Here is a 72,089-nt window from a genome sequence, read left to right on the forward strand (position 1 = left end):
TCGGCTCTGGCTTCTGCCTCTGCAGGGATCTCCTTAGAATGGGGGAGGTGCCAAAGCTCAGAGGTCCTTTCCTTCGCTGGGGAGGGATCCACTTTTGAGGGTATAGAGACAGCCATGTCTGCATCAGTCAGTTCCCTCCCTGTTGGAACAGCCAACTCTCTCACATTTTTGTTCAGAACCTCAACCTTTGCCTACACTGGGACAGCGATTACCAATGCCTCAGGTTTCCCAACTAGGTGCCCATCTTCTGACAGCTCCCCAGAGCACCCCACTGAGCAGGACCACAGAAGAAGTGCAAGAGGAAGCACCTTGATTCTCAGGATGAATATCCCAGAAGACACATTTTGTTGAGGGCAAAGGATCCCCACAGTCACCTCCTTTGTCTCATTTGGAGACATCCAAGAAATCCTTATGCACAGAGGTGACTGGAAGTCCACCAATCCCTCATTTGAGGGATCAGTGTATCTGCAGCAGGCCTTTGGTGCCCACCCTTCTACTTCCAGGGTAACTCCACCTGTCGATGAGCTTATCGAGTCGATCTCTTGGCAGGCATGGAAGACTCCAGATTCCACTGAGCTGATCCCCCACAGACTGGACAAAATTATCACTGCCCCTGAGGATAAACCATTCTGGACAATAGGTTTGCCTGTGGATGCCATGGTCATGACAGCAGCCACAAAAAAGGAACTAGCAGAGGAAAGTTCCTCTATCCATCCTTCCAACAAGGAATCTCAGATGATGGACAGATATGGGAAGCGAGTTTATGCATCAACAACATTTACCTTATGATCCCTTAACTACCTGGCACACTTCACCAGACTACACAGGGGAATGATTACAGAACATTCAGACAGCATCTCGGGAATTATTTCTGAAGTTTCAGGAATCTGTTAACTTTCAGCTGGCCACCCTAAATTCAATTTCGAATTCTTCCATGAGGTTCATTTCACATGTAGTCAAAGGCACAACCACAGCAGAGAGTTCAGGCATTGCCATAAGGAGATACAATTGGATGTACTTGTGTGATCTTGTGCAACCCTTTAAGTCTTCATTAATTCTTCTATTGACAGCACATCATTTGGCCCTAAAGCTAACAAGACATTGACCTGGGGTGAGAAAACTGGAAAAACCCTTCCTGCTGTGGGCGTATGTTTTAACATTCTGCAAAGATCCGTCTCAAAGAATCAAGGCAGCGGTGGAAAAATGTGGTTCAGGAAATCCCAAGTGGTGGTGGTTCCCCCAGGTGCAGAGGGTGGAATTCTAATGGGAGATGCCACCCTCGTGGCAGATGGGGCCACAGAACCAAGGGTACAGAGATTCTTTCTTTGGTAAACCTTTTCAGTGCTCTGGAAAGGAGGCCCAATTGTCCTCCTTTGAAGACAGTCAGGGGATGATGGTGCTTGCATCAGAGAGCCTGGCTACAGATAAAGTACGATTGTGTACACTTACCATAACTGTAGATGTTGGAGTGTATTCACTGTTGCAGTCATTACAATTGGAGTATCCTGCTGGCAGGCTACCCTCAGTCGGCCTGAATTCCAAAGTCTAGGTCCGGCGTCGGTTGCTGTCACCTCTTCCCTGACGTCAGTGCGCCAGGGGTATAAAAGATGCAGCCAACACCATTTTCTTCAGTTTTTCTTGCCCCAGATGTCAGGTGCCCCCAAAAGGGTAGGCTAAAAATATGTCAATAAAACATGCATGCACCAAAGTATATATTTTGCCTTCATCTACAAGCAAATACACCACATATCTTGTACAGAATAGAGAAGTACAGATAAGTTCACAGGTTCACAGATTAGTACTAAGCTAACTGCCCTTACGAGCCATTTTAAGCTTAGCCAATTATCCCTTGTGAGACTCAAACCCCGCACCTTGTGTTTGTAAGGTGAACACCTTAACTGTTAGGCCACCCTCCCAACCTTCCAGCAAAGAAATGGGGGATGGTGGGTGGGTAACCTGGACTGCAACAGTGAATACACTCGAACATCTACATTTATGGTATGTGTACACAAATGTACTATGTTCTTCGTGTTTCACTGTTGCAGTCATTACAATTGGGTTGAATCCCAAAGCTAAGGTTGGGAGGCTGGAGCTAAATAGCATTGGGAATGGCTATTAGGCCCTGCAGAACTGCAGTGGCAAAGCCTGCCCTGGATTTAGAGTAGAGTGGTAAGTGATAGTGCTTTGTGAAGGTGTGCACTGAACTCCAAGCAGCAGCCTCTAAAATGTCTTTGGTTGGTACTCCCCTGAGGAAGGCTGCTGAAGTGGCAGCTGCTCTGGTTGCATGTGGCCTAATGCCCTTAGGTACTGGCTTGCCATATTGTGAATAGCAGAAAGGAATGCAATGGCCTATCCACTTTGAAATAGTCTGCTTTGAGATAGCCTTTCCTTGTGATCCTGCAGCGTATGCCACCAGTAATTGCTCTGTCTTTCTGAAAGCTTTGGTTCTGTTCAAATAGAAGCGTAGCTGTCTGTGTATGACCAAAGAATGCAGAATTCTCTCCCCCTTATTCTGTGGGTTTGGATAAAAGGTAGGCAGATGAATAGCTTGGTTAAGGGCCACACTGGACACTACCTTAAACATGAATGTCGAGTTTGTCCTCAGAGAAACCCTGTCTGGATAAAAAATGACAAAAGGTTCCACAGCCATGAGTGCCTGTAGCTCTGAAACTCGTCTTGCAGAAGTTATTGCTAGGAGCAGAGCTGTTTTCCAAGATAAAAACTTTATATCAGCTGTAGCGGCTGGCTGAAAAGGAGACAGGGTGAGTTTTTCCAAGACATAATTGAGGTCCCATGCAGGTAATGGTGATCTCCGTGGAAAACTTAAATTTTTGGCCCCTCTGAGGTACTGCCTTAATGAAGGATGAGAAAAGATTGGTGGCTCTGTATTGTAATGAACCAAAATGGCAGAGGCATGAATTTTTATAGATGAAAAGGATAGGCCTTTGTCCAGCATCTCAGTCAAGTATTGCAAAATCTGAGGAATGTTTGCTACATCTGTGTCAATTCCTTGTGCCTGGTTCCAAGCACAGAATCTCTTCCATTTTCCAGCATAGGATTTTCTAGTACTAGGCCTCCAAAATGACATCCATCACCGCTTTAGTGAAAGGTGTGCTTTGTATGACTACATTATCCTCCATGCTGCCAGATTTAAGGTCTTGAGTTGGCTGTGCAGGATCCGATTGTTCTGCTGGGACAGTAGATGAGGCACTTGAGGTAAGTTCCAGGCTGGGCATTGAGACAAGTTCCTTAGGATTGGATACCAGTACTGGTGTGGCCAGTCTGGGGCAATCAGTATCATTTTTGGCTTCTCCTGTCTGACCTTTAGGAGTACCTTGGGGAGGAGAGGCAGAGGAGGAAAGGCATATACTGTTAAGGTTTTCCAGCTGAAAGATAGGGCATCCACTTTCCATGCTTGTCTGTGATAAATCCTTGTGCAGAATCTCTTCAGTTGGCAGTTGTGAGTCGAGGCAAACAGATCTATGTCCGGGCATCCCCATTTCCTTGTTACCATGCTGAAGACTTGTGGATCCAATTTCCACTTGTGGGGATCCATGAGGTTTCTGTTTAGCTCATCTGCCAGAGTATTTACCTTTCCTGGCAGGAATTGTGCCTGCAGATGTACTTGGTAAGTCAATGCTGTGTCCCACAAAGTCATGGCTAGTCTGCAAAGGGGGTAAGAATGAGTGCCTCCCGGCTTGTTTATATACCACATGACCGTGGTATTGTCCGTCATTATCAGTAGTTGTCCCGGATGAAGTAGGTCCTTGAAGGCTGTCAGAGCATTTTGAACAGCTAGCATCTCTTTTTGATTGATATGTAGATGCATTTGGTTTTTGGACCATGTGCCTTGAATACATCTTCCGGTTATATGGGCTTCCCAGGCATAATCCGATGCATCCGTTGTTAAAGTCTGTGTGACAGGGGGTAGAGTCAATGGCTGTCCCTTGTTCTGGTGACAGGCCTTCGCCCACCATTGAAACTCCTGTTGCAGGCAGGGAATGAAAGTAAAGTACAGTTTTGTACCTACCATAAATGTAGATGTCCGATAGGTATGCATCTGCAGTCATCACATATGGGTTGTCCTGCCTCAGGCAGCCCTTCGGTCGGCCGGATTCCAAAGTCTGGGTCCGGCGTCGGCTGATGTCGCCCTTTCCCCGACGTCACAGCACCTGGGGTATAAAAGCGTCAGCCGACGCCATCTTCCTCAGTTTTTCTTGCCCCAGATGCCAGGTGCCCTCGAGGAAGGCTAAATTTGGAAAAATGCAATAAAAAATCCAAACATTTGCAAATATATATATATATATATATACATACATATATATATATATATATATATATATATATATATATATATATACACACACATGTAATAAAACAAATACACCATAATAGATCCCCCCAGCTAGCTAATAGAGAGGTAAGCACCCTAGGAATACCACAGAGGGGAAGGAGGGAGGGTAAACGTGACTGCAGATGCATACCTATCGGACATCTACATTTATGGTAGGTACAAAACTGTACTATGTCCTTCAAGGATGCATCTGCAGTCATCACATATGGGTAGAATACCATAGCCAATCTGGGGGTGGAGGTACTAGGAAAAGGATGGTGTAGCTAAGAGACCCTGCAGGACAGCCGTAGCAAAGCCTGCTCTGGATCTGGAATATAAAGGTAAATTGTAATGCTTGGCAAATGTATGCACAGAGCTCCATGTGGCAGCTTCTAAAATGTCTTTTGTAGCCACCCTCTTAAGAAGGCTGTGGAGGTGGCTGTGGCTCTCGTAGAATGAGGTCTAATGTTAGCTGGTACAGTCTTTCCATGAAATGAGTAACAAAAGCGGATGCAATTTCCTATCCATTTTGAAATTGTCTGTTTGGAAATTACTTTTCCTTGGGTACCAGCAGCATATGCTACTAGCAGCTGGTCAGTTTTCCTGAAACCTTTAGTTCTGTCCAAGTAGTAGCGCAACTGTCTGTGAATGTCCAGGGTGTGCAGTAGTTTCTCCCCTTTGTTTTGTGGATTTGGGAAGAAGGTAGGTAAGTGAATGGCTTGATTCAATGAAACCCTGGATACCACCTTTGGCATAAAAGTAGGATTAGTTCTTAATGAAACTGTCCTTGTGAAAAATAATGAATGGCTGAATTGCCATCAGGGCCTGCAATTCCGAGACCCTTCTTGCTGAGGTTATTGCCAGAAGGAAAGCAGTCTTCCATTAAAGGTACTGTAGATCTGCAGATGCTGCTGGTTCAAATGGAGGCAGTGTTAGTTTTTCCAAACACGTAGTTGAGATCCCATGCAGGTAGAGGTGGTTTCCTAGGAGGTTTGATGTTTTTAATTCCTCTTAGAAACCGTCTTAGGAGAGGATGAGAAAAAACAGGTGGATCAGTATTGTACTCTGCTGAAATTGCTGAAGCATGAATCTTAATGGAAGAGTAAGACAGCCCATTGTGGAACATTTCTGCCAAATATTCCAGGATATGTGCCATGTTCATCATTGTCACATCTAGGCCCTTTGTGGTGTTCCAGATGAGAAATCTTTTCCATTTTGCTGAATATGTCTTCCTTGTGGAAGGGCGGCGAGCTTCCATAATAACATTCTTCACTCTCTTGGATTGCTTATCCTGAGGAGTCAAGGTATTCTCCAAGCTGTTAGTTGCAATGTTTTCAGGTTGGCATGTAGAGTTTTGTATCTGTGCTGTGTCAGTAGAAGTGGCCATAGAGGTAGGGGCCATGGTTTTGTACGTGACATGCGCCTTAGCAGTGGGTACCAGTGCTGTCTTGGCCAGTCCGGAGCTATCAGAATCACTTTTGGCTGCTCTGCCCTGATCTTCAGTAACACCTTGGTCATTAATGGAATAGGAGGAAATGCATACACTCTCAGTTTTCTCCAGCTGAAAGAGAGGGCGTCCACTTTCCATGCTTGTGGGTGGTATGTCCTTGAGCAGAATTTCTTCAGTTGATGATTGTGGGGGGATGCAAATAGATCTATGTCCGGGCTCCCCCAAGATTGTGTTATCAGTTGAAAAATGTCTGGGTGCAACATCCATTCATGTGCATCCATGATATTTCTGCTTAGGCTGTCCGCCAGTGTATTGTCCTTTCCTGGCACAAACTGAGCTTGTAGCTGTATATTGAGTTTCAAGGAAAGATCCCATAGATTCATTGCCAGTCTGCAAAGAGGGTAAGAATGGGTAACTCCTTGTTTGTTTATGTACCACATAACTGTGGTGTTGTCTGTCCTCATTAGTAGATGGCCATGATGCAGAAATAGTTTGAAGGCCTCGATTGCATGCATCACTGCTAGCATTTCTTTTTGATTTATGTGCATGCGTAGCTCCTTTCGTGACCACTGTCCTTGGATACCTCTGCCCTCCATGTGTGCTCCCCAACCTAGGTCTGAAGCGTCTGTTGTGATAGTTTGGGAGGTTTTTGGCTTTGTGAAGGGCAACCCTCTGTTGGACTGGCTGGCCTGAGCCCACCACAGAAATTCCTTGTGAAGGCATGGAATGAGTGGGATTAAAGTTTCCAAACTGTGACTGTGCTGAGTCCATAAACTCCTTAGGTACCACTGTAGCTTTCTCATATGTAGCCTTGCTTGTGGAATCAAAAGAATACAGGATGCCATGTAACCCAGGGCCTGCAGGATTTTCCTTGCAGTCAGTTGGGTTTGTCTTGTCAGATTCTTGAAGTAATCCGGTAGTTGACTTTGTTTTTCTTCTGTGAGATAAGCCATTTGGGTGGTTGTATCTAGATCTGCACCCAGAAAGGTTATTCTTTGGGATGGAACAAGTCTTGATTTGTGCATGTTGACTGTATATCCCAAGGCCTGCAGAAGATTGATGGCATAATTTAAGTCCTTTATCAAAGTTTGCTGGTTGTCCGCTTGTACAAGGCAGGCGTCCAGATATAGGTAGATTTGAATCCCCTGGAGTCTGCAGTGTGCTATTACTGATGCCAGGCATTTCGTGAATACTCTGGGCGCAGTGGATAAGCCAAAGGGCAATGCTGAGAATTGATAATGCTCTGACCCTGCAAGAAATCTGAGGTATCTTCTGCAACTTTGTCTGATAGGGACATGCATGTATGCCTCCTTGAGGTCTAGAGTAACCAGCCAAGACCCCTTGCCCAGCATGGGAAGGAGTTGCTGTAGAGTCAGCATTTTGAATTTTGGCACAATGAGATAAGTATTCAGTACGGACAAGTCGAGAATTGGTCTCCATTGATGCTCTTTTCTTGGAACAAGGAATAGCCTAGAGTAAAATCCTTGGCCTTGTTCTGAAATAGGAACTTTTTCTATGGCTTTCATTTCTAGTAAATTTGAGATTTGTTTCAAAGCCTCTGCCCTTTGATTTGGTGGCAGACCTGGCATGCCTTTTCTTTTTGGCAATGTGTGGAAATGGAACCTGTATACGTTGTCTATTATTTGGAGTGTCCATTTGTTTCTTGTAATGTTGTGCCAATTTCTTGAGAATAAAGAAAGCTTTCCGCCCAAAGGTGCTTCTAATTGAGCCCTGGTTGGCAGAGTTCAAGCAAAGTCATTGAGTTTGTCCTTGTGCAGCAGTTGCAGGTCCTGAACTGCCTGTCTGGATTGGAGGTTGCCATTGACGGCCTCTGTAGGAGCCCCTAGCTTGCCCTCTACCTCTGGCACACCTGTTCCTGCCCCTTTGAAATAATAATCCTTATAATAAATCCTTGTGTTCAAGACATGATCTATTATCATCTACACATCTATATCTGCACTATTTTTGAAGTTTAATTACTACTTCTTTTAAAATATATTAATTATGATTCCCATGTCTAAATATATATTTTTTAACATATTTAACACATTTTCTATTAAGAACATATATTTTATAAATTCATCTATATATATTATAATTAATATTATCTACATCGAAATAAATATATTTTTGTATGCTTTATTTAGACTCATTATTTATTCATATGTTTATTCTAATATTGATTATTCAGACCTTTTAGATTTTAGTCATACATAAATATTATAAACATTATAATATATATACATGCTTCTACAAATAATATATCTCCTTTATACATTATACAGATACATTTTTTAGAGTTTTTATGTTATTTATATTCCATATTCTTAGGATTTTAACTTTTAAATAAAATAAATATTTATATTTTAGCCTCCTGTTAGTTAAATATGCACAATTCCATCTTATTAATCTATTAATCTGTTAAAATAGATAGAAGTGCTAAGCCAACCCTGACAGTTTCATTTGTTTTATTCAGATAGAGAGCTACATTTTGGCTGCTATAACATAGGGCCAGATTCAGGAAGCCTCCGTGTAACAGTTATAACTCTTACACGGAGGCTGCAGTTAAACTGTGTGATGTCAGCATGTCATGCATATGCATGAGGTGCATGAGGCATGCTGAATCACACCAGTAACTCTTACACGGTCCGTGTAAGAGAGTAGGGGGCGTGTCTGTAGGCTAAGCTCTGCAAGTGGACACGCCCCCGGAAAACTAGAATGGCTGAAAGTAAACAGCCACGAGAAAGGCCATGAAAATGTGAATAAACACACTATACAACACATGCCCCGACTGGCCATCAGTGTATAAAGTGAAGAGATGTCATAAAAGTAAATGAAAACCTTTTTTTTTTTGTTAAACCCCGTAAATGTTTGCTACTGTGTGCGCGGGTGTGCTACTAGCGCAATCACATTTAGCAGTCAGGGGAAAAGGATATAAGAACTAAATATGCAAAGTAAGCCAAGAAATAATAGCTTAGTGGTAGAGTACCCGCCCTATGAGTAGGCAGGCAGGGTTCGAGCCCCTACAACAACCTTTTAGTTATTTTTGTAAATAAGCACTAAAAAGCCCCCAGACAGTATTGTACAAATGTAAATGTATTCCCTTTTGTAAAATGGAATGAAACAGAGCATATATTTTGAAGTAACATAAGAATAAAAATAGTCAAAAATGTACTGATAGCTAAGCTGCCGTGAGACAGAGTGCCCGTAGCCGAGTAGTGTTTAAAAAGCTGCAAACTGCGTGCCCGTTGCCAAGCAGCGGATAAACAGGCTGAAACTGTGTGCAATTAGCTGAACATGTGTGTCACTAGCCAATTAAGATTTATCCCAGCGCACACCGTTTGCGCGCCGCTCCCACAAGCTAACTGCCAGTGCTGTGTATTCCCGCCAGTGCGCATGCGTTACCTCCGCGCAAACGAGCGCAGACCAGGTTTAAAGTGCTTAAAAGTGCTTTTGGCATGTTTGATTGACAGGTCTTCAACTCATTTCTGTCAGGAAAAGCAAAAAGCAGTTGCCAGATTCGAACACAGGATACCATGCACTAGAGTCAAGGAACTAAACCACCAAGCCATGACAGCAATACCTAGAAAAGCAGAAATAGCATATATATGGGATAAAACCCAGAATGGAGCATGAGAAAGCATTTTCAGTGAAGTAGATACAATTCCAAAACGGCCAATCAGAGAAATGTGCGGAAAAGCGGCATATATAAGCCCCATAGGGGGAATACACAGCATAACTGATTGTAGAACAGACTTGCAGTCAGCATGAGTGGAGTAGGTGAGGGACGTTGCTTTCGAGCACAGCGTTGGGGCGTTGAGGAGTCCAGATACATGGTCTGGCTCCTTGTCCATAATCACGAGGCCCAACTCATGCAGGGCCAGGTCTCATGGGGAGTATATAGGGCTGAGGCGTGGGACCAGTTGGCTCGTGAGCTGACCAGTGCTACTGGCATTCCACGCACTGGTGAGCAGGTCCGTCACCACCATGCGGACCTGAAGAGACGCAAGCAGGACCAATTGAACCGTTGGATCCAGGAGGCCCGGCAAATGCCCAACGCCCCACTACTGAGTAAGTCACATTTTACACATGTATGTAAGGATTTCAACCAGCTGATACCATGGAGATGTGTAGTCCAATATTATTCCCTTTGTATTACAGCTGCAGGTGTCCGCTCTGCGAATGTCGAGATGCACGCCAGAAGGCTGGTGCGCTGCGCCACCATGCAGGTTAGTAACCCCACCCAGTACTTGTAAATAAATATTATTATGTACCATGTATCAGAACAGTGCAGTGTATTGATTAAAAGTAATATAATGTGCAATCAGGAATTGAACGTCTGCAGGTATGGCTGCAACAAGTTCATCAGTATGCAAGTGTAACTGGAAATATAATTGATAGGATTAAACAGTGCTGTAATACAGATGTCCCATCATTAATTAAATATACTGTAACCTGCAGTATAGTCTCAAGAGTACAGCTTCAGAATCTGAGGTAGTCACATGTCAGATATATCCCCTGTTGAAATGCTGAATCATGACAGAAGTGAGGCTGTTGGAAAGTGTTTGAATCACCAAAGGTCTAATATGTGAACAAAGCCTAGAAGTACCAACCTGAACTGTGAAGTTGCAGAATGTGTGAGAGTGACAGAAAGGCTCATGTATGAATAAAGAAAGTAGTAATAACCCCTGAATATATAAGCCTCAGTGTGTTTTTACAGAACTAAATGCATGTGGGAAGTACAAATTAACATCCCAAACTGATTTCAGTGTGTCTGAATCTGAATGTCTAGCTCAAAATCTGTATATGGTGATAACAGTAAACAATTTGCAGATAGAATGAATGATTATCTGACAGACTAAACAGCCATAGTTGTCCCCTGTCCTGTCATCAAAGTGTAGCAGGATGATGTATCTGATCAAATTCAAAATAAGTAGGATAGTGATGTATGTGTAACAGGTGTAGCATGACAGTCAAATAAAGATTATTTTGAAACATCAGCCTCAACTTAATTGTGTATCTATGATAAATGTGAATTAATGTTTAACATATGAATGTGTCATCACTTTCTATCCCCACCCAACCCTGTAATTCCATATAACAACATCCACTAAATAATGGTATGTGAACATTTCATTAATCATGGACATTTGTCCGTTCCAAACATATATGCATGTCTGTTCGTGCATGTGCCCTGTTTATACCTGCAAATACGATGGCCTGTTGCCATTAATCAACCCTGCATGTCGTTTGACTGTGTTTTGCTGTTCAAATAATGCATGTGATATTGATATGCCCCTTGTTCAATGGTGTCCATATCTGGGTGTTTGTTTGATGGGAATACCAATGCATGCTGTTACAACTAATCTGAATGGAATAAAATGCCACTAACCCAAACTAACATAACTACTCACAAACCTAGAACGCTTGGGAAGGCAGGTCCCAGCGGACCCACCTCTCCCACCTCAGCTGGTGACTGCACCTGGCACTAGTGCCCAGGCCGGACCCCCCTCCGGTGGCCCTGTGCCACCTTCGGGTGGAAGCGCTGCAGGGGATGGGGCCCGTCCCCCCTCTGCAAGTGTGGCCGGAGGGGTTCGTCCACTCACCCTCCGCGGTGTCCGGTCTGTGGTGCGTAGGGAGATCCAAGACACTGTTCTTGGACCCCTACGCCAGCTCGAGGCTCGTGTGGCACAGCTAACGGCCCCGGCCGTTGCCCCGCCAACACAGCCCCCAGCACAGCCCCGTCCTGGGCTGTGAAGGAACAGTGGCAACTGCCTATGGGTGGGGATATCAGTTCCACTGTTGCCATCTGTGGGCTCGTGCATCTCAGATATCCCAACCTGCGTCGCCGTCAATTGTGTAACCCCCCCACGTGTGTCATACACCGTCCCTGTATGCGTCTTGTCTGTCTTGTCTGTTAACCTACCCAACCTACCTCCCCAGCTTTACCGACTTCCTTCACCTGTCATACCACTCTCACCTGTAAAAAAAAAAAAAAAAAGGGCACTCTGTCCCACAAAAAAATTACGCCCCATACATAGCTGTCCATGTGCAGACATGTCCGCTGGACATCTAAACTGTTAATTACAATTGGCTGTACAACAAATATTAATGTTGTCCTGACACCTCTCTCAGAGGTGGAAGGTTTCAAATGTCTCACCAAAATACATAGAAATATACAGCTGTTGCTGCAAAAGACATGGGCATCTATGGGCCTTACCTACACCCTTCCTGCAAATCCCACGCTTCTTTCCCTACTGTCTTACCCTCTTTGTGACCCCTTTTCACCACTTTCCTGTCACCCCTTTTTCTTTTCTTTCAAAGAAAATAGCTGGTGTCTTGCTTGTGTTAGCGGAGCTCACCGCCAGTCATGTCGTGAGCTCAGCAAACGAGCGCAGACCTGGTTTAAAGTGCTTAAAAGTGCCTTTATGGCACTTTGATTGACAGGTCCTGTACTCAGTTCCAAAGTTTGCTAAGAAAAATAAATTCCCACTGTCAGTCTCGAACCCAGGACCTTGGTAACATTAGTCCGTATGACCTACCACTAAGCCATGCCTGCTTTACAAGAACAAACTGCTAAAATAAATATAACATGTAATAGTAGGAATCAGTATAAAGGTAATATAGGAGATGTACTATCCAAAGCATGTTTGGTAGAGTTTTAATGGCCAAATTACTGGATTCCCATACTAGTTCAGTGTGAGCAGAAACAGCACTGCTACCTGTTAGCTTGTACATAATAATGTAAGGTAATGTACATATGTGAAGGTATGTATATCTACACATACATATATATAAATATATATTAATACATATGAAATATAATCGTAGGTCTCAGTAGCCATACACACTCACTACAGGAAAAAGTTAACATAATTGCTGCAACCTGAATCTGCAACACAGCCTGACCCCTGTGTGACCTACTCACCCTTCTAACTGCCTCAACACTTCGATTGACAGGTCCTGTACTCAGTTTGAAAGTTTGCAAAGTAAAAAATTCCCACTGTCAGTCTTGAAACCAGGACCTAGGTAACATTAGTCTGTTTGACCTACCACTAAGCCATGCCTGCTGTGGAAGAGCACACTGCTAAAATAAATATAACATGTAATAGTAGGAATCAGTATAAAGGCAATATAGGAGATGTACTATCCAAAGCATGTTTGGTAGAGTTTTAATGGCCAAATTACTGGATTCCCATACTAGTTCAGTGTGAGCAGAAACAGCCCTGCTACCTGTTAGCTTGTACATAATAATGTAAGGTAATGTACATATTTGAAGGTATGTATATCAACACATACATATATATAAATATATATTAATACATATGAAATATAATCGTAGGTCTCAGTAGCCATACACACTCACTACAGGAAACAGTGAAGATATATGCAGCAACCAGAATCTGCAACACAGCCTGGCTCCTGTGAGACCTACTAAGCCCTTTAACTGCTTAAAGGTGCCTCTAGCACTGTGATTGATAGGCCCTATACTCAACCCAAAAGCAGAATATGAGCATACTAGTAGGCCCTACCACAAGACCATTGTAACACTAGTCTGTATGACCTACCACTAAGCCATGACTCTCATACAGGAATATAGTGCTAAATAAGTGGAACATGTAATAGTAGGAATGAAGATAAAGGCAATATAGTATGTCTACTACCCAAAGCATGTCAGGCAGACTTTTATAGTCCCAATTACTGGATTCCCATACTAGAGTAGTGTTAATGGAAACAGCCCTGCTAATTGTTAGCTTGTACCCAATAATGTCAGCTAATGTACATATATGAAAGTATGTATATGTACACAGATATATATATATATATTCATATAGCAATACATATGACATATAGTTGTAGGTGTCAGTATGCATACACACTCACTACAGGGAACAGGCAAGATAAATGCAGCAACCTGAATCTACAACACAGCATGAAGCATGGGAGATGTACTAACCTTCACACTCACAGAACACTGTCAACAGCATACCAGCATGGTCCACGCCCTACAATCTGAAAGGGCAACGCCTATCTCACATACCCTTTTATAGCAGTGTCCTGAAATCACAGTGAGACATGCAATTAAATGCACCCAGCTGCTTGCAATTAGCAAATGCTGCCTTACAATTGGTGCAGAGGCCATCACATGGATCCATGCAGATACCTACAAAAGTATTCAGTACCCACACTCCACTCATGCAATACAGTCATTGCACTAACCGAATGAGAAAGAGAGAGAGAGAGAGAAAAAAATATATACTGACAGCAAGCAGCAAAACAGCAGCAGCAGCAGCAGCAACAGCAGCAAAATACAAGCAGCACGACTGACTCACCAAAAGCTGCCACAAACACAGGTAATGCAAAGTAGCAGGTTAATCCTGTGTATACTGTGACACCTCCAAATGTATCATAGTTCACTATCAATAGGTATGTCCATGAGATAGGTTGTGTGTAGATAGTCATGAAATATAAACATATGTAAAATTGTTGTACATGTGGGCCATAACTAACACTTCCATAGCTTAGAACACAAGGCCAGTTTTGCATATGATGCAGTAGTTCCCAGGGTCAGTAGAGGTTCCTCCTCATTGGTGTGGGACCACTGTGTATGTATGGCACTGTTCAGGTACATATCCTGTAGTATGGCCATGGATTAATATCAGTCTGTCATGTGGTGCTATGTCCTCCAGGGGTGAATGTAGCACACATCCAGGGATACCATTCCGTAACAGTGATGATATGTGTTCTGCAATGATGAGGGTGGCTCTCACCTGGACATGTGAGAGGATAGGGAGGTTACAGTCATCTGGGATAAGTAATAACACGTGTGTAGGACAATGGGGGTACCTGCACCTAAACTGTCTGCAAAATTGTTGGCAATATCTGTGCATTTGGTGAATGTGAAGCATCTTAACACTGCAGACAACAGATGCCTTCCGTCATGTGAATCTGCCCTGTGCTGCAGTAGCCTCCTACTATTGTTATACAATATGCCTGTATCTGTAGTCCACTGGACAGGATTAATAAGTGGTGTGCAGTTGTTCTGGGTTAGATAACTGTGTGCACAGTACATGCAGTATGTGGGATGTCTGTGGTAAGCATATGCAAATGTGCTGGCGGTGTGTGTTGTGGCTTCCACTGGCCCAGTGGGCTGCATGGATAGCATCACTGTCATAACTACTGAATAACTGTGTAATCACATGCATACATAGCAAGGTAGTGTATTGTGCTTGTGGTGTTGTTCAGATATGTATATCCAGGCTGAGTAATTTGTGTCCACATCACAGGGTTGGATGGCAGCACACATCCAGTATGTATGGATGAACACCCAGAATGTGTCACACGTGTCACCTGTGCAGACGTATCTGGCCATTACCTGTGCATCCCCCACAACACACACACATGCAACATATGGCAGAAGTACTATAGCAGTACACACATGTTCATAGGTTCATACTAGGCTATCTGCCCGAGGGCATTTACAAGACTAGCCCATAGTTTTGTGGCTTACGCCACCCCTTTAGTATGGGGAACCATACCCATTATTTTGCTGTGCCTCTGTCGAGCAGTGACACTGAGGTAATCCCTGGGGTATATCTGCGATCTCCCATCCATTGGTCAAGATTTCTCTAGAACAAGGCCATCGAGGTGCTCTGCCTCACATATACCGTGATTTTGTTCCACAGCATAGGGAGTCTTTGGTTGATGAATCTATCTCTCCAGCATGTCCTATTAATATTCGTGTGGTGGTTTAAGTCTCCTGGCCTTGTGGCTCTGATGGATCTAGATTTTTAGGTGAAGCATATTCATCAAATCTGGGTCTGACATGGCCTTGTATGTTGGGCAAAGGTCACCTCTGAGCAAGCGGTAAGCGACTGACTACAACATACATGGACATGCTGGAGGGGCAAATTCCTAACTGAGAGGCTCCCTTTACTCTGTAATGAGCTCGAACAGTTGAGAATGAACAGTTCATAGGTTCATACTAGGCTATTTGCCCTAGGGCATTGGTAAGCCTAGTAGAATGTGTTTGTCTTTGCCACCCAATCAGAAGTTATGCTGCTATGCCCTTGTCCGACTTTAGTATACTACGCCTCTGTCTAACAGTGACATAGAAGTGATACCTGGGGTACAACTATGATCTCCATCCACTCATCCAGATTCCTATGGAAGAGAGTCAATGAGGGACTCTGCCTAACCAGTAGTGTGAGCTCATTACAGAGTGAAGGGAGCCTCTCGGTTAGGAATATGCCCCTCCAGCATGTCCATGTATGTCAGTGCTGAGGTCCAGCTCTCCTGAGCATGTGGCTGTATGGGACTCTGATTGCCTGAGGTACATCACGTTCATTACTGCTAGGTAGGACATGGCTGTATATGGCATGCACAGATTGCCCCTGAACAGGCAGTATGCCACTGAGTCCAGCTGGATTCACTTTACCTGGGCAGCATATGACATCTGTGTGAGCCATTGCATCCCCTTGATGATGTACTGTTGTCCTGTACCAGTTGCTGTAGGTGTCTGGTTAGGTACATCCCAAAAGGTGCATTGTATGCAATTATAGGCCTGATGATGGATGAGTACAGAGGCACAATGACCTCCCCTGCCATACATGTGAATCAGTCATGATTAGCTGGGCTATATAACATGTCTGTCAATCCACGTTGCCCATGTGGTAGACAAATGACAGACTGCTACCATGTTTCTTCCCCAGGTCCCCAACTACGTCTACTGTACTCAATGGCCTAACACCTATGTTGTACTGTGCCACCAATGTGGAGGCGTGGGAATCTGCATTGAATACTGATACTCCCCCTCCCTTGTTCAAGTGTTGTGGCCGACAAGAATGGTAACAGCTATAACGTGGTAGTACTGGTGTGCTCCTGTGAAACCTGAAACAGGTTCATGTTACTGCACAGATATCGATGTCCATAATGCTAGGTAGGGTTTTGGGTGCGTGCATCCTTGGGTCTAGACGTCCAGTGTTGAGTAGCATCACTCTTACTTCCTCATCCTTTGTGATACAAATGGATGTGGGTTTGCCTTATGAGCCTTGCCTAATACAGGCACAATGGGTGTAGCAGGAGGCTCCGCCAAATGTCAATAGGACTGTGGTGACAGGTGCAAGCTGTCCCTAGCAAAGCATACCACCCCAAGATGGCAGGGATTGGCACACCTGTGAATGACACCAGTATGTCAGTCAATTGTTGGAAGGGATAATTGTGCCTTGATATTGTGGCATTGTTCTAGGTGAGGGTAGGATGCTACTCAAGGTCAGGGTCAAACTGTCCTGGGCTACGTGCTCAGAGAGCTCTGTAATGTCTCATGTCATGTAGTCCAGGGAGGAATGTGTCAGGCCATTCACAGCAGCATGGACATTGACTGAGTCATACCTGTACCTGCCTTGGGGTTACCTGACTGTTTGTGTTATGTGGCAGGTCATAGTGCCTGACAGGCTGCACACCGTGACCCTCACCTCGTTAAGCCTGGTGAACGTGATGTGAGTGTGCCTGATCATAGAGGCACCTAGTACAGGTGTATGAGGTGTGTTGTTAACTGTTAATGGCTGTGAGTGTTCAGCACATTGGCTTTGTGTGATATGTGTTGCACATGTTAGTTCATGTGGTAGTGGTTGCCTGGATGTCTGCATAGGAGGTCTCTGCTGCATAGGCAGAGCTGTGGTCTGAGCCTACAAGTATGATCATGTGTGATCATGTGTTAGGTCCACTGTTGTGTTAGGTCTACGTGAGACTGGAAGTGTAGTGAGTGATCCCCTTTGCCACGTGACTGGTTATGGCGGTATTGAGTAGACAGAGCCTAGCCTCCAGTCTGGTATATGGTTGCATCACTCACATGAGTTTGAATTTGTCGTTAGGAGGAGGGGTTGTCTGTGTACATGCATCTGTTCTAACATTGTCTCTGGAGTACCACACTCACCAGCTGGACTGAGGAGGAACTGACAACTGACCTCTGGACATGCTAGAATACTATTGTGAACTCTGTAATCACTAATGATTGAAAACAAGGTCCAGTGGGGAGTGAGGGTGTACTGACATTACCTACAACTGCTGACTGACATAAAAGCGTCAGTGAGCAAATGCCAGGTAACCTAAGTGCAATGTGTCACAATGAAGTAAATGCAACAATGACAAGCAGTCACTTGCTGTCATGTGTAACATGGAAGAACGTACAGTAAGCAATGCAGATAACAGTAGTGAGTCACAGATGTGTTTTAAAGATGTGTACTATGTGGAAGTAGCATACCAGTGAAATAACAAGCTAACAGATAACAAGCATATAAACAAAGGTAGATGCAGGAGGCCTGGATGTAGTGTTTGCTACAACAAACAAGGTGTAGCAATGTCAGTAAGATACAGCTCAGATATGCATGCACTATAAACCTGATACCAGATGTCCCCAGCTATGAATGGCAGAGTACAGCCTATTGTCACACATGACTGCAGACCACAAACCTCGTTAATGTTAAATAACTGGCCTAAAGGACAACTGCCCATACCAGAAGTAATACACTTGTACACTGGGCCCACAATCAGCAGTTCCCAACTTCAATGGATGAAAGATATGTGTCCTGCCACCACAGTGCTTGCCACCAACCTCCCTAATGTAAAATAACTGGTCTGAAGGCCAAGTACTTAGTACAAATGACATAGAATGATAGCTACACTGTAATCAGGTTTTAACCAATCAGTAATAAGTAGAAGTTAACACTCCTGTATAGAATGTGTACCATGTATTGTTGAGATACTATGCTGATAACCTGTTTGTGTACCTTTCCAGATAGACATGGCACCTAAGAGAAATCCGTACTCTGCTGCAGAGGATGACGTGATCCACCAGAGCCTGGTGCGTGAGTATGCCATCCTGTTTTCACGCACCACCCAGAACCAGCAGGAGAGGTCTGCACTGTGGCAAAGCCTTGTTAGCAGGATAAATGATGTTGGCATGCATGATAGGACATATGAGCAGGTGAGACATCACTGCAGTGATTTGATTAGAAATGTCCGCCAGCGTGCTGCAGATATCCGCAGGCAACAGGCTGCCACAGGTGGGGGGGTGGCCACACATCCCCTCACCAGACAGGAGGGGCTACTGCTAAGTGTTGTGGATCCAGCCCCAGAACAACATCTGCCATCATGCATCATGATGGAGGTTGGATCCACACATCAGCAAGACAGTGAGCGTGCAGGTAAGATGCCATATTCATTTATTGTTATTACTTTTACATTTGTTGACCCATATAGTCTAGCTGGATATGAGTTCATTTTCAGTAGAGGCATGTGGAGAAAAGCTCCACACATAACGTAATAAAGGCAGACAGACAAGTTGTCAATACAGACAGCCAACATAATAGAATTGTACACCAGCCTGTTAATTAAATAAACATACATGTAAGGAAGTCAAACAGTTTATAGTCATACACAATGTACCGTTGGTTTCAAAGCAATCCTACCTAAAGCATAATGGTTATGCAATAAGGCAAAAGCCATATACAAAATAGTTAGGGCTCAGAAGGGTAGAGAAGTAGGAGTATGACAGATACAATGATATGGAAGAGGCAGGAGTCAAGAAGGGAAGTGAGGAAAGAAGGAAGACAGTCAAGAGGAGGTGGGAGGGATGGGAGAAGTAGGTCAGAGCATAGAAGGACATCAAGGTGAAAGAAACAGGGTAGAAGCTAGTTTCTATGCACAATGAGGGGTTAAAGGTGAATAGAGCATAGGGAGAGGGACATTAGCCTGGACTCCAAGAAGAACAAAGCCAGTGGTTTTGGAAGTACAATTTGAGTTGACGTTTGAAGACAGGTACGGGTGAGATTAGAGTTAACTCCTGGTATGTACATATGACTGTTCTGTACGCTGTTACTTCATGCACGCATAAGGTGTGCATGTGGTATGTATCTGTCATCATGATATATATACAGACATGATGTGCAGCTGATGTGTATAAGGGAACTAGTGTACTACTGTACTGTATCATGTGCAAAACAAATGGCACACATGTGCCCACTGACATTACTCTCTTCACACTTCCAGGTCCCTCCCATGTATCACCGAGGCAGGCCATACATGCTGGTGAGTCTTATTAACAGTATCTGTAAAACAATTTATAAAACTAGGAAGAGTAGTGTAACTCTGTAGTAGACATGCTGGTGACTGTGTCCACAAAAACTGTAATCGACAGGTAGTAAATTGAGTAGTGTAACACGGTATTGATGTGTGTGTTTACTGTGGGGTGTGCATGTGTGCAAGTGTGCCTGTGCCCAAGTGTGCATGTGTGTTAGTGTCCATGAGTGCATGTGTCCATTTCTGAATGTGTGCATTAGTATTGAAGTTCATCTCTTTCAAATATGTATTGAGACTGTAATCTGTGTTCCATGTTTTCCTCCGTAGGTTCTGGTGCTGCTCTGGTGACCTGCAGCAGGGAACCTGAATCTTGTGCCCAGGTACTGATGATGATGAAATGTCTGTAATGGTGCAGGAAGGTGTGTCTGGGTCCGCCATTGGTCAGCCAATTGACAGTACACAGCTTTCAACCCCGTCAATGCGCACAGTCATCCTGCCGTTACATCCTTTATCACCATTGTCCCTAGGTGATGGACAGTCAGCAGTGGGCATAGATCAGGGTAATGTGGTACCTGTGGCACATGCATCCTCACACGGCAGCCATGTGCAGAGGCCTCGAATGGTACCACGCAGACAGTCGCCCATGGGTTCTCGGGGGGGCATCCGGGGCGGTACTGCCTCTGGCCGACGTGCCCAGGGAGGTATGTCAACCTCCACTATGTTTAGAACTGTCATGCAGGCACAGGCACGTATGGAAAGGTACACCAGACAGGGTCTGAGGGAGATGAGAGCATGTCGCATAGCCATGACAGACAGCATCCGTGATGTTGCGAATGCTATCCGTAACTTCACAGATGTCGTTGACAGACGTTGTGAGGGCATACAACAGCTGCTCCACAACCAGATGTCCATGGGCCAGGGCGATGGTGTGCGTTTGCGGCGTCGACGTGGCCGTATGCCAGCAAGAGCACCAGCTGGCAGTGGCCACGGACGACAACGGGCCCACTCGCGCGCCTCAAGTGCCAGCACCAGCCCCAGCAATGCTGGGTCTGTGCTGTCATCCAGACGCCCCAGGAGACCACGTGCACGTGGCTCTGGACAGTCCCAACAGGGAACTGTGTCCAGTCAACACACCCCTGCTTCCGATGACAGTACCCAGTCTGGGTTAGTACCGGATACGGCCCGTAGCACCCCTGCCAGGCACAGGTACCGTGTCCGTGCCCACAGACACTGATTTGGATGACCCGACAGGTGCAGTCTGTGGCTGTCCACAAAACCCTGTACATGGCAGCCATTATGTGGGACTGTGTGTGCTTACACACATGCAGAAACCTAACACCTAGGGCAAACACATACACACACACACTGCACCAACAACGGTCCACCCTGTACTGCTGCCCCTCACAAACACACATACACACACATGTCAATTGGTGTTACCAGTGGCGGCTTGGGCATATCTAACCCACACCCTGTGCATATGATGACACTGTGCCACCTCCTGCATACTACAACATCGGTGCAGGTAAAGGTAAACACGTTGCTGATGCACAGGGTGACTACATAGATGTGTATAAGTAGTAACATGTTGGTAACTGTTGTGTGTTGCAGTATAAATGTGTGTATATCCCATCAGTCCTGCTGCAGTAACTGTATGAATGTCCTCAGTTGTTATCTGCACCCATACTACTTAACAAAGTGTACCTGCTGCACACCATCACATGCTAACATTGACTATGGCAATGTGCATCTTGTGCTGTTATGTAGATTCAGCTACATGTATCTGTTCTGTCACACATGCATTTATACACACCCTGCTACCCACACACATGCACACGCTCACCTGCCATTCCCATTATTTATCACCCTACATGAGTAGCTGTTGATACATGACAGGTACACATTTCAGAAGTGCACTATGTTGTTTACTACTGGCATCCCCTTCTCTACCTGTACTCACAGGGTGCAGGCAACCTCATCAGTTGGAAGATGTAATGTGCATCAGGTACTGTAGTACCCTGATTGCCACAGCAAACATGCTTCCCATACGGAAATGCACACACAGACACATCCCACATCCACACACTTGCCACATTCAGGCTTCAGAACACTATCTAGGTATATTCGGTACATGTGCATGTTCAAGTAGCATGTAACACTATACTGAGTACTGGCACTTAGTTGTCTGTAGTCATGTTGTCTGTATAGAATAAAAGAAATGTTTTATTATCCTACTCCGTTTTGTGGACATTACTTGAACAAGTGTTACCTTACATGTGTTATCAGTACCAACACTTTCTGTTTTGTTTGTATAGGGTGCTATCAACATCACTGCTTGTTAAGGGTAATGACCACCCTGCAGTGCATAGCCCCATGTGGCAAAAGCCACATCCCACCCCATCATTGTGCACACACACTAACCCCACCAACAGTAAAACACATACTTTCCATTTGCAAGGTTCAAACCCACACCTAACTGTGCAATGACAGTAGAAACAGACACATTAGCAGAGTGTGCTATTTGCAGTAGTTGGAGAAACGTTTACTAATGCTGTACTTAGAGGGTGCTGACATCATCTGTGTGTAGGAGGAGGGATGTGCACCCTGTAGTGTGTTCTCCCAGTTGGCAAAAGGCAGTTAACCCTCCCAGCATAGTGCACACACATAAACCACACTCATACATTCCCTTTGCAGGATTCAAACCCCCACCTAACTACGTTATGACACTGAAGAAAGACACATTAGCAGAGCGCGCTATGCAAATTACTGGAGGACTTTACTACAGGTGATATAGTTATACAGTCCTGACATCATCACTATTTCAAAAGGGGGATCTGCATCCTGTACGATACTGTCACGGTTGCTAATAGGGACATTTCCCACACACACATCGATGTGTTGGAGGTTTGCATATGTGGGGGATCCAGAACACCAGTGTGATTAGTATATGGTTTGATTGCAACAATGAGGGATATACTCCCAGTGGTGATTAGTTTTCACTCATGTTTGTAAAGATCAGCTCTAGTATATCTGCCCGTCTTGTGGGAAGGTTGGTTACCTGTTCCATAGCCAAAGAATGTCTGATCAATGGGAATCTTAGAGTTTGGGTATTGTGGCCTGTGTAATGTACACAGTCTATGTTTGGGTAGCTGGCATCACCCAGTATGATGGTGTTTGCAGAGTAATCTAAACTCTCCTGTGTCAGCATGAAGGCTGTGTGGGAGACCTGAGTTTGAGAGGGTGCTGTAACAGCTCCTCTGTGTCTCTTTCCATGTGGTCCAGGGAGGTATGTCCCAACAGGTAGCTGACTGTGACCCTGCCCTTGCTGTGTCTGGAGTGGCGCACGTCTGTCAACAGCTCATGTCAAGCAAGTGCACACCCCTCATAAATGATGTGGAAGCCTTCAAAGGCCCAAGGCCTGTTGAAAATATGGACCAGACTGCAGATACCTGTATAGAGGCATTCTGTGGACACATTCAGGAATGCATGGATCATGAAGCCACATATGAAAGCATGACCCAATTCTCCAAAGACAGATGTCCTGGGCACGGACACCAGCCATAAACACACTATACAATAGAAGGATGGCGCCACTACATGATACAACAACCTCCCAAAATGTGAAGGCACCACTGATGAGTATTGGAAGACAACTACAGGCACCCATATGATTGTCTAAGGCCATCTTTGAGAGAGGATTCCACAAGCCACTGAGGATAATCACAAGGCTGCCTGTAGTTATGTTAGTAACCTGGGTGGTACTACCCAGATATGCTCAGAGGTAATACAATATGTCACACAAAATATAAAACACACAGACATTGCCATCATCCTAGTGGACAGGTTCAATGCTGCCTTCTCTCCCCACCACACCAAAAGGGAACATATGTCTCGCATCACAGTGCTTCCCCCCCTGACATCACAGATGCTCAGGTAAGAGATGCCCTTCCCAAAGCAGTAAACACTGCATCAATGGGACCAGACAGTGTCCCAGGCTGTGTCCTACATGAACCACAAGAAGAGCTACACCCAGACATAACACCACTGTTCAATCCCAGCCTTAATACATGATATGTGACCAGAGAGTGGCATACAGCAACAGTGGTCCCTCAACATGCAGGTGGTGCCGTCACGGATCCTGGACACTACTCGCCCCATATGTCTGACTAGCTTTGTCTGCAAAGCTATGGCAAGAATCATCAAGAACCTCACATATCTAGATATTGTGGACCTACAGACATGTCACCATACACAGTTTGGCTTTGTCAATGGCAAATCCTGCCTATCAAACCTGTTTGCTTTGTTTGAAACAGTCACCAAGGCCACTGTCAAGGGGTAGGAGGTCCACACAGCCTACCTGGACCTTGCATAAGCCTTGGATACAATACCCCACTTGTGCATTCTAGGGAAGCTCACCAGTGTACATATTAACCCCTATGTCACTATGGGTATTGCACAGTGGCTCAAGGGCAGAACACACGTGGTAGAATTGCTGGAGCCATGTCAGCCTCCAACCTGGTACAAGTGGTGTCCCACAAGGCAAAGCCCTAGGGGCTGTCATGTTCATTATATATTTGTCATAGGTACAGGCCAACATGGAAGTACTGTGGCTCAGCACGTCACAGGTGACTGCAGACCGAACACCATAATCAACTCAACAGCTAACACACGCATCCTCCAAAAGGGACTCTTGCAAACACACGACTTGTGCCACAGCCATGGCCTCAACATGAATGACAGAAAGAGTATAGTCATCCCCTTTGTCAAACAGTAAATGACCACAATGTACCACATATGTGTTAATCCAGTAAGTGCAGACCTAGGAATTATGGACCTTGGGGTACGAGGTTGATAGCATCCTACCATTTGACAACAACATGGACAAAGTGGTTAGGTAAGCATGTGATATGGGCCACATCATCATGGGATCCACATGTAGGCCAGGGAGGACATTGTGCCCTTTACTCATCCCTCATCATGCCCATAATTGACTATGATGAACCTGTCGGCATGCACCTTACCAGACACCTGCAGCAACTGGGGCTACTACATATGTACCTCGACAAGGTGATCAAAGTGCTCAAACAGATGCCACATACTGACTGGTTAAAGTAGCAGCAGCTCTACTCAGTGACATACTGCCTCTTCATAGGCAATCTGTGCCTTACATAGAAGGCCAGGTCATACCCTCACGTAATGGCCATGCTGCATCTCAGAATATCCAGATCCCACCAGGATACACGCTGGAAATACATGAACTTCAGGAGTGATATACATAGGACATGGTGGAGGGGCACATTCACAACTCAGAGGCACCCTTCATTCCTGATTATTATCCCAATAGAGGTTAGGCGGACTGACTCAGTGACTATCCTCAAGAGCGATATTAATGACTGGATGTGACATTGTAGGGTTACCCTGGGTATCACTTATGTGTCACTGTGAGAAAGAGGCACAGTATACTAACCTTGGAAAAGGGCATAGCAAGACAGATTCACAATGCATGTTGAAAGGCACGCACATTCTGGCTAGGTGGATACATGCCCTGGGCAGATATCCCTGTACGAACCTATGGACCTATGTCTCTTTTCACCATTGGCCCATGTGCTGTCAATCACCAATGTAATCTCAATACTCTGGTAGCATGTGCAAAGGTCAGTTGTCAGTCACCTCTATGGTACAGTTGTGGAATATGTGTGTCATGTAGTAATGTCACAGCTGCCACATGTACACAGTCAACCCTATCCCTACCCATTGATGTACATCACATGTATGAGATGGAAACACATGGCCAAACTGTAACAACAACATACAAGTCAGTCAGATGCATGGACACATATGACTCAGTCATTGTCCATGCCACCACAGCTGATGTGGGATGTCGCTCACTGGGATACGTGATAGGAAACATGGAAGGGATCACTGAGCAAGTGACACAGGCTGGTAGACCCCTGACCTTGGTTAGCATCAGACCCTCACCAGGGATTCCGACAAATTACTGAATGCTAATGAATAAGTGTATCTACAACACCCTAGCTGAATGGTTCTTAGCATGCAGTCACTGCATTGCTATGGAATACTGTCTTACCACTACCACAACAGGTGAAAACATGCAGCTCCTGTACATTAACAACATGTAGACCTTATGCCCCAGACCAGGTGTGCATCCCTCACTACTAGGCTGATAGCATCTACATCTCACACTGTATATACACATCCCACATGCAGCATCTGCACAGAAGACCACGGTCATAATGTTACCCTGTGCAAATACCATGTATTCACATGTGGCAGGCATCACACATGGTAACTATTGAAAGTCACAGGTACATATGTGTATTTGGCACACACATACATCATGTGTTCATTGCCATAACTGGTGTAATCAATGTCATGCATTATTGTGAGGGACAACCCACATACATGGGCATTCTGTGTGTGCACAACACACATGGCATGTCTGTAATCAAAAGCCATACATAATTGTGATATCGTTTAGAAATGGGTATGTGCATCCTGTAGTGTGTTTTCCCAGTTGCCAAAGGGATATATCAATCATACACACTTACCCCCTACACACACACTTGTCATGTGCGGTTCAAACCCCTACCTAACTATGTTAAGACACTAGAGACGGACGCATTAGCACAGCGCTTATTCGCATTACTGGGGAAAGTCCTTTCCCCTGATATACTTATAGGGTGCTGACATCATCAGAGTTTAGAAAGTGGAATGATCATCCTGTGGTGTGTTTTCCCAGTTGCCAAAAGGGATGTTACTTTCATACCCACACACTTACCCCTTCACACACACTTGTCATCTGCGGATTCAAACCCCTACCTAACTATGTTAAGACACTAGAGATGGACGATTAGCACAGCGCTATTAGCATTACTGGGGAATGTCCTTTCCCTGATATACTTATAGGGTGCTGACATCATCAGAGTTTAGAAAGTGGAATGATCATCCTGTGGTGTGTTTTCCCAGTTGCCAAAAGGGATGTTTCTTTCATACCCACACACTTACCCCCCTACACACACACTTGTCATGTGCCGGATTCAAACCCCTACCTAACTATGTTAAGACACTAGAGACGGACGCATTAGCACAGCGCGCTATTCGCATTACTGGGGAAAGTCCTTTCCCCTGATATACTTATAGGGTGCTGACATCATCAGAGTTTAGAAAGTGGAATGATCATCCTGTGGTGTGTTTTCCCAGTTGCCAAAAGGGATGCTCCTTTCATACACACTTACTCCCCTTCACACACACTTGCCACCTGCTGGATTCAAACCCCTACCTAACTATGTTATGACACTAGAGATGGACGCATTAGCACGGCGCGCTATTCGCATTACTGGGGAAAGTCCTTTCCCCTGATATACTTATAGGGTGCTGACATCATCAGAGTTTAGAAAGTGGAATGATCATCCTGTGGTGTGTTTTCCCAGTTGCCAAAAGGGATGCTCCTTTCATACCCACTTACTCCCCTTCACACACACTTGCCACCTGCTGGATTCAAACCCCTACCTAACTATGTTATGACACTAGAGATGGACGCATTAGCACGGCGCTATTCGCATTACTGGGGAAAGTCCTTTCCCTGATATACTTATAAGTGCTGACATCATCAGAGTTTAGAAAGTGGAATGATCATCCTGTGGTGTGTTTTCCCAGTTGCCAAAAGGGATGTTTCTTTCATACCCACACACTTACCCCCTTCACACACACTTGTCTTCTGCCGGATTCAAACCCCTACCTAACTATGTTAAGACACTAGAGACAGACGCATTAGCACAGCTATTCGCATTACTGGGGAAAGTCCTTTCCCCTGATATACTTATAGGGTGCTGACATCATCAGAGTTTAGAAAGTGGAATGATCATCCTGTGGTGTGTTTTCCCAGTTGCCAAAAGGGATGCTCCTTTCATACACACTTACTCCCCTTCACACACACTTGCCACCTGCTGGATTCAAACCCCTACCTAACTATGTTATGACACTAGAGATGGGCGATTAGCACGGCGCGCTATTCGCATTACTGGGGAAAGTCCTTTCCCCTGATATACTTATAGGGTGCTGACATCATCAGAGTTTAGAAAGTGGAATGATCATCCTGTGGTGTGTTTCCCAGTTGGCAAAAGGGATGTTTCTTTCATACACACTTACACACACTTACCCCTTCACACACACTTGCCACCTGCTGGATTCAAACCCCTACCTAACTATGTTATGACACTAGAGGCGGACGCATTAGCACGGCGCTATTCGGATTACTGAGAGAATCCTTGTCTCCAATATACTTATAGGGTGCTTACATGATCAGTGTCTAGACAGGGGACGACCATCCTCTGGTGTGTTTTCACATTTGCTAGGGGTAACATTTGGACCAAGTGTGTGAGCATGCCCAGTTCAGCCTTCCTGTGGCATGTTGTGTGAAAGATGTCTCATTTATCTAAGTGTGTGAGCATGCCCAGTGTGGGCTTTACATATGTTGAACTCTGCAGCCCATCACATTTGTGGATGAGTGTGACCTTCAACAAATACCTCCATTTTATGGTTGTGTGTTCTGTGCCATGTTGTGTAGTTACTGTCGGAATGCTTTTTGTGTGAACAAAACTGGGAGTATACTGTGCCTGCAGGTTTTGCATGGGATACTTTGCACACAATTGTCAACATCCGTTCATACTGACCTAACACTGTAGCACTGTCTAGTGTAGTGTTTCAGTACTTTCACTGTGGTGGTCAGTATCCTGGGCTTCAGTCCTATCACTGATTTACATTTCCATAGTGTGCACAACAGGCTGGTTAAGGTCCAGTTGTGCACATCTGCACAAAGGCAGTGCCTCTACAGACCCTGTTAATTGCTGCCCCATAAGCTTAACAAGTGTAGTCTGCAAATCTATGGAGAGGATCATAATTGAGCTCATAAACAAAGATATAGGGGACATGCAGACATTGTACCCATCCCATTTTGGCTTGGTCAGGGGCAGATCATGCCTTTTGTACTGGGTTGACATCTTCAAATTGGTCACTTAGGCCATTGTTGGGGAAAGGCAGTCCATACAACCTACCTTGGCCTTGCTAACACTTTCAACACAATACCCCACTCAGGTATTGTGGAAAGACCTCACAACTGAAATGTAAACCCATATGTCACAAGATGGGTTGCAAACTGGCTTAGGGACGGGACCCACAGGGTTAGAGTTGCTGGCACTATGTTAGACTCCAGGCTGGTCACAGGTGGTGTCACACAGGGCTCAGTCCTTGGCCACCATTGTTTGTCATGTACTTCCCATGAGAACAGGCCAACATGGGAGGACTTTGGATGACAATGTTAGCAGATGAGTGCACACTGGGCACCATAGTGGACAGTGCATCACACACAGATATCCTTCAGAAGGGACTCACAGTAACTGATAGCTGGTGCCAGGGCCATGGCCTGAAGTCAGAGTGCACAACATGTGTAGACATACCCTTCAGGAAAAGCAAGGTGACCCCAAGCTACCATATTGGTGGCAATCCTCTAAGCACAGAGGAGGTTATCACGGACCTGGGGACCCAGGTTGACAGTCGCCATTCTTCTCAGACTCACATTGCTAAAGTGGCTAGGAAGACCTTCTACATTGCCCACCTGATAAGGATGGGATTCACATCCAGATCTAGTGGGTCATTGTTCCCTGTACTCTTCAGTTATCAGACCGGTGATCAAGTCAAATGCCCTATTCTGGCTGTATCTCACCCAACATCTGCAGCAATTGGAGACACCCTGACTGTCCCCACCTAAAGGATCAAGGAACCACAACAGCTGTCATATGCTGCCAGATTGAAGACACTCACACTCTATTCACTCACATACCGTCTGCTTAGAGGTGACATGTGCCTGACATGCGAGGCCATGTCCAAACAGAGATTAATGGACATGCTCCACCTCAGACTCAGAAGATCCACCTGAACCACTAGTGCAGGTGACTGACACCTTAGCAGGGATGTATGTTGGACATGTTGTAGGGATGGAGTTATCACTCGGAGACTCCCTATGCTGTGGAATACAATCCTGGTCCATTTGAGGCAGAGCACCTTGCTGGCTGTGTTCAAGAGGTATCTTGACCTAATGCTAGTCGGAGAATGTGTTTGTCCATCAACACATTGTAAGCGTAGTTTGACATGTCATATGTCTTGTTTAGTATACTGTGCCTCTGTCTACCTGTGACATAACATTGATACCCAGGGTAAACCTCCCATCTCCCATCCACTCATTAGGATTCCTGTTGAGGGACTCAACCAGTGTCTTTATGGACAACCTGTAGTGTTAGTTTACTCATGTGTGGGGTGGCTTCTGTGTTTTGGATAATGCAGTACAGCCTGTCCTATATATGTCAGTGCTGGGGTTCAGTTCCCTCATGTGCATAGCTACCTGCCATTCAGATTGTACAAGGTGCAGCATGTGCATTGATTCCAGCTTGGACATGGCTTTCTCGTCAGGCACAGCTTGCATCTGGGTGGACATCATGGCAGTGTGTGGAGCTGCACTCTGTTTAATCAGACTACACATTACATGTGTTCCAGCTCTGTCATACTCCTGGTGAGGTACTGTTGTGGACTTTACAGGTGCTGGATGTGTGTGCATGAGGTACACCCCACAGGGGCTGTTGTGGTAATTTCTACTGGTGATGAAAGATAACTGCAAAACCAGAATGACCTCCCCTTACCTAGATGTCAGACAGCATGGACCATACAATCACAACTGGAAATAGGATTCTACACCTACCACCCTAGAACACAGTAAAGGAAAGACACTACGGCTGATGCTGCTCAATGCCCAAGGTCTCTACCTCAAGCTGCACACACTCTATGCCCTTCTCAGTATGTAGCACATTGATGTCTGTGCTGTGCCTGAAACCTGGTTCACAGTTTCTGACAGCACCCCAGCACTATCGGGTGTTACCTCATCTCATGCATTCCGGCACCAGCATCCCGACAACAACAAGAAGGATGGTGGGTGTCCATATTCATCAAGGACACCCTCACCTCATGGTTGGTGGCAACACACTATGCATCGGAGACCATCCAGGTGCCAGTGACCGTAGGCAAGACTGCTCTGCAGTTTGTAGCATGTTACATGCCACCCGCTCAAACTCAGGTACCTCACACAGCTATCCTGCAAACACTGAAGGGGATAAATGTATCTCCAAACACCATCCTACTGGGTGATTCCAACTATCCACATATAGACTGGGATCACTAATCATGCCACAACACTCTAACACAAAGGTTCCAAGAGTTCATACACTGAAATGCCATGGAACAACTGGTCCCAATCCCCTCAAGTGGAGGCAACATACTAGAACACATCATCACAAACATGGGGTCACACTGTTCAACACCAGATGTATACCCATCATTGGTGAGATCAGATCATGGACTACTCTCAGTGGGAGTCCACATCCCACCCACACCCCAGATGGGAAAGGAAACGGTGAAGACCTTGTCAAATGCCGACTTCACATTTCTGAGCACTGGTGTGGTCTCTTTCAAGGCCCCCAGGCCAGCGGACACCATTACCCAAGCCACTGTATCACTTAGAAATGCCTTCTACCAGCACCTCCAGGACTGCATGGTTCAGGCAATCCAAAATAATGATGACTCTTTGTACCACAGGCAAGCATCCAGTCTGGTGGACCCTAGCCATAAACAAGCTGTACAACACAAGGAAGGAGCTACTACACGATAGAGTGTAATCCGTATGGGGGAAGACACCCCTGCTCATTGTGAGTAAAACGCTGGGTTCCCGCATACAATCATCCGAGGCATGTTTAGAGAGTAAACCCACTCAGGACTCCAGGGACAATCATGAGGCCTTTTTACCTATGTTTGAAACCTGGGAGGAAACTCCCAGATATGCTCAGACTTAGTTCAGAATGATGTTGATATCACTGCACCTACAGACATTGGCAACATACTGGCTGACAGGTTCAGTGCAGATTTCTCCCCCCCCTCCCCCAACTGGGGGGGTATGCACACCAGAGGATTTTAGCCGCCCAAACATCTCCACTGCTGGGGTGGGAACTGCTCAATCCAAGGCAGAAAACACTTTATCCATGGGACCTGATGGTGTCCCGGTTGTGTGCTCCATGAACTCAATGAGTAATTACACCCGCAGTTAGGGCAGCTGTTTAATCTTAGCCTCACCTCAGGATATGTTCCCAAGGAGTGGCATACATCAATGGTGGACCCACCTCACAAAGGTGGTGCCTCCACCAACCCCAGAAACTACCATCCCATCCCCTTGACAAGCCTGTTCTGCTAGGCTATGGAGAGGATCATAATGGAATTCTAAATGAAGACATAGGGGACTTGCAGACATTGGGTCCAATCCAGTTTGGCTTTGTCAAGGGCAGATCATGCCTTTTAAACTTGGTTGACTTTCTCAAAACACTCACCCAGGCCATTGGCGTGGGCAAGGCAGTCCACACAGCCTACCTTGACCTGGCAAAGGCTTTCAACCAATACCCCACTCAGGTATCATTGAAAACATCACCAGCTTAATTGTGAACCCATACATCACAGCATGGGTTGCAAACTGGCTAAGTGACCGGAACACACAGGGTCAAAGTTGCTGGTGCCAGTTCACACTCCAGAGCTGTGACAAGTGGTGTCCCACAGGGCTCAGTCCTGGGACCACATTTGTTCAGTATCTACTTTTCAGAAGTACGAGCAAGCACAGGAGGATTATGGCTGACAAAGTTTGAAGATGACTGCAAACTGGGAAGCATAGTTGGAAACCCATCTGACACAGACATCCTTCAGAAGGGTTTCATAGAGACGGCTAACTGGTGCCACAGCCATGGCCTTGCATTACACACTAAACAATGCATAGCCATACCCTTCAGGAAGAACAAGGTTACCACTACTTCCCATCTAGGTGGCAATCCTGTAAGCACAATGTACATTATCAGGGACCTGGGCACCCAGATTGACAGTGACATTTTGTTTGACACTCACATTGCCAGGGTAGTTTGGAAGGCCTTCTACATTGGCCACCTCATCATGCAGTGATTCACATCTAGATCAAGGGAGGTCACTGTTCCCCTGTACTCATCACTCATCAGACCAATGATTGCATACAATGCCCCATTCAGATTGGATGGGCCCACATATTCCTCGACAGGAGGTGAAAGGGTCTCAAACATATTTCTTATGCTGCCCGACTGAAGGAATTCCAGCTGTATTCAGTCGCCACTGTCTGCTCAGAGGTGACCTGTGCCTGACATACAAGACTATGTCCAACCCAGGATTAATGAACATGCTTCACCTCAAGACCTCTACATCCATCAGAACTACAAGGGCAGGAGACCTAAACCTCAACACAGATATTAATAGGATGTGCTGAAGGGACAGATTCCTCACCCAGAGAGTCCATATGCTGTGGAACAACATCCTGGTACATGTGAGGCTGAGCACCTCACTGGCTTTGTTCAAGTGAGATTGTGACCAATGGATGGGAGATTGCAGGTATACCCCAGGGATAACCTCAGTATCACTGCTTGACAGAGGCACAGCAAAATAATGGGCATATTATCCATCAACTTGCACGGGTGGCAGAAGCCACAAAACTCTGGGCTTATAAATGCCCTAGGGCAGATAGTCTAGTATGAACCTGTGAACATAGGTCTTGGGCAGTTCCTGCTATTAGGACAGTGGTCTGCAGCAAGCTATATAGTAGTAGTCAGTTTTAGCCATTGGTTTTTGACCATGGCTATTCCATGTTGCTTCTTGTTGTGGTACAAACATGGGTGCGTGGTTATCCATGCTATGTATTGCTAGTCACCCTCATTTTGTATCTTGTTCCATGTGTTTGCACATGTACATCACTGTATGATGTGCAGCTGTATCCACAGGGTCATATGAGTGGATATGGATGTTAGTTGGGGTCCTCAGGTGTGCATATTGTACATGATATTACATTACTTAACACATGGCATTCATGCCTCAGGTGGTGCTGCAGGGCCACCTCTGTCGGATACACATACTACACTCCCTGTGCGTTTGGAAGCAGGTTGTGTCATGTTAAGCATCCCTGTTACTGTATGAGTGAGTCAGGCGGGTATCAGTCCCAGTGTTCCTACTGACCAAGCATATGTGCTATCGTTGCCTCTTTGCCAAGGCCAAGCCATACTGGGCACGCATCCTTCTTCATTCATGCTAATGAGTGCAGACCTGGTTTAAAGTGCTTAAAAGTGCCTTTATGGCACTTTGATTGACATGTCTTGTACTCATTTTGAAAGTCTGGAGACAAAAATAAATTCCCACTGCCAGTCTCGAACCCAGGACCTTGGTAACATTCGTCTGTATGACCTACCACTAAGCCATGACAGCCATACAAAAGCACTCTGCTAAAATAAATATAACAGTCAATAGTAGGAATTAGTATAAAGGCAATATAGGAGATGTACCATCCAAAGCATGTGAGGCAAAGTTTTAATGGCCAAATCACTGGATTCCCATACTAACCTTCACACTCACAGAACACTGTCAACAGCATACCAGCATCGTCCACGCCTTACAATCTGAAAGGGCTCGCCTATCTCACATACCTTTTATAGCAGTGTCCTGAAATCACAGTGAGACATGCAATCAACACACACCTGGCTGCATGCAATTAGCAAATGCTGCCTTACAATTGGTGCAGGGGCCATCACATGGACCTATGCAGATACCTACAAAAGCATTCAGTACCCACACTCCACTCATGCAATACAGTCATTGCACAGACCTAATGAGAAAGAGAGAGAGAGAGAGAGAGAGAGAAAAGAGAAAATATACAGACAGCCAGCAGCAAAACCATGAGTAGCAAACAGCAAGCAGCAAGCAAGCACCACTGACACAGCAACAGCTGCCACAAACACAGGTAATGCAAAGTAGCAGGTTAATACTGTGTTTACTGTGACACCTCAAATGTATCATAGTTCACTATCTATAGCTCTGTCCATGAGATAGGTTTTGTGTGCATAGTCCTGAAATATACACATATGTAATATTGCTGTACATGTTGTCCATACGTGACACTTCCGTAGCTTAGAACAGAAGGCCAGTTGTGCATATGATGCAGTACATACCAGGGTCAGTAGAGGTTACTCCTCATTGGTGTGGGACCACTGTGTATGTATGGCACTCTTCAGGTACACATCCTGTAGTATGGCCAGGGAGTAATATCAGTCTGTAATGTGGTGCCATGTCCTCCTGGGGTGAATGTAGCACACATCCAGGGATACCATTCTGTAACAGTGATGCTATGTGTCCTGCAATGTTGAGGGTGGCCCTCACCTGGACATGTGAGAGGATAGGGAGGTTACAGTCATCTGTGATAACTAATTCCACTTGTGTAGGAGAATGGGGGATATCTGCACCTAAACTGTCTGCAACAATATTGCCAATATCTCAAACATGTTTTCCATACGGAAATGCACACACAGTAACATAACACATCCACACACTTGCCACATTCAGGCTTCAAAACACTATCTAGGTATATTCTGGTACATCTGCATGTTACAGTAGCATGTAGCACTATACTGAGTAGTGTCAGTTGTCTGTTGCCATGTTGTTTGGATAGAGTAAAGGAGCATTTGTTTATCCTACTTTGTTTTGTGGACATTACTTGAAGTGTAACCTTACATGCATCATTGGTAACAACACCTTCTGTGTTGTTGTTCTGTTTGTACAGGGTGCTGTCAACATCACTGTTTGTTAAGGAAATGTGCACCCTGCAGTGCATAGCCCCATTTGGCAAAGAGACATCCCACCCGCCATTGTGCACACACACCAACCCCACCCACAGTAAAGCATACATTCCATTTGCAAGGTCCAAACCCCTACCTAGATGTGTTATGACTCTAAAGGCAGACACATTAGCAGAGTGTGCTATTTGCATTAGTAGGAGCAATCTTTTCCAATGCTGTACTTAGAGGGTGCTGACATCATCTGTGTTTACGAAGAGGGATGTGCACCCTGTAGTGTGTTCTCCCAGTTGGCAAAAGGCACCTTCCCTCCACAGCATTATGCACACACACAAACCCCACTCATACTAACACACATACATTCCCGTAGCAGGATTCAAACCCCTACCTAATTATGTTATGATACTAGAGGCGGACGCATTAGCGGGCGCTATTCACATTTCTAGGAGATTTCATTTCAGTTGATCTACTTATAGGGTGCTGACATCATCAGTGTTTAGAAAGTGGAATGAGCTCCGTGTGGTGTGTTTCCACAGTTGCCAAAAGGGATGTGCTTCTCATACACACTTATACAGACACTTACCCCCATTCACACACACACATGCCACTTGCTGGATTCAAACCCCTACCTAACTATGTTATGACACTAGAGACAGTCGCATTAGCAGAGCGCGCTATTCGGATTACTGGGAGGTAGCATTTCTACTGATCTACTTATAGGGTGCTGACATCTTCATTGTTTGGAATGGGGAATGTGCATCCTGTGGTGTGTTTTCACAGTTGTTAAGAGGAACATTTGAACTAAGTGTGTGAGCATGCCCACTTCAGCCTTCCCATGGCATGTTGTGTGAATGATGTCTCATTTATCAAAGTGTGTGAGCATGCCCAGTGTGAGCTTTCCATATGTTGAACTATGCAGCCCATCACAGTTGTGGATGAGTGTGAACTCCAACAAATAACTCCTGTTTAAGGTTGTGTGTTCTGTGACATGTTGTGTAGTTACTGTCCAGATGCTTCCTGTGAACACAACAGGGATTATACTGTGCCTGCAGCTTTTGCATGGGATACTTTGCATACAATTGTTAACATCCATTCATACTGACCTAGCACTGTTGTACTGTATAGTGTAGTGGTTCAGTACTTTCACTGTGGTGGACATTATCCTGGGCTTTAGTCCTATCACTGATTTACATTTCCATACTGTGCACAACAGCCTCTTTAGGGTCCAGTTGTGCATGTCTGCACAAAGGCAGTGCCTCTATGGACTCTGGTAATTACTGCCCCATAAGCTTAACAAGTGTAGTCTGCAAAGCTATGGAGAGGATCATAATGGAGCTCATGAAGAAAGATATGGAGGACATGCAGACATTGTACCTGTCCCAGTTTGTGTTGATCAAGGGCAAGTCATGCCTTTTGTACTTGGTTGACATTATCAAAACAGTAACTAAGGCCATTGATGAGGGAAAGGCAGTCCATAGAGCCTACCTTGCCCTTGAAAACCCTTTCAACACAATACCCCACTCAGGTATTGTAGGAAACCCTACCAACAGAAATGTACACCCATATGTCACAAGATCAGGTTTCAAACTGTCTTACAGACAGGACCCACAGGGTTAGAGTTGCTGGCACTATGTCAGACACCATGCCAGTCACATGTGGTCTCACACAGGGCTCAGTCCTTGGCCCCATATTGTTTGTTATCTACTTCTCAGAAGTACAGTCCAACATGGGAGGACTTTGGCTGACAAAGTTTGCAGATGACTGCACACTGGGTGCCATAGTGGACAGTGCATCAGACACGGATATCCTTCAGAAGGGGCTCACGGACACTGATAGCTGGTGCCAGAGCCATGGCCTGAAGTCAACTTGCAAAACATGTGTAGTCATACCCTTCATGGAAAGCAAGGTAACCCCAAGCTACCATATAGGTGGCAATCCTCTAAGCACAGGGAAGGTTATCATGGACCTGGGGACCCAGGTTGACAGTCACTGTTCTGATGACACTCACATTGCTAAAGTGGCTAGTAGGACCTTCTACATTGTCCACATGATCAGGAAGGGATCCACATCCAGATCTAGTGGGTCATTGTTCCCCTGTACTCTTCACTTATCGGACCGGTGATCTGGTACACTGCCTTATCTGGATGTATCTCACCTGACATCTGCAGCAAGTGGGAGACCCTGAATGTCCCCAACAAAAGGATAAAGGGTCTCCAACATCTGTCATATGCTGCCAGATTGGAAACACTACAGCTCTATTCAGTCACATACTGTCTGCTTAGAGGTGACATGTGCATGACATGCAAGCATGTCCAACCAGGGATTAATGGACATGCTCCACCTCAAAATCTTCAGATCCACCTGAACCAATAGTGCAAGTGACTTACACCGTAGCAGGGATGTACATTGGACATGTTGGAGCGGTGGACTTATCACTCGGAGACTCCCTATGCTGTGGAATACAATCACGGTCCATGTGAGTCACAGCACCTTGCTGGCTCTGTTCAAGAGGTATCCTGACCTGTGGATGGGAAATCATAGGTTTACCCCCGGGATCGTCACTGTGTCACTGCTGGAGACAGGCACGTCAAACTAATGGGCACAGTACTGTTTCCCTATAAGGGGTGGCGTCGCAACCAGACTCTGGACTAGGCTTAGAACTGCCTTGGGGCAGATAGCCTAGTATGAACCTATGAACCTATCTGACCATGTTGCATTATGTTCAGATGTGAACTACTTACAACGGCCTCAACCAACTGCAGTAGTGTATTCCACAACATGGGTGTACATTGGCAAACACTACCGATGTGCCCAAGGCCATTTCTAATGGTTATTGGATAGTGTGTTTGTCCATCAACACATCATAAGTGCAGTTTGGCATGACATATGTCTTGTTTTGTATACTGTGCCTCTGTCTACCTGTGACACAACATTGATACCCAGGGTATACCTACCATCTCCCATCCACTCGTTAGGATCCCTGTTGAGTAGAATAAATGAGTGACTCTATGGATAACCTGTACTGGTAGTTTACTCATGCGTGGTGGTGGCTTCTGTGTTATGGATAATGCAGTACAGCTTGTCCTATGTATGTCAGTGCTGGGGTTCAGGTCCCTCATGTGCATATCTCCTGCCATTCACATTGTACAAGATGCGGCATGTGCATTGCTGACAGCTTGGACATGGCTTTCTACATCAGGCACAGCTTGTGTCTGGGTGGCCAGCATGGCAGTGTGTGTAACTGCATTCTGTTTAATCAGGCGACACATTACATGTGTTCCAGCTCTTTGATACTCCTGGTGAGGTACTGTTGTGGACTTTACAGTTGCTGAATCTATCTGCTGAGTACACCACACAGGCGCTGTTGTGGTCATTTGTAATGCTGCTGAAAGATAACTGCAAAACCACAATGACCTCCCTTAGCTAGATGTCATAACCCTCATGATTAGGTTGGTATATGGATTGTTGCTGTTAACCCTACAGCCACATTTCTGTCAATGCAGGATATCTATCACCTTGTGTCCCCATTCTGGCATTACATGTTAGGAATGTCATGGAGTGCGACACCTATGTGGGAATTGGTGGTCACTTACTGGATTATCCACAGAGGCTGACTATACTGTTTTCACCATTTAACATGCTGACATGGCTATGGCACCAGCTGTCTGTTTCTATGTGGCCCTTTTATGGGATGCTTGTGTCAGCTGGTGTATCAGATATGTCAGGGGGCTTGTTGTCCTCTACAAACATGTTCCAGCACAGTCCTTACTTGTTGGCCTGTACCTATGGGGCATATATACCAGATGGTGAAGGTCCCAGGACCAAGCTTTGTGGGATGCCTGTTATATGTGGTTTGTAGTCTGACATGGCTGCTGCATGTCTGACCATGTCAGTTCTGTCGTTGGTCTGGTTTGCAACCCTCCCATGACATTGGGGTGTATATATCAGCTGGTGAGCAAATCTATCTGGAACACATAGGGTATTGTACAGAAGGCTTTGCAAGGTCCGGCTACACTGTGTGGACCACATTGCCCTCATCACTGACTTCAAGTACTGTTTCAACTGAGTCACACATGTTTAGGGGTGGGGTCTGCACTTTATAAACCCACACTGGGTAGGGTCGGGTGTCAATAGATCCACAATATCATTATGTCTGTGGTACATGCTGGTCCTTTCCATAGCTGTGCAGACCAAACCTCTCATGATTCTGTGGTGGTTGTTTTCCTATCCATTCAGGAGACACCTTTGTTGAGAACACCCACTGTTGTTGTACACTGCTCTTTGGAGTGCGTACCCTGTGGTAAGGGTGACATAATGTCAGGGAGGCAGTCTGCTGGGTAAGGTACTTGGCATTATGGGCGGGGGAGGTTTGCACTGCACATGTCAGGATGTATGTTGGCCATACCTGTGTGTGTCTGGTATGTTGTTTGTAATATCGGTGTGATCCGGAGCATATCCAGGAATCAACAACATGCTTACTACCATCATTTGCAACAGCCTTGGGGTTATCTGTAGTGTCCTGTACAATCTGTATCATAATGGGTTCATACTAGGCTACCCCCTAGGGCATCTGTAAGCCTGCATGTCCATTTTGTTTGATGGATTCTGGGGAATTGTTTACACCTGTGTCAGTGCTAGTATGATACCAGGGGTATAGTGACAAACAGCTCAGAAGCTGACTTCACACTTCTTCGGACTGAGATGGTATCCATTAAGCCCACTGGGCCAGTGGAAACCACAACACACAATGGTGACTCCTGCACAGACACTTTCTGCGGACATCTCCGTGTAAGCATGGACCATGCAATCACAAATGAGAATGACACCTTCACCACCAAGGGAAAGTGGCCTGTCTGGTGGACCCCAGCCATAAACAAACTGTATAACAGATGAAGGATACTAATGCAAGACAGCTACATCTCCAGAATGTAAGGCAGCTGTGATCAGCAGTAGTAGAAAGCTACATTCTCACATAAAGACACCCAAGTTCAACTTGGGGACATAAATCACCACAGACAATGAAGGTAACCACACTGCTTTCTTCAGTTATGTCTGAAGCCTGGGTGGGAACCCTCATATATGCTCAGATTTGGTACACAACAACTTATATCCCAGGGACCTGACAGATATTACTGACACCCTGGCAGACCAGTTCAGTGCAATGTACCCCCTCCCTCACCCCCAAGACATGATAGTTATCACAGCTGTATGTAACCTCACTGTCATCCTGGATGTCCATGTGAGAGCCACTGTCAGCAAAAGCGAGTACACAGCATCAATGGGACCTGATGGTATCCCCAGTTGCATGCTATGTGAACTACAGATGGAGATAAACCTGTATATGCAGATCCTATTTAACCTTAGCCTTGCTACAGGATCTGTACCTGAACACTGGCGACGGCAACAGTGGTCCCACTCCACAAAGGAGATGCCTCCACAGACCCTGGCAGCTACCACCACACAAGCTTAAACAGCCTTGTCTGCAAAGCTTTGTGAAGGGTCATTATGGAGCTTCCACACAGAGACATTGGTGTCCTACAGACCCTTGATCACACCCAATTCAGCTTTGTACAGTGCAGATCCTGCATTTTGCACCAAGTTGACTACTTTGAAACTGTCAGTAGAGCCGTTGATGAGGGCTACACAGTCCACACAACCTACCTGCGCTTGGCTAAGGCCTTTGACACAATACCCCACTCAGGCATCATAGACAAGCTCAACAGCTGAAATATAACACCATATGTCACAGCATAGGTTGCAAAATGGCTCAGAAACAGAACCCATAATGTCAACATTGCAGGTGCCTTGTCAGGTTCAAAGCCAGTCACAAGTGGTGTCCCACAAGGTTGTGTCCTGGGACCTCTCTTATTTGGTATTTACTTTTCAGATGTGAAAGCAAACATAGGAGGGTTGTGGCCGACAAAGTTTACAGATGACTGCAACCTGGGCACCATAGTGAATACATCAGCCAGCACACACATCCTACAGACTGCCGTCACACTGACAGATAGCTGGTGCTGGACTCATGGCCTAAAACTGACTGCGACTGATGTGTAGCCATCCCTTTGGGAGGAACACAGTACCCACAGATCTGTACATAGACAGCAACCCAATGAGTACAGGAAACAAATCAGACAGCTGGGGACACATGTAGATAGTGACATCTCATTTGACACCCATGTTGCCAAAGTTGTTTGACATACTTTCTATCTTGGCCACCTTATCATGGAGGGTATTCCATCCAGACCATAGGAGGTCATTGTACCACTATACTTCTCCCTTATCAGGCCAATGCTTGAATACAACGCCCCATTTGGTATGTACCTCAACCAGCACTTGCAGCAGCTGGAGAGACCCCACAAGTACCTTACCATGACGATCAGGGATCTACAACACATGTCATATACTTCCAGAATAACTAAAACAAGCTTTTTCAGTGTCATACCACATACGTACAGGTGACCTATGCCTGACATACAAGACCATGTCCGATCAGGATTTGGTAGACATGCTCCACTGCAAGCAATCCACATCCACCAGAAACATGGGAGCTAAAGATTTGAACCTCAGCACATACATGTATAGGACATGCTGAAGGGACAGAGTCATAACTCAGAGGCATCTCAAACTCTAGCAGAGTATCCCAGTTCATGTTAGACAGAGTACCTCACTGACTCTCTTCAAGAGACATCTGGACAGCTGCATGTGGACAGGGGCACAGACTGGACAGAGGCATAGTCACATTATTCAATTATGTAAGGTGGTCATAATGTGTCACTACTAAGTCAGAGGCACAATATTTCGTATCTATGCAGTACACATATTACCACTATGAGGGGTGGCAATAGCAATATTCATCAAGGACACCCTCACCTCATGGTTGGTGGCAACACACGATGCATTGTACACCATCCGGGTGCAATTAACCATAGGCAAGACTGCTCTGAAGTTTGTAGCATGTTACAGGCCATCCTCTGAAACTCAGGTACCTCACAGAGCTTTCATGAAAACAGTGGCGGGGATACATGTACCTGCAAACACCATCACACTGGGTGATCCCAACTATCCAAATATAGACTGGGATCAGTACTACAGCCACAACACTCTAGCCACAGGTTCCTAGAGTTCATACACTCACATGCCATGGAAGAACTAGTCACCATCGCCACAAGAGGAGACAACATAGTAGATCTCATCATCACAAACATGGGCTCACAATGTTCAACACCAGAGGTATACCCATCATTGGTGAGATCAGATCATGACCTACTCTCAGTGGAAGTCCACATCCCACCTCCACCCCAGATAGAAAAGACCACAGTGCAGAACCTCTCAGAAGCCGACTACACACTTCTAATGACTGTTGTGGTCTCTTTCAAAACCCCGAAGCCAGCAGACACCATTACCCAAGCCACTGTATCACTTACAACTGCCTTCTACCAGCACCTTCAAGACTGCATGGATGAGGCAATCCCAAACAAAACACAGACTCGTACCAGAGGCAAGCGTCCAGTGTGGTGGACCTCAGCCATAAACAAGCACTACAACACAAGGAAGGAGGTACTACAAGATAGAGCGATATCCGTGGAAGGGTAGACACCCCTGCTCAATATAGGTGAAACACTGAGTTCCCCCATGAAATCATCCAAGGCGAATATTGGGAGTAAACCCACTAAGGGCTCACGGGACAACAATGAGGCCTTTTATAGATACGTTACACACCTGGGAGGAAACTCCCAGATATGCTCAGAATAGGCTCAGAATGCTGTAAATATCACTGAACCTATAGACATTGCCAACATACTGGCTGACAGGTTCAGTGCAGATTGCTCCACCCACCCCTCCACCACAACTGGAGAGATGTATGAAAGAGGATTGTAGCCCCAAACATCTCAAATGCTCAGGTGGGAACTGCTCTATCCAAGGGCAAGGACGCAGCATCCATGGGACCAGATGGTGTCCCTGGTTTTGTGCTCCATGAACTCACTCAAGAATTAAACCCGCAGTCAGGGCAGCTGTATGATCTTAGCCTCAACTCAGGATATGTTCCCAAGGAGTGGCATATGTCAATGGTGGACCCACTTCACATGGGGTGCCTCCACCGACCACGGAAACTACCATCCCATCAGCTTGACAAGCAGGGTCTGCTAAGCTATGGAGAAGATCATAATGGAAGTCATAGATGAGGACATAGGGGACTTGCAGACATTAGATCCAACCCAGTTAGGCTTTGTTGAGGGCAGATCATGCCTTTTAAACTTGGTTGACTGTTTCATAACAGACACCAAGGCCATTGACAAGGGCAGGCACTCCACACAGCCTACCTTGACCTGGCAAAGGCTTTCAACACAATACCCCACTTGGGTATCATTGAAAACATCACCAGCTAAAATGTGAACCCATACATCACAGGATGGGTTGCAAACCGGCTACGTGACAGAACAGACAGGTTCAGACTTGCTGGTGCCATGTCACACTCCACAACTGTCACAAGTGGTGTCCCACAGGGCTCAGTCCTGGGCCCACTATTGCTCAGCATCTACTTTTCAGAAGTACAAGCAAACACAGCAGGATTATGGCTGACAAAGTTTGAAGATGACTGCAGACTGGGAACCATAGTTGGACACCCATCTGACACAGACATCCTTCAGAAGGGTGTCATAGTCACGGATAACTGGTGCCAGAGCCATGGCCTTACATTACACACTAAACAATGCATAGCCATACCCTTTGGGAAGAACAAGGTTACCACTAGTTCCCATGTAGGTGGCAATCCTCTAAGCACACAGGAGGTTATCAGGGACCTGGGCACCCAGGTTGAGAGTAACCTTTTGTTTGACACTCACGTTGCCAGGGTAGTTAGGTAGAACTTCTACATTGCCCACCTCATCATGCAGGGATTCACATCTAGATCCAGGGAGGTGATTGTTCGCCTGTACTCTTCACTCATTGGACCATTGATTGAGTGCAATGCCCCATTCAGCATGTATATGACCCGACACCTATGGCAATTGGATGGGCCCACAGATTCCTCGACAGGAGGAGAAAGGGTCTCAAACATATTTCTTATGCTGCCCGACTGGAGGAATTCCAGCTTGATTCCGTGACTTACTGTCTGCTCAGAGGTGACCTGTGCCTGACATCCAAGGCCATGTCCAAACCTGAGTTAATGTACACGCTTCACCTCGAGACCTCTACATCCATCAGAACTACAGTGGCAGGAGATTTAAACCTCAACACAGATATTAATAGGATGTGCTGGAGGGACAGATTCTTCAACCAGAGAGTCCCTATGCTGTGGAACAACATCCTGGTACATGTGAGGCTGAGTACCTCACTGGCTTTGTTCAAGTGAGATCTTAATCAATGGATGGGAGATTGCAGGTATGCCCCAGGGATAACCTCAGTATCACTGCTTGTCAGAGGCACAGCAATATAATGGGCAAATTATCCGTCAGAGTGAAGGTGCGGCAGACTCCACGGAACTCTGGTCTAGGCTTATAAATGCCCTAGGGCAGATAGCCTAGTATGAACCTGTGAACCTGTGAACATAGGCCTGGGGCAGTTGCTGCTATTAGGACAGTGGTCTGCAGCAAGCTATATAGTAGTAGTCAGTTTTAGCCATTGGTGTTTGACCATGGCTAATGCATGTTGCTTCTTGTTGTGGTAACAACAGGGGTGTGTGGTTATCCATGCCATTTATTGGTAGTCACCCTCATTTTGTATCTTGTTCCATGTTTTGCACATGTACATCACTGTATGAGGTGTGACCCTGGTAGTGTCAGGGTGCTGATGTGCGCTTTGACCCTGTTTTCTATTACAGCACTGATATGTGCATTCCCTATACTGTGTGCATTTACACTGCACACATCTTGCTGTTTATACCTTTGGCATTGGGTAGCATTACATCTAGGTTCCTATCCCTTGTGATAGCTATGAGGTGGGTTTGTGTTTTTGTGGTTTATGATTGGTGAGGGTGGATGTTAGTCATGGTCCTCAGGTGTGCATATGATACATGGTATTACATTACTTAACACATGGCATTCATGCCTCGGATGGTGCTGCAGGGCCGCCTCTGTTGGATGCACATACTACACTCCCTGTACATTTGGAAGCAGGTTGTGTCATGTTAGGCATCCCTGTTACTGTATGAGTGAGTCAGAGTGGGTATCAGTCCCAGTGTTCCTACTGACCAAGCATATGTGCTATGCGTTGCCTCTTTGCCAAGGCCAGGGCATACTGGGCACGCCTCCTTCTGCCTACTGGGACAAGGTCAGGTTGTTCCTCCTCCAAGTCACCCCCTGCCTGTGGTGGCCTTGGCAATGGTGGGGGGATGTTTGGCCCAGCCCTGTGCTGGTCCTGCTGCAGCTGTTTCCGCAGGATCATATTATGTAGCATAGCACATATCATGATCATTTGGGTACATGTAGTTGGTGTGTACTGCAAAGCTCCACCGGAACCGTGACTTGAGCAGCCCAAACACACGCTCTATGATATTACGTGTTTGTGCGTGTGCCTCATTATGGCGTTCCTGTTCGGGTGTGTGTGCATTTCTGATGGGTGTCATCAGCCACGGCTCAAGTGCATAACCAGCATCCCCCACTAGGTGTCCGTGTGGGAAGTCCCCATTGGCGAATGATTGGTACAGCTGCGTCAGATGCCAGATGTGGGAATCGTGGTAGCTACCAGGGCAGCCAGCACACACATTCATTATTATGCCCTGGGCATCACACACGACCTGGCAGTTGATGGAGGGGTATCCCTTGCGGTTAATGTAGACTCTACCACGCTCACCGGCTGGTGCCTTGATGCGTATGTGCGTGCAGGCAATTGCACCCAGCACCTCAGGGTATCCCGCTATTTGCTGGAAGAGCCCCATATTGCTGGCCACAACCTCACGGTCACTAGGGACATATATATGATCACTGACATGTGGTGACATGGCATCCAGGAACTGGTGCAGTACCCTGGAGGCTGATGCCTGTGATATCCCCATCATATCGCCAGTTGGTCTCTGAAAGGTACCTGTTGCTGGTATTCTTAGGCCAGCACATACCTTGGTTTCCACTGGGATGGGTTCCCCTCTGTTGGTTCTGTGTGTGAGGCGTGGCCTGCACAGCTCAACAATCTGCTGCAGGAGCTCTCTGTCCACTCTATAGCGCTCTACTATCTCCAGCTCATGTAACCCATGGTAGGTGACCCTAGGCCTGTATACTCTTCTCCTTCTCCTCACTCTGGGTTGTCTGTCAGCATCTGCATTATCACCACCCTCGGCAATTCGCCTATGTCTGATTATAACAGCTATGGCAGCCCCTAGCATTTCTGCTCTGAGTTCAGCTTTTTCAGGTTTCAACTCTGATAGCTTAGTTTCTGGCAGTATCTCTTGTGAGAAACAGCCTGCACTGCTCTTTGTTGTGTTTTAAGTGCTGGGTTGGGCTTCTAGTCTGCCTGTGTAATTGCCTGCTTCTAATTGTTTCCACCAATTAACTTTAGTAGTATCTTCTGGCAGTTTCCTGTATTTTGGTTGTTTCCTATTTCCTCTCTGTTTCCTGAGGGGAGCAATGTGCACACCGGCTTAAACACGCTCACAGTAACTTAAGCGGCGTGTACACATCCCTACACGGTGTTACAGCGGCGCACACATCCTTACCGCGGTGTTAGCTAGGCTGATTCATGCTAAAGCACACCGCCTTACACGTGCGCCCGCGCAAACCATTGTAAACAGTTTGCAACACGCTCCCACATGTTGAACCTGCCTTGCTGCCTTGCAGCGCGCATACGTATATTTCAAGAAACTTAGAGTGTAGGGATAGCGTATGCCCTCAATTTCTTGACATTCCCAGTGTTCTGTTGGGACACACCTCCCTCCCTGATGTCTGTCTGTCATCTCTTACCTTACATTGCCCTCCAATCTGGTACATTTCTTTCTATCCTTCCCCATGATGTCACCTACCTCTTACTCTGTTCCTCCCCTTCTCTAACTCTTACACGACTCAGAAAGTGCTCATTACTTATGTGGCAGTGTGATTCAGTATTGTAAGCCTCATTTACATAGGATTGCCTAGTAATGCTTAGTTACATATCTTACAGAGCTTCCCCCTTGACAACCACTAAGCGGAGGCCATATTGTTTTGCTCTGCAAGTCCCTCCATTGACATTTCATGTAATACATAAATCCCACAATTGTGGGCTTATAAGCTTCGGTTTTCAGTTTTAGGTAGCGCACCCGTTTGCGCGGGTGCGCTTCTGATTAAACACACAAATCCCGTGAAAAAAAAAAAAGTTATATAACTTTTTTTGCAACACTTTCATGCCAATGGCCACATATTTGGCCATTGGCATGTAATATAACAAATGCACCCTTTATTTGGAGCTGACATAGCTCCGTTTTTAATTTGCAGAAATGTACTCAGTTGTCAGCTGAGTACATTTCTGCAACTAAATCCGTTACACGGACTGGTTTGGGCTTCGTGGATCGCTCACATACCTCATTTGCATATCTTGGAGCTGCAAATGAGGTATTGAGCATTTCCACGCCCACTCCGTGTAAGAGACGTGTTAGCTGTCTCTTACACGGAGATTTGGGCTGTTGCTGAATCAGGAGGCTTACACGGAGGCTTACACTACTCTTGAACTCCGTGTAAGCCTTCCTGAATCTGGACCATAGTCTTTTAAAAATGCATTTTTTGCACATTGATATATGTATTCCTTACATATATGGGTATTTTCTAGTCATATATGCAATGTTTTTATTTATTTACTTATTATACATAGAATCTATTCAAGTGTTAAGGCTTTTTATGTAATGTGGAAAGATTTTTATGCTCACTTTTAGTCTATTTATATGTTGAAACAGTTACTTATAATCTTTTTGGTATTGCACTGACACTAACAGTCACAACAACTTTTTGCAATCAATTTTGTAATTTAGAAAATTGATATATTAAGTGGATAATTGATACAATTTATCATTTATTTGTGCTATATAAGGAACTAGTTCTGTTACAATTAAATAGATCTGAAGAAGCGTACAGTCCGTACGTGAAAGCGCTCATCTCTTTCCTTGTTTGTACCTAAATAAAGAAGTTTTTGCTGCATTATCGTGGTGGTCTTCATACTGGTGTTCTTCTACGATATCTACTTGTTTTAGTGGTGAGGACCTTTGGAGGCTAGCTGAGATTGTGTTACATACCCTTTGAAATCTTTCTGTGTCGGAAAGGACCAATTCCTGGAAGGCCAGTTTCTGCTGAATCTAGTCGATTGGACTTGAAGAAAATCCTTAACTGTTTGAACAGATTTTGCCTTTTCTTCAAATTTCTTTAAGACGTCTTGAGCAGTGGAACCAAATAACTTTGCTTTTCCAATGGAGCATCCAAAGCTTAGCTTTAACATGTTCTGGCAGAGATTGTTCCTTCAGCCAAGCATGCCTCGTGTGACAACACCTGTCATTGTTGACCTACATGAAGCTTCCAATGCATCATAACCACACTGCAAGAAATGGTTGCTAACCTGCTGGGAGTTATGTACCAGATCCTGAAGGGATTACGGTCAAGGGTTCAGAAGAAGACAATTTCTTATGCATTTCTTCTAAAAATACTCTTGATATTGTATCATGTGAAACTGACAATTTAATGCCCTCATAGCAAGAGTGGCAGAAGTATACACTTTTTTACCCCATCTCTCTAATGCCCTAGACTCCTTTGCAGAGGGAGTGGGTTTTAGTAGTAACAGCTGCAACCCCTTTAGGGCCCTGTGAAATAATTTCAGGGTCAGCAGAGTGGGCCTTATAAAGGAAATTATGTGTGTCCGGGACCCTGTAATACCTATCGGGCTTAACAGGGGCCGGAGGCAGAGTCGGGAGTCATACTAGAGTCAGAATATACATCCTCAATCACATTTAAAACAGGAGGAATAGCCAAAGGTCTATGCTGAGGTAAATGAAGAAAAGTTCTTAGTCTTTTCCTGGAATCAGAATATTCCTGGCCCTGCCATTTGAAATGCTCTCTCATAGTGTGAAGGGTCTCCCCAAAGGAAAGCTCTTCAGGAGGGGTGGCCGAGGGAATAGATTCCTCTGCATCTGAATCCTCGTAGGCCAAATAAGCCTCCTCCTGGTAGTCTGAGTGATCCGAGCCAACAGAGGCCTCCTCTGAGGAAAGGGGATCAGGAGGATCCATTCTGGGCCTTTTGTCTAGAGGGGGTTGGGAGCCCTGTCCGGAAGAGGCTGAGAGCCCCTAATTAATGAGATAAGGTCCTCTGCTAAGGGGGGGGGCTTTCCCATGCCTCGGATGGTGCTGCAGGGCCGCCTCTGTTGGATGCACATACTACACTCCCTGTACATTTGGAAGCAGGTTGTGTCATGTTAGGCATCCCTGTTACTGTATGAGTGAGTCAGAGTGGGTATCAGTCCCAGTGTTCCTACTGACCAAGCATATGTGCTATCGTTGCCTCTTTGCCAAGGCCAGGGCATACTGGGCACGCCTCCTTCTGCCTACTGGGACAAGGTCAGGTTGTTCCTCCTCCAAGTCACCCCTGCCTGTGGTGGCCTTGGCAATGGTGGGGATGTTTGGCCCAGCCCTGTGCTGGTCCTGCTGCAGCTGTTTCCGCAGGATCATATTATGTAGCATAGCACATATCATGATCATTTGGGTACATGTAGTTGGTGTGTACTGCAAAGCTCCACCAGGCGTGTCCAGACACCGGAACCGTGACTTGAGCAGCCCAAACACACGCTCTATGATATTACGTGTTTGTGCGTGTGCCTCATTATGGCGTTCCTGTTCGGGTGTGTGTGCATTTCTGATGGGTGTCATCAGCCACGGCTCAAGTGCATAACCAGCATCCCCACTACGTGTCCCTGTGGGAAGTCCCCATTGGCTAATGATTGGTACAGCTGCGTCAGATGCCAGATGTGGGAATCGTGGTAGCTACCAGGGCAGCCAGCACACACATTCATTATTATGCCCTGGGCATCACACACGACCTGGCAGTTGATGGAGGGGTATCCCTTGCGGTTAATGTAGACTCTACCCCGCTCACCGGCTGGTGCCTTGATGCGTATGCGTGCAGTCTATTGCACCCAGCACCTCAGGGTATCCCGCTATTTGCTGGAAGAGACGCATATTGCTGGCCACAACCTCACGGTCACTAGGGACATATATATGATCACTGACATGTGGTGACATGGCATCCAGGAACTGGTGCAGTACCCTGGAGGCTGATGCCTGTGATATCCCCATCATATCGCCAGTTGGTCTCTGAAAGGTACCTGTTGCTAGTATTCTTAGGCCAGCACATACCTTGGTTTCCACTGGGATGGGTTCCCCTCTGTTGGTTCTGTGTGTGGTGGCCTGCACAGCTCAACAATCTGCTGCAGGAGCTCTCTGTCCACTCTATAGCGCTCTACTATCTCCAGCTCATGTAACCCATGGTAGGTGACCCTAGGCCTGTATACTCTTCTCCTTCTCCTCACTCTGGGTTGTCTGTCAGCATCTGCATTATCACCACCCTCGGCAATTCGCCTATGTCTGATTATAACAGCTATGGCAGCCCCTAGCATTTCTGCTCTGAGTTCAGCTTTTTTCAGGTTTCAACTCTGATAGCTTAGTTTCTGGCAGTATCTCTTGTGAGAAACGGCCTGCACTGCTCTTTGTTGTGTTTTAAGTGCTGGGTTGGGCTTCTAGTCTGCCTGTGTAATTGCCTGCTTCTAATTGTTTCCACCAATTAACTTTAGTAGTATCTTCTGGCAGTTTCCCTGTATTTTGGTTGTTTCCTATTTCCTCTCTGTTTCCTGAGGGGGAGCAATGTGCACACCGGCTTAAACACGCTCACAGTAACTTAAACGCGTGTACACATCCCTACACGGTGTTACACGCGCGCACACATCCTTACACGGTGTTAGCTAGGCTGATTCATGCTAAAACGCGCACACCGCCTTACACACGTGCACGCCACAAGAAACCATTGTAAACAGTTTGCAACACGCTCCCACATGTTGAACTCTGCCTTACACGCGCACACGCCAACATGCACGTATTTCAAGAAACTTAGAGTGTAGGGATAGCGTATGCCCTCAATTTCTTGACATTCCCAGTGTTCTGTTGGGACACACCTCCCTCCCTGATGTCTGTCTGTCATCTCTTACCTTACATTGCCCTCCAATCTGGTACATTTCTTTCTATCCTTCCCCATGATGTCACCTACCTCTTACTCTGTTCCTCCCCTTCTCTAACTCTTACACGACTCAGAAAGTGCTCATTACTTATGTGGCAGTGTGATTCAGTATTGTAAGCCTCATTTACATAGGATTGCCTAGTAATGCTTAGTTACATATCTTACACGGAGCTTCCCCTTGACAACCACTAAACGGAGGCCATATTGTTTTGCTCTGCAAGTCCCTCCATTGACATTTCATGTAATACATAAATCCCACAATTGTGGGCTTATAAGCTTCGGTTTTCAGTTTTAGGTAGCGCACCCCGCTTATGCTGGTGTGCGCTACAGTTAAACACACAAATCCCGTGAAAAAAAAAGTTATATAACTTTTTGCAACATTTTCATGCCAATGGCCACATATTTGGCCATTGGCATGCTTAATATAACAAATGCACCCTTTATTTGGAGCTGACATAGCTCCGTTTTAATTTTGCAGAAATGTACTCAGTTGTCAGCTGAGTACATTTCTGCAACACGTCCGCTACACGGACTGGTTTGAGCTGGATCGCTCACATACCTCATTTGCATATCTTGGAGCTGCAAATGAGGTATTGAGCATTTCACGCACTCCGGTAAGAGACGTGTTAGCTGTCTCTTACACGGAGATTTGGGCTGTTGCTGAATCAGGAGGCTTACACGGAGGCTTACACTACTCTTGAACTCCGTGTAAGCCTTCCTGAATCTGGACCATAGTCTTTTAAAAATGCATTTTTTGCACATTGATATATGTATTCCTTACATATATGGGTATTTTCTAGTCATATATGCAATGTTTTTATTTATTTACTTATTATACATAGAATCTATTCAAGTGTTAAGGCTTTTTATGTAATGTGGAAAGATTTTTATGCTCACTTTTAGTCTATTTATATGTTGAAACAGTTACTTATAATCTTTTTGGTATTGCACTGACACTAACAGTCACAACAACTTTTTGCAATCAATTTTGTAATTTAGAAAATTGATATATTAAGTGGATAATTGATACAATTTATCATTTATTTGTGCTATATAAGGAACTAGTTCTGTTACAATTAAATAGATCTGAAGAAGCGTACAGTCCGTACGTGAAAGCGCTCATCTCTTTCCTTGTTTGTACCTAAATAAAGAAGTTTTTGCTGCATTATCGTGGTGGTCTTCATACTGGTGTTCTTCTACGATATCTACTTGTTTTAGTGGTGAGGACCTTTGGAGGCTAGCTGAGATTGTGTTACATACCCTTTGAAATCTTTCTGTGTCCGGAAAGGACCAATTCCTGGAAGGCCAGTTTCTGCTGAATCTAGGCGTTTGGACTTGAAGAAAATCCTTAACTGTTTGAACAGATTTTGCCTTTTCTTCAAATTTCTTTAAGACGTCTTGAGCAGTGGAACCAAATAACTTTTGCTTTTCCAATGGAGCATCCAAAAGCTTAGCTTTAACATGTTCTGGCAGAGATTGTTCCTTCAGCCAAGCATGCCTGCGTATGACAACACCTGTCATTGTTGACCTACATGAAGCTTCCAATGCATCATAACCACACTGCAAGAAATGGTTGCTAACCTGCTGGGAGTTATGTACCAGATCCTGAAGGGATTTACGGTCAAGGGGTTCAGAAGAAGACAATTTCTTATGCATTTCTTCTAACAAATACTCTTGATATTGTATCATGTGAAACTGACAATTTAATGCCCTCATAGCAAGAGTGGCAGAAGTATACACTTTTTTACCCCATCTCTCTAATGCCCTAGACTCCTTTGCAGAGGGAGTGGGTTTTTAGTAGTAACAGCTGCAACCCCTTTAGGGCCCTGTGAAATAATTTCAGGGTCAGCAGAGTGGGCCTTATAAAGGAAATTATGTGTGTCCGGGACCCTGTAATACCTATCGGGCTTAACAGGGGCCGGAGGCAGAGTGTCGGGAGTCATACTAGAGTCAGAATATACATCCTCAATCACATTTAAAACAGGAGGAATAGCCAAAGGTCTATGCTGAGGTAAATGAAGAAAAGTTCTTAGTCTTTTCCTGGAATCAGAATATTCCTGGCCCTGCCATTTGAAATGCTCTCTCATAGTGTGAAGGGTCTCCCCAAAGGAAAGCTCTTCAGGAGGGGTGGCCGAGGGAATAGATTCCTCTGCATCTGAATCCTCGTAGGCCAAATAAGCCTCCTCCTGGTAGTCTGAGTGATCCGAGCCAACAGAGGCCTCCTCTGAGGAAAGGGGATCAGGAGGATCCATTCTGGGCCTTTTGTCTAGAGGGGGTTGGGAGCCCCTGTCCGGAAGAGGCTGAGAGCCCCTAATTAATGAGATAAGGTCCTCTGCTAAGGTTAGAATCTGTGAACTAGAAGAAGGGCCCTGAGTAATAACTCTGGGAAGCATGGCTTTAGTGTGTTTTGCAGCTTTAGCCCTGGTGAAGGCCTTAATAGACATGGATGCAGGAGGCCTGGCTGCACCACGTGCTGGTGTAGCTTTGTCTAAAGGTATGGTGTCGGATGATTCCAGTACACCAGTTTCAGAAGGCAATTCTGTAACCGACTCGGTAGAAGCCTCCGGGGCCGAGGTTGTCGGTTGAATTATTTCAGGGTTCGGAAGTTCCAAGGACTCGGTATCAGCCGAGACCGAAACACTCGCGGTAGGCCTAGCCGCGGTTTCAGCCGAAACCGCGGACAGCGTGTGTCGGTCCTTGTCTTTCCGTTTTTTAATTAAATGTGATGTCGGGGTTTCCGACGGCATTTTGTAAGCAAAACTATCCCCAAAAAACTCTTCTGTGAACTCCGACCGACGTCTGAGAGTGCGTCGGTTGAAGGAAGCGCAGGCTGAACAGGCCGAGACGTCGTGGTCTGGGCCTAAGCAGGGAAGACAATAAGAGTGGAAATCCTTATGAGGTATTTGTTTCCCACAAGTTAAACAATTATTAACTTTTTCTAACATCGGCTGAGGCAAGAAAGAGTCCCCAATGGGGTACTTAGCTTTTGAAGTCTTCGGATAGTGAATTTACAGGAGCTGGCCGACCGGCACTTGCGCTTCTGCTTCAGGCACCACGTGGCAAGAAAGACTGAGGAAGATGGTGTCAGCTGACGCTTTTATACCCCAGGCGCTGTGACGTCGGGGAATGGGCGACATCAGCAGACGCCGGACCCAGACTTTGGAATCCGGCCGACCAAAGGGCTGGCTGAGGCAGGACAACCCATATGTGATGACTGCAGATGCATCCTTGAAGGACATCTATTGTTTCCAGGCTGTGGCAATGTTGAGTCCAAACACTTTTTAGATACCATTGAAGTTTCCTCATATGCAGTGTTGCATATGGAATTAGTAGAATGCAGGATGCCATGAAGCCCAAAGCTTGCAAAATTTTTCTTGTAGATAACTGGGCCTTTGTTGTCAACAGTTTGAAATAGGTAGTCAGTTGCCTTTGTTTGTCTGGCATGAGATAAGCCATCTGGGCAGCTGTATTTAAGCTTGCACCCAGGAATATTATCTTTTGAGAGGGTACTAGTTTTGATTTCTGTTCATTTACTGTGTACCCTAGGCATGGTAGTAATCTCTTTACAAACGCCACATGCTGTAGTAGAATGTCCTTGTTCTCTGCTTGAATGAGGCAGTCTTCCAAGTAAGGATATATTTGTATTCCTCTTTGTCTGCAGTATGCAATTACTGGTGCCAGGCACTTTGTGAAGACCCTGGGCGCAGTAGATAAGCCAAAGGGCAGTGCAGAGAATTGGTAGTGCATTGAGCTAGCTTTGAATCTGAGGTATCTTCTGCATGTTTGTCTGATTGGGACATGCAGGTATGCCTCTTTTAGATCTAAAGTCACAAGCCAAGCCTTCTTTCCCAACATGGGCAGAAGCTGCTGTAAAGTCAACATTTTGAATTTTGGAATATCCAGATATGTGTTTAGAATAGATAGGTCCAGTATTGGTCTCCAGGCTTTGTCCTTTCTGGGTAACAAGAACAGTCCTGAATAGAATCCTTATCCCTGATGTTGCTCCGGTACTTGTTGAATGGCCCTCATGTCCATGAGGGATGAGACTTGTTTTTGTGCCTCTGCCCCATTGATGTTTTGGCGGTCTGGCCAACCGTTTGTCCTTGGCAGGGTATGGAAGTGAAACTTGTAGCCTTGTGACACTATGTTTAAGACCCATTTGTCCTGGGTTATGATGTGCCAATTTTGAGAAAAAAGTGCTAGTTTTCCCCCTAAAGGTGCTGCCAGAAGATAAGTGCTTGGCGCAGGCAGGGGGAAGTCATTGGGACTGTTTCCTGTATGGCTGTGACTTGTCTTCTCCAGTTTTGGAGGTAGAAGCACCCCATTGTTTAGACCTGTACGAAACTTGGGGCTGAGATCTGCCTCTAGGGCATCCGTATAGTACAGTTTTGCACCTACCATAAATGTAGATGTCCGAGAGGTATGCATCTGCAGTCCTAACAAACGGGTTGTCCTGGCCTCAGGCAACCCTTCGGTCGGCCGGATTCCAAAGTCTGGGTCTGGCCTCGGCTGATGTCGCACTTCACCCGACGTCATAGCTGCAGTTCAGCGGGTATAAAGGCATCAGCCGATGCCATTTTCCTCAGTGTTTCTTGCCCCAGATGCCAGGTGCCCTCTAGGAAGGCTAAATTTGGATAAATGCAAATGTTTCCAAACAATAGAGAGCAAATAGAAATAAACATGTATATACATATATACAAACAAATACACCATAATAGATTCCCCCAGCTAGCTACAAGATGGGCAAATACCCTAGCAGTACCACAGAGGGGAAGGAGGGTGGGTAATCCTGACTGCAGATGCATACCTCTTGGACATCTACATTTATGGTAGGTACAAAACTGTACTATGTCCTTCAAGGATGCATCTGCAGTCCTAACAAATGGGTAGAATACCATAGCCAAACTGGGGGAGGAGGTAATAATAAGATTATGGTGTAGTTAAGATCCCTTGCAAAACAGCAGTGACAAAACCTGCTCGGGATCTGGAGTATAATGGTAGATTATAATGCTTGGCAAATGTATGCACGGAGCTCCAAGTAGCAGCCTCTAAAATGTCTTTGGTAGCCACTCCTCGTAAAAAAGCTGTAGTAGTGGTTGTAGCCCTTGTGGAGTGAGGTCTGATGTTTTCTGGAGTTGTCTTTCCATGGTAAGAGTAACAAAATCTAATGCAATTTCCTATCCACTTTGAGATTGTCTGTTTTGAAATTGCTTTTCCTTCCATTCCTGTTGCATATGCTACCAGTAGCTGGTCAGTTTTTCTATTGCTCTTGGTTCTGTCCAGGTAGTAGCGCAATTGTCTATGTACATCCAAGGTATGTAATAATCTTTCTCCCCTGTTCTGTGGGTTGGGGAAGAATGTAGGTAGGTGGATAGCTTGGTTTAGAGATACCCTGGAGACCACCTTTGGCATAAAAGTAGGATTAGTTCTCATGGACACTCTATCTTGATGGAAGATAAGGAAGGGCTGTACTGCCATTAATGCCTGTAATTCAGAAACCCTTCTTACTGAAGTGATTGCAAGCAGGAAAGCAGTTTTCCATGATAAGTACTGTAATTCTGCTGTTGCTGCTGGTTCAAAAGGAGGGAGTGTCAACTTTTCCAGCACAAAGTTCAAGTCCCATGCGGGCAATGGTGGCTTCCTTGGTGGCTTTACATTTTTAATTCCTCTCAGAAACTGCCTGAGTAGAGGATGAGAGAAGACTGGAGGGTCCATGTTGTATTCTGCTGAAATAGCTGATGCATGAATCTTAATGGAAGAATAGGACAGGCCATTGTGGAAAAGTTCTGCCAAGTATTCCAGGATGTTAGCTATGTTTATCAGTGACGCATTTTCCCCTTTTGCTGTACTCCAAATGAGATATCTTTTCCATTTTGCTGAATAAGTTTTCCTTGTTGAGGGTCTGCGAGCCTCCAAGATAATGTCTTTAACCCTTTGAGATAAATCTGGGTTATTTTGTCTTATGCAATGTTCCAGGCAGCTAGCTGCAACGTTTTCAAGTTTGGATGCAGGGTTTTGAAGTTGTTCTGTGTTAGCAGTAAGGGAACTAGGGGCAGAGGCCATATTTGTTCCCGAGACATACTCCTCAGTAATGGGTACCAATGCTGCCTCGGCCAGTCTGGAGCTATCAGGATGATCCTTGGGCGGTCTTCTTTGATCTTCAATAGCACCTTGTGCATCAAAGGAAGAGGTGGGAATGCATATGCTGTCAAGTTTTCCCAACTGAAAGATAGGGAGTCCACCTTCCAAGCCAGAGGGTGGTATGTCCTTGTGCAGAATTTTTTCAATTGGTGGTTGTGTGGGGATGCGAACAAGTCTATTTCTGGTAGTCCCCATTTCCCTGTAATGGATTTGAAGATGCCTGGATGCAGCATCCATTCGTGGGCATCCGTGGTAGTCCTGCTTAGGATGTCTGCTAGTATATTTTCTTTTCCTGGTACAGATATTGCCTGGAGCTGAATGTTGAAGCTCAGGGCCACATTCCAGAGGTCCATTGCCATCCGGCATAGAGGGTATGAATGTGTGCCTCCCTGTTTGTTGATGTACCACATAACTGTGGTGTTGTCCGTCCTTATCAGCAATTGACCCTGTTGAAACGGTCTGAATATCTGAATTGCCAGTTTTACTGCCAGCATCTCCTTTTGATTTGTGTGTAGGTTCAGCTGGTCTTGAGTCCATAAGCCTTGTATGCACCTGTCCAGCATGTGTGCCCCGCAACCAAGGTCTGAGGCGTCCGTGGTGATAGTCTGGCTTGGTTGAGGTCTGTGGAAGGGCAGTCCTTTGTTCAATTGACAGGCCTGAGCCCACCATTGGAATTCTTGCTTCAGGCATGGAATTATTGGAATTTGGGTTTCTAGGCTGTGCTTGTGCTGAGACCATAAATTCCTTAGGTACCATTGCAACTTCCTCATATGTAGTCTGGCATGTGGAATCAATATTATGCAGGATGCCATGTAACCCAGGGCTTGCAGGACTTTCCTTGCTGTTAGCTGGTTCTGCGTTGTTAATGCCATGAAATAGAGAGGAAGGTGCTTCTGCTTTTCTGCTGTGAGGTATGCCATTTGATTTGATGTGTCCAGTTCTGCACCCAAGAAAGTTATCCTCTGGGATGGTATCAGCCTTGACTTTTTTATATTGACTGTATATCCCAGGGCTTGTAGCAGATGAATGACCTTTTTCAAATCTTTTGCTAATTTGTTTTTGTTGTCCGCTTGTAACAGGCAGTCAACCAGGTAAGGGTAAATTTGAATTCCCTGAAGCCTGCAATGAGCAATTACTGATGCCAGGCATTTCGTGAATACTCTGGGCGCAGTAGATAAGCCAAAGGGCAATGCTGAGAATTGATAATGCTCTGATCCTGCAAGAAATCTGAGGTATCTTCTGCAATTTGGTTGTATGGGGACGTGCAGGTATGCCTCCTTGAGATCTAGAGTTACCAGCCAAGACTCCTTGCCCAGCATGGGAAGAAGCTGCTGTAGGGTCAGCATCTTGAATTTTGGAACAATGAGATATGTGTTCAGAGCGGACAGGTCTAGAATAGGTCTCCATTGGTTTTCTTTTCTTGGCACCAGGAAAAGTCTGGAGTAAAATCCTTGCCCTTGTTCCATAGACGGTACCTTTTCTATAGCTCTCATCCTTGTTAAGTTGTCTATTTGTTGTAGAGCTTTTGTCTTTTGATTTGGAGGTAGGTTTGGCATTCCTCTCTTCCTTGGTAGAGTATGGAAGTGAAACCTGTAACCTTTGTCTATTGTCTGTAAAATCCATGTGTCTCCTGTGATGCAATGCCAGTTTACTGAAAATAAGGCTAGCTTTCCGCCTAAGGGTGCATCTAGTTGTTCCCTGGTAGGCTGTCTCAGAGCCAAGTCACTGTGATTGTCCTGTGGAAGTGGTAGTGGCTGGATCTGTGGCAGTACTTTGCTGGTTGTTAGGCTGCCACTGACGTCCCCTGTAGGCACCTCTGGATTGACCCCTGCCTCTTGGGTGCCTATTCCTGCTTCTCTGTGCTCTGGTGGTGTCTGGAAAGGACCAATTCTTGGAAGGCCAGTTCCTACTAAACCTTGGAGGCTGGACCTGTAAGAAATCCTTGACTGTCTGCACAGATTTTGCTTTCTCTTCCACCTTCTTCAGCACCTGCTGTGCAGAAGAGCCAAACAAATTATGCTTATCCATGGGAGCATCTAGGAGCTTTGATTTTACATGGTCTGGTAAGGACTGCTCTTTTAACCATGCATGCCTTCTGATCACTGTACCAGTCATAGCTGATCTAAAGGAAGCCTCCAGTGCATCATAGCCGCATTTTAAGGAATGATTACTGACCTGCTGAATGTTATGTACCATTTCCTGAAGAGACTTTTTGTCTAATGGTCCAGGCGAGGACAGTTTTTTAGTTAACTGGTCTAACAAATTCCTGATACTGAATAATGTGGAATTGACAGTTTAAGGCCCTAGCCGAAAGAGTAGCAGAAGTATAAACTTTTTTACCCCATCTCCCTAAGGCCCTAGATTCCCTTTCAGAGGGAGGGTTTTGGCAGAGGTAGCTGCTACAGCCTTGGGTCCCTGTGAAATAGTTTCAGGATCTGCAAAAGGAGCCTTATACAAATGATAATGTGTGTCCGGAACCCTGTAGTACCTGTCGGGCTTAGCAGGGGCCGGAGGAAGTGAATCAGGGGCAGTACAAGCATCATTAAATGCATCATCCACAACAGTAAGTACTGGAGGAATGGCTAAAGGCCTATGCTGTGGCAAATGCAAAAAGGTCCTAAGCCTTTTCCTAGAGTCTGAAAAATCCTGGCCCTGCCATTGAAATTGTTCCCTCATAGCATGCAAGGTTTCCCCAAAAGAAAATTCCTCAGGCGGAGAGGCAGAAGGAAGGGAGTCTTCTGCATCAGAGTCCTCATAAGGAGAATAAGGGCCTTCTGGAGGGTTAGTATTTTCTGAATCATCAGAAGAGTAATCTGAAGAAACTGGCTCAGGTGGCTCTACTCTAGGCCTCTTCTCTGGAGGTGGGTGAGAGGCCCTGTCAGGGTGAGGTTGGGATCCCCTGATCAAAGAAATGAGATCCTCTGCTAGACTAAGCATTTGAGTACTAGAGCTAGGCCTGAGAGAGGGGGTCTTAGCAGGCACAGTTTTGGTTGATTTGGCTGCTTTAGCCCTGGCAAAAGCCTTAATCGACATGGATGCAGGGGGCCTAGCAGCTCCACGTGCAGGAGTGGATATATCTAAAGGGATAGTCTCAGATAAATCCTGTGAACCTGTAAGAGCAGGTGGAATTTCAGTAGCAGATTCAGCCATGCAGGATGAGGCCTCGGTGGGAGGCAAGCTTTCGGCCGAAGGAAGAACCGAGGGCTCGGTTTCAGCCGAAACCGAGACACTCGCGGTTGACTTAACCGCGGTTTCGGCCGAAACCGCGGACCGCGAGTGTCGGTCCTTTTCCTTGCGCTTTTTAGCTAATTGTGAAGTCGGAGTTTCCGACAGCATGTTGTAAGCAAAAGTGGAGCCAAAAAACTCCTCAGCAAATTCCGACCGACGTCTAAGTGTCCGTCGGTTGAAAGAAGCACAGGCTAGACAGGCTGCTATGTCGTGGTCTGGGCCTAAACAAGGTAGGCAGTAAGAGTGGAAATCTTTATGAGGTATTTGTTTCCCACAAGTTACTTTTTCTGACATCGGCTGAGGCAAGAAAGAGTCCCCAACGGGGTACTTAGCTTTTTAGAAGTCTTCGGTAGTAGCAATCTCTGGTTCTGACCGACCGGCACTTGCGAACAGCTTCTGCTTCGGGCGCCACGCGGCAAGAAAGACTCAGGAAAATGGCGTCGGCTGATGCCTTTATACCCGCTGAACTGCAGCTATGATGTCGGGTGAAGTGCGACATCAGCCAAGGCCAGACCCAGACTTTGGAATCCGGCCGACCGAAGGGCTGCCTGAGGCCAGGACAACCCGTTTGTTAGGACTGCAGATGCATCCTTGAAGGACATCTGCCCCTTTGTGGCCTGACACAGGAAAGGACCAATTCTTTGTAGGCCAGTGTCTGCTAAATCTTGGTGGCTGTACCTGTAAGAAATCCTTGACTGTTTGCATAGATTTATCTTTGTCCTCCATTTTTTTTAACACCTCTTCTGCCTTAACACCAAACAAAGTATCATGCTGTAATGGAGCATCGAATAATTTTGCTTTAATATGATGAGGTAGATATTTTCCTTTAACCAAGCATGCCTCCTAATGACAGAACCCATGACTGCGGTCCTGCAGGAGGCCTCCAGAGAATCAAAACCAATTGCAAAGTATGCTTTCCAACTTGTTCAGATGCATGCAATAAATCCTGCATTTCTTTGTTTTCTGCACATTCAGAATTTATCAACATTTTCTGTTTAAGCAGTGACATAATATATTGCTATTTGAGCATATGAAACTGACAATTTAAAGCCCTTATAGCCAAGGTAGCAGAAGTGTAAATCTTTTTTTCCCCATCTGTCCATTGCCCTAGAAACCCTGTCAGAGGGAGTAGGGTTTTTTGCACTGGAAGCCTTGACCCCTTTGGGACCCTGAGAGATAGTTTCTGGATCAGCAGCAGGGTTTTTGAAAAGGAATTTATGAGAGTCAGGAACCCTGTAGTAACTGTCCGGCTTAACAGGCACTGGAGGTAAGGAGTCAGACTGGACTCTGAAAATATATCATCTACAAGGTCAACACAGGTGAATAGCTAGGGGCCTGTGTTGTGGTAGTAAAAGGAAGTCTGACCCTTTTCTTAGATTCTGTATAATCTTGGCTCTCCCAGTGGAAATGCTCCCTCATGGTATGTAAAGTTTCCCCAAAAGAATAATCCTCAGGAGGAGAGGCTGAAGGGATAGATTTTTCAGCATCAGAATCCTCATAGGGAGGAACAGAGTATTCCTGATCAGAATTGGAATCAGATGAAATGGAAACCTGATCTGAAGATTCATATTCTGTTCTCTTGCCTAGATCTTTTATCAGAAGGGGGATGGGAACCCTTGATCAAAGTAATTAGGTCTTTGGCCATTTTGAGCATTTTTTTTTTGGGCCTGGAGGCCTGCCCATGAGGCTGCTGTGCTAGTTTCTTTGTCTTTAAAGGTGCTTTAGTCTTTGCCTTTGAAGCTGAAGTTGTTTCAACATATAACTGAGTAGGTCTGAAAACACCCTCAGAAGCCGATGCCTGCTCAGCGGCTCTGGACCCATCTGAGGAAATAGTTTCCGAAGGTCCAATACCTTGAGCTTCCAGCATCCTGGTCGACTCCACGTGGGTGTCGGTAGTGGCCTGCGTGTCTAAAGTAGCGGTCGTCAGGGGCTGCAAAGGCGCCTCACTGAGAATCGGCGACAGGTTTAGAAGAAGCCTCGTTGTCGGTTTTGGACCTCGGATGCCTGTCCTTTTCTTTGCATTTCTTGTGAATTACGGTAGTCGGATGGCTATCCGACAACATTGTATAGTTAAATCTTCTGCCAAAATAGTGAAATGCGAAATCGTACTGACGCTTAATAGTGCGTTGGTTAAATCTAGCACAAAACCGACAACTAGCAACGTCGTGGTCAGGGCCTAGGCAAGGAATACAGTAAGAATGAAAGTCCTTATGAGGTATTTGCTTCCCACAAGAAATACAATTATTAACTTTTTCTGACATCAGTCTGGAGCAAGAAAAAAGTTTCCCCAACGGGGTACTTAGCTTTTAGTGAAGACTTCGGATCTGAAATTTGAACACGAAAATCTCAGGAGTCGGCCGACCGGCACTTATGAACTGCTTTTGCTTTGGGCACCGTGCGGCAAGAAAGACTGAAGAAAATGGCGTCAGCTGCATCTTTTATACCCCTGGCGCACTGACGTCCGGGAAGAGGCGACAGCAACCGAAGCCAGACCTAGACTTTGGAATTAGGCCGACTGAGGGTAGCCTGCCAGCAGGATAACCCAATTGTAATGACTGCAACAGTGAAACATGAAGAACATCTTCAGATACATGGGTAAAGAGGATAATATCCAGAGGTTATATTATTCCATTTTCCCTTCCTTCATCCACCTACAAACAAATCTCGGATGCTCCACCCAGTCAAAGGGAACAAGCAGCACTACACATACAGAAGCTGCTAGAAAGTGCGTCATCCAGGAGGTCCCACCAGACCAGACAGAATTCAGAATTTACTCAAAGTTCTTCTTAGTACCAAAAAAGACTGGGGCTGGGAAACTGATTTTGGATCTCAGCAAGCTAAACAAATCAGTTCGGTGAACCAAATTCCAGACCTAGTCTCCAGGGGTAGAGCATCATTCGGCTCAATGGTGCTTAGGTACATCCTTCCATAAGTCCACCCAGGATATAAAGTAGCTGGGGACTATGTCCCACAGGTTGAGGATGGAATGAAAACTGACATCAGCTAAAGATGTTATGTATTCACCGTAACGTTCCATCTGTGTTGTCCATTTTCATTCTTCCTCAACTCCCCACCCTCCAACCTCCTACCTTTGACTTCTGGAAGAACGGGTAATAAATGGATTACCACATTTTTGGTATACGTTTTACATTTCCAGATATAGTCTCCATGAAAGCATCTGTCTTTTTCTAGCAGAAAACTCGATCTGAGAATTTGGATAGCTGCATTACTGGTAAAGGATGAGCTCGAGATTTTTGGTTTCCACAAGCCATCGTAACGGCAGAGTCAATTTTGAGGACTGAAAAGTACAGTTTTGTACCTACCATAAATGCAAATGTTCCGAGTGTTCACACTGCTGCAGTCATTACACTTGAGTTATCCTGCCATCAGACGGTCCCGCAGTCGGCCAGAGTTCCAAAGTCTTGGCCCAGCATCGGTTGCCGTCGCTTCTTTCCCGACATCAATGCGCCAGGGGTATATAAGATGCATCCGACACTATTTTCTTCAGTTTTTCTTGCCCCAGATGTCAGGTGCCCCCAAGTAGGTAGGTAATACATATTGGTAATAAAAAATATAAATTTAAAATAAAAACAATACCTTTAGTTACAAACAAATACACCACAAAGGTTGTATTGGATAGAAAGGTATAGATAAGTCCAGCTAGGACAGAGGGGATGGAGGGAGGGAGAGTAACCTGGACTGCAGCAGTGTGAACACTTGAACATCTACATTTATGGTAGGTACAAAACTGTACTATGTTCATCGTGTTACACTGTTGCAGTCATTACACTTGGGTAGAATCCCAAAGCTAAGGTTGGGTGGCTGGTCTATAAAGAGTTAGGATTGGCTATGAGGCCCTGCAGAACTGCAGTGGCAAATATAGCTCTGGATGTAGAGTAAAGAGGCAAGTGGTAATGCTTGGTAAAGGTGTGCACTGAACTCCCAAGTTGCAGCCTCCAAAATTTCCTTGGTAGGTACTCCTCTGAGAAAGGCTGTTGAAGTGGCTGTTGCCCTGGTGGAATGTGGCCTAATGTTATTAGGGACTGATTTTCCATGCTCTGTGTAGCAGTAATGAATGCAGTGTCCTATCCATTTGGAGATAGTCTGCTTTGAGATAGCCTTGCCCTGTGATCCTGCAGCATATGCTACAAACAGTTGCTCAGTTTTCCTGAAAGCTTTTGTTTTGTCCAAGTAGAAGCGTAGCTGCCTGTGTATATCCAAAGAGTGCAGAATTTTCTCCCCTTTATTCTGGGGGTTTGGATAAAAAGTTGGCAAATGGAAGGTTTGGTTAAGAGCCACACTAGATACCACTTTTGGCATAAAGATAGGGTTTGTCCTTAAAGAAACCCTGTCCTGATGAAAAATTATAAAAGGTTTCACTGACATTAATGCCTGTAGCTCTGACAGTCTTTGTGCTGAAGTTACTGCCAGGAGAAAAGCTGTTTTCCATTATACAATTTTAGATCAGCTGTATTGGCTGGCTCAAAAGGTGGCAGGGTCAGTTTTTCCAAAATGAAATTGAGGTCTCAAGTTGGTGTTGATGCTCTCCGGGGTGGTCTTATGTTTTTAGCCCCTCTGAGGTACTGCTTTAGCGAGGGATGAGAGAATAAAGGAGGATCCGTGTTGTAATGTGCTGAAATGGCAGAGGCGTGGATCATAATTGATGAGAAGGATAGGCCTTTGTCCAGCATCAGTTAAGTATTGTAAAATCTGAGGAATGTTTGGGACAAGAGGGTCAAGGCTTTGAGCCTGGTTCCAGGCGTAGAATCTCTTCCATTTTTCTGAGTAAGCTTTCCTGGTGCTAGGCCTCCTGGCCTCCAAAATGACATCCATAACCGCTTTAGAGAGAGGTGTTGCCTGTTTGACTAATGAATATGCCATGCAGCCAGGTTTAGGGTTTTGAGCTGACTGTGCAGGATCTGATTGTTTTGTTGAGTCAGAAGGTGTGGAATTTGAGGCAAAATCCATGGTGGGCCCCGAGTTAAGTTATTTAAGATTGGGTACCAGTGCTGGCGTGGCCAGTCTGGAGCAATCAGGATCATCTGTGGTTTTTCTTGTCAGGCATTTAGGAGTACCTTTAAAAGGAGAGGCAGTGGTGAGAAGGCATAAACTTTTAGGTTTTTCCAGCTGAACGAGAGAGCATCCACTTTCCATGCTTGTATGTGATAAGTCCTTGTGCAGAATTTTTGTAGTTGGCAATTCAGTGGGGAGGCAAAAAGATCTATGTCTGGGCATCCCCATTTTTGCGTTACCATGCTGAAGATTTGTGGATTCAATTTCCATTTGTGAAGGTCCATGATATTTCTGTTTAGATAGTCTGCCAGAGTATTTTTTTTTTCCTGGCAGGAATTGTGCTTGCAGATGAACTTGATACGTTACAGCTGTGTTCCACAAGGTCATGGCTTGCCTGCATAGGGGATAAGAATGAGTGCCCCCTTGCTTGTTTATGTACCACATTACTGTGGTGTTGTCTGTCTGTAATAGTAATTGTCCTGGATGCAGAAGGTCCTTGAAAGCTGTTAGGGCATTTTGAACAGCCAACATCTCTCTGATTGATGTGAAGATATTTTTGGTCTGTGGTCCACTTGCCCTGAATGCATTTTCCTGCCATGTGTGCTCCTCAGGCATAGTCCGAAGCATCTGTTAGAGTCTGCCTGGCTGTGGGTAGAGTAAAAGGCTGACCCTTGTTTAGGCGACATGCATGTGCCCACCATCGAAACTCCTGTTGTAGGCAGGGAATCATTGGTATTACTGCTTCTAAACTGTGAGAGTGTTGAGTCCAAACACTTTTTAGATACCACTGTAATTTCCTCATATGCAGTCTGGCATATGGTATTAGTAGTATACAGGATGCCATGAATCCCAGGGCCTGCAGAATTTTTCTTGCAGGGAGATGGAACTTTTTTGCCAGTAACTGAAAATATTGCGTTAGTTGAACTTGTCTGGCGTGAGATAAGCCATCTGGGCCGTTGTATTTAAGCTGGCACCCAGGAATGTAATCTGTTGTGAGGGCACTAGTTTTGACTTCTTTTCTTTTACCGTGTACCCTACTGAAATTAGCAACCTTTTTACAATCGTCAAATGCTTTAGAAGAATGTCCTTTGTCTCTGCTTGAATGAGGCAGTCATCCAGGTATGGATATATTTTAATTCCTTTTTGCCTGCAAAATACAATTACTGGTGCCAGGCACTTTGTAAAGACCCTGGGCGCAGTAGATAAGCCAAAGGGCAGTGCAGAGAATTGGTAGTGCATTGTACCAGCTTTGAATCTCGGGTATCTTCTGCAATTTTGTCTGATAGGGACATGCAGGTATGCCTCTTTGAGGTCCAGAGTAACAAGCCAAGCCTTCTTGCCCAGCATGGGAAGAAGCTGCTGTAGTGTCAACATTTTGAATTTTGGAATATCCAGGTAAGTATTTAGAGTTGAAAGGTCTAGTATGGGTCTCCAGGCCTTGTCCTTTCTGGGGATCGGGAAGAGTCTTGAGTAAAATCCTTGTCCTTGTTCCTGTTGTGATACTTTTTGAATAGCTCTCATGTCCACGAGGGCTGAAATTTGTTTTAGTGCCTCTGCCCATTGATTTTGTGGCAGGTCTGGCATTCCTTTTAGCCTTGGTAAAATGTGAAAGTGGAACCTGTAACCTTGAGACACAATATTCGGAACCCATTTGTCTTGGGTGATCGTTTGCCAGTTTTGAGAAAAAAGTGCTAGTTTTCCCCCTAAGGGGGCTGCCAAAAGGGATGTGCTTGCTGTACGAAGGGGGAAGTCATTGGGACTGTTTCCTGTAAGGTTGAGACTTGTCCTCACCTCCTTTTGGGGTTGAGGTGCCCCACTGTCATCTGTTAGAGCCTTGGGGTTGAGATCTGCCTCTTGGGCGTCTGTATCTGCCTCTCTGCAGCCTGACACTGGAAAGGACCAATTCTTTGTTGACCAATTTCTGCTAAATCGAGGTGGTTGTACCTGTAAGAAATCTTTGATTGTTTGCATAGATTTAGCTTTATCCTCCATTTTCTTTAACACCTCATCTGCCTTAACACTAAACAAGGTATCATGCTGTAAAGGAGCATCCAATAATTTTGCCTTAACATGATCAGGTAAAATCTGTTCTGTTAACCAAGCATGTCTTCGAATCACAGAACCTGTAACTGCGGCTCTACAAGAGGCCTCTAAAGAATCAAAACCACATTGCAGAGTATGTTTTCCCATCTGTTCAACTGCATGCAATAAATCCTGCATTTCTTTACAGCTTGCAAACATTTTCTGTTTTAACTGAGCCATTAAATATTGTTGGTACTTAAGCATGTGAAACTGGCAATTTAAAGCCCTTACTGCTAAAGTTGCAGAAGTGTAAACTTTCTTCCCCCATCTATCCAATGCCCTTGAATCTCTGTCAGAGGGTACTGGATTTTTTGTAATGGAAGCCTTAACCCCTTTGGGACCCTGGGAAATGGTTTCTGGGTCAGCAGAAGGGTTTTTATAAAGAAACTTGTGAGAGTCAGGGACTCTAATACCTATCAGGCTTGGCTGGTGCAGGGGGCAAAGAATCAGGAGATAAGCTGGATTCAGAGAACACATCATCCACAATATCTAGCACAGGCGGAATAGCCAGGGGCCTGTGCTAAGGCAATAAAAGGAAATCCCTGAGCCTTTTCTTGGATTCTGAATAATCCTGACTTTCCCAATGGAAATGCTTCCTCATGGTATGTAAAGTTTCCCCAAAAGAATAATCCTCAGGAGGAGAGGCTGAAGTGATAGATTCTTCAGCATCGGAGTCCTCATAGGGGGGTACAGAGTATCCCTGGTCTGAAGAGGAATCAGAGGAAATGGAAACCTGATCAGAGGAATTGTAGTCTGTATCCTGCCTAGGCCTTTTCTCAGGAGGGGGATGGGAACCCCTGATTAGAGTAATGAGGTCTTCGGCCATTTTAAGCATCTATGTCTTAGGCATGGAGGACTGTCCAGGAGAATGCTGTACTTGCTTCTTTGTCTTTAATGGTATTTTGGCCTTGGGCTGCTGCTTTAATGGTAAGTTGTGAAGGTCTGAAAACACCCTCAGAAGCCGATGGCTGCTCAGCGGCTCCGAACCCATCTGAGGGATTAGTTTCCGTAGGCCCAATACCTTGAGTTTCCAGAGGCCTAGTTGTCTCCACGTGGGAGTCGGAGGCGGCCTGTGGCTCTGAAGTAGCGGGTGTCAGGGGCTGCGAAAGTGCCTGACTGAGAACCGGCGACTATCCTAGAAGAGGTTTCGTCGTCGGTTTTGGACCTCTGATGCCTGCATTTATCCTTGTCTTTGCGTTTTTTCAGAATTGCGGTCGTCAATTGATCCGACGGCATAGTATAATTGAACCTTCGGCCAAAGTAGTGCAAAGCAAAATCAAAACGTCGTTTTATAGTGCGTTTGCTAAATCTAGCACAAAACCGACAACTAGTGACATCGTGATCAGGGCCTAGGCATGGAATACAGTACAGTGGAAGTCCTTATGAGGTATTTGCTTCCCACAAGAAATACAATTAACTTTTTCTGACATCGGTCTGAGGCAAGAAAAAAGTTTCCCCAACAGGGTACTTAGCTTTATTGAAGACTTGGGATCTGAAATTCGACTTCGAAAATCTCAGGAGTGGGCCGACGGCACTTGCGAACTGCTTCTGCTTCGGGCACCGCGTGGCAAGAAAGACTGAAGAAAATGGCATCGGATGCATCTTATATACCCCTGGCGCACTGACATCAGGGAAGAAGCAACAGCAACCGACGTCGGACCAAGACTTAGGAACTCTGGCCAACCGCGGGACCGCCTGATGGCAGGATAACCCAAGTGTAATGACTGCAGCAGTGTAACACAATGAACATCTGAACACCCCCCCTCCCCACAGGTTGAGGATAGAATGAAAATTGACATCAGATTAAGAGTTATTTTGTATAAATGGTCCAAACCTCTCCCCTACAGGGGTGACGTGTACACCTATGTTACAGTAGGGTCTACATATGCCCTTCCAACAATTTGCATCATGCTCTTATGCACACAGCCATTAAGGCTTACAATTACTACCCTTGGGTAGCCATGCCCACATCCATCCATGCACTAGCCTTCATACATATAACTCATCCCTGTTATCTACTAACGCAAGCTAGGACTCTTCCCCCTTCTGCCCGTTGATAGGCACTCCCATCCTCTTACCATCAACCATTTGAGTAGTTAACTGAACTTGGGTCATGGGGCTTTAACCCTATTTACCACCATTGTTGCTCAAAATTCATTATTTTTCCAACTTCTTAAGTATTTTTATGGCTTTTGCTAATGCCAAACAAAGCAGGTGCCTACCTAGCTTACAAGATGCCGTTTCCTTATTCAGGATATGGTGCGTATTACAACAGCTCTGGTAATGTGTATTCTGATTTGCTTTGTCAGTACTGACTTCAGTTATGTTGGGGCATAAACTGCTTATTCATCATCCATATGAACGTACAGCGCCACATCTGATCATCTGTTTACAGGGACTTGTAATGACTGGTTTGGTTCAGCTTGCATACCTTCGTGTGTCTAGGTTAGACAGACCAGCATCTGTCTATCAACATGGTCCGGTCTATGTATATGCATCCACCTAGCTGCAGGCACTGACCATCTTTCTCTATTTCCTCATTTGCCTCTCTGCTTCATGAATGGATGGTTTAATAAGACAGACTTGCAGTGTTTGACTAGACAGAAACCATGGTAAAGCTGTACTTGTAATGAATGGTCTGTTTTAATTGTATTTCAGAGATTTTTATTAAAGTAAAATAATGCAGAAATCATGGTAACTGATCACTTCAGAGTACTGTGATACAAGACTGTGGTGAAAAAAATCAATTAATACACTGCCATGGAACATTACTTCTAATTTATAAGTAATCTCTTAAGTGCTACCTGAAATAATGTTCTCTTACACAATTCTTTTTAATTAAACAAATTATTTCCTTGCTTTTTAACTACAGTTAAACTGCCAAAAAATCAACTAACAGAAAACATGTGAATACTGGTTTATAAAACTTAAACATTTAGATTCAATCGGACATGAGTTGCAATACATTTTAGACTCTTCTAAACTTCTTTTATGGGAAGTTATCTCTGATTATGAGCATATCCATAACCATCCATGTATATGATGGTGACAATTCAGGTGAAGTTCCTTCCAGCTATCAATGAAGGTCCTTTTTTGACAAACTTGGTACCAACCTCAACTATTCCCCTTGGGGGTGAAGTTTGTTAAGTTTTCTGCTCATTCCAAGGTAAAGAGAAGGCAGCATCTTCCTCTTGCATATCCTACCTTCATCACTGTGAGATGCTATAAAACATTTCCAGCCCTGTTTGTATGATAAATGGATTCTGGGGTTGTAATGTACTTCATGGGGCCTTCTTCTAGGACCTTGCGTGCATTTTTTCCCCTTACAGAGTGTGATCATGCCATTACCCATCAGGGCCTGAGGTGTAGAACACCAAATGGCACTTACACCTGCCATCACTGCAACTTCCACTGATGAATGCAGAAACAAGAAGAAACATTCAGCCATTCCCATTTCCTCTAAACAGATCTTTTGAAAAATAAAGTCTATTAAAAAATCTGACTCATCCAACTGAACAATCCAAGTACCACATTACTCACATTTTTATTATTCACTACTCTATGCTGCCAAGTCATTCCTGAACAGAAACACTTTTTCTTAGCAATGTTCTTATGCTAATCGTAGATGAGCAAGCAAAGCAAAAGTCTGATAATTACTGCCATGTATAAAATTTCAATTCAGCATGTGAGACATTTCAGAACAGATTACTGGATTTTGCATTTAAGAGAGACTATTTTTCCAATTTGCTTAGGTTGTGGGTAGTGTTATGTTGAAGACTGTCACATGAAATATATTTTATTTTTATATAATACAGCAGCTTACAACACTTAAATTTGCCTGTTAGAATCAATG

This window comes from Protopterus annectens, chromosome 9.part0 (genome assembly GCF_019279795.1).
Source record: "Protopterus annectens isolate FY-2018-M chromosome 9.part0, PAN1.0, whole genome shotgun sequence".
Lineage (NCBI taxonomy): Eukaryota > Metazoa > Chordata > Ceratodontiformes > Protopteridae > Protopterus > Protopterus annectens.